Here is a 72,089-nt window from a genome sequence, read left to right as displayed (position 1 = left end):
CACTTTAAAATAATAAAGATAAAAGTGTAATTCCAAGGAGGTGATGTATTTCTGAGTAGTTTTTTTTTCTTTTTAATAGACAAACAGCAACTCTTTTTGTACTGAGGGGAATCATGTTTGACATAGGAAAAGAAACTTGTTCTTCTTGCCATATTGTTTGTTTCTGAATATTAAAGCTTTATTTAATGTAACAATTCACATGGATGTTGGTGTTTTGAATGCCTAGGATTTTTTAATTTAATTTTATTGGGAAAATAATTTTATACAGTTTATTCTATTCACAGTTTCATCTCCCCCTACTCCTTTCAGATCCTCAGATCCTTCCCAACTGTTCACCCACACAGCATCATACCTGGTCATTCTTGTTCTCTTTAGAAAGCAAGAAAACATGGAACAAACAAAATAAACCAGTAATAAACAAAGATAAGCATAAGAAACACACATACATATACAAGAAAATAAAAAAGGAAATTCATGACTATTGTAGGAGGTCATTTGTTTCCTGGCATCTTAGACCTGAAATAATCACACAGAAACTATATTATTGGAAACTCTGCTTGGCCTATTAGCTCTAGCTTCTTATTGTCTAGCTCTTACATCTTAATTTAACTCATCTCCATTAATATGTCTATCAGCACAAGGCTGTGGTTTACCAGGTAAATTTCTGTCATCTGTCTCTGGAGGGGCTACGTGGCTTCTCCCTGACTCTGCCTTATTTCTCCCGGACTTCAGTTGTTATTCCCTGCCTAGCTCTGTTCTGCCCTGCTATGCTATAGGCTCAAAGATTATTAACCAATGGTATTCACAGCGTACAGAGGGGAATCCCACATCACATGACACACAAAATCATAAATCATAATATGCAAACAAAAGACCAGTAAAACAAAAAACAAAGCTCAAAGTAATATGAAACAAAAAGTCCACAAAAATACCTCTGCATTTATTTTGCATTGGTCATCTGTTGCTGAGCATGTGGACAACCCTGCATTGTGGTTAATATATGCAGTAAATCTCCTTTGGAGAATCTAATTTTTTCTCCACAAGTGGATATCAATTGCAGATAGGTTCTTAGTTAGGGATGATGGAACCACTTCTGGCTTGAACAGATGCAGGCTCTTGATTTTGCCATAAGTCCCTGGGCTATTTTGTCATATGTTATTTATTGGCCACTCAATCAGTGCTGGGTATGGATTAAATTGTGTGGAGTGTGCATTAAGTCACTTTAGATATTGGTTGCTTACGCCCACAAGCTTTGTGCCCACATTGCAATAGTATGTCTTGCAGGCTGGACACCATTGTGGAGAAAAGGCTTGTGGCTGGGTTGGTGTTGACATTTCTCTTTTGTTAACATGTTGCATGCCTTCATAGACCAGAGGTTGGCCTTTATGGTTAAAGGCTCTATGTAGGCACCATTTTGACTTCTTGATGTTTAATGAGTTTTGTAGATTTCTTCATCAGGTTGTGGAGAGCAACCTATAGTCTTGCAAATACCCTGGGTTGTTTGGAGATTGCCATAGCCAAAATGAGTCCCTTTGGCCAAGAAGACAATTAGATGCAACTGAGTTCTAGTACTGAAAGCTTTATTTGGTTACAGGAGATGAACATTTGCGACCCTTTCCCATTATTTGGTGATTTCATTTAGATTGCTTTTATATATGTACAGTTGAGGTAACTTCTACTGCATTACTTTTCCATACTACTCTATGAATGGTGCTCAATTTTCATTCTCTTTTGGTGTTCCTTTCCACTTCTCCAGTTTTTCCCTCCCTGTCCCCATTGATCCTTAGTTTTTAGTAGCCTTTCTATCAATCCATAATTATTTATTCTAGTTCTCTTTTCTAGGTTGATCTATCTGTTCCCTCATCCAGTCTTTTACTCTATATTTAACCTATGTGCTTCTACCAGTTGTAGCTTGGTTATCATCGAATTAAAAGCTAAAATTCACATTTAAATGTATATCATATTTCTCTTTCTCAGTGAGTGTTGCATCCCTCAGCATGATATTTTTTCTAGCTCCATCCCTTTCCCTGCAAATTTTATAATTTTATTTACTTTTTAAGGGTTGAGAAATATTCCATTACATCAATGTACCACATTTTCTTTATTCATTTATGTGTTGAGGGACATGTAAATTGTTTCTAATATCTGACTATTACAAGTAGAACAACAATGAAGGATGTCTCAGTGGTTAAGAGCACTGGTTGTTCTTTCCGAGGTTCTGAGTTCAATTCTCGGTACCCACATTTGTTCACAACTGTCTATGAAGGTAGTTCCATTGTGTTCAATGACCTATTTGTTTACAGACACATATTTATTTACAGACATATATTCATAGTTTTAAGGAATACTTTCTTGAACTTATTGATAGTGTTATACATCTTATAGATGTATAACCATCAAAAGCCAATGTGGCCCGTATATTTTAGAATATAATCATGATACCATGATTTGAAAACTCACACCACATAGAAGTTGATGCCATCCATAGCTGAGAAGCTTATTGGCTTGAGTCCCATGTTTCATTGTGTCTTCCTGTGTTATTAACCTCACTACCTTTGCTGCAAACCTAATTACTGTAGTTAACTCAGACTGCAATTAGTCATACCCACATAATGCATGAAATAAAATGAGTCCTTCTGTGGTGTTTCTCTATTTATTTTTATCACTGTTTTTTATTACTATAAACCTTGTATTATCCATACGATTGAACTTCCGTGTACCTGTTTTGTTAACTCAAACCTGCAGACATTTCAAACTGACCTGGATTATAATAAAGCACAGCTTTCTTCTCCTAACCATGGCAAGCATTTTAACAGCTGCCTCTCCAATGTTACTGTGCATTTTGCTTTACACTTTTGAATGATGTATTACAAATTTTAAGTTCGAGTTCATTATTAATCCAGTATTGAGTTTTATAATGATCAATAATTTCTCTATGATTTTAGTGATTTCAAGAAAGACTAAAGATGTTCTTGTAATTACGATATGACTTTGATTATCCTTAGATAGATGGGTAACAACCAAATCGATTTGAGTTTTATAGGTTTTGGACATGTGATGGAGCAAGTCTTAAAGTCTTTAGGCTACTGCTGTCCTTCCAAGCCAGTCTTTATTCTTAATATTAATTTTATACATAGTTAATTGTTGTGTTATATTTTTTATGTGTGTTTGCATGTGTGTGCCCTATAGAATGCCTGTGGAGGTCCAAGGACAACTTCCAAGAATCACCACTCTCCGACCATGCAGTTTCTGGGAATTAAACTCAGATTGTCAGCCTTGGTGAGCAACATTTTTACCCAGAGTTCTCACTGTATCTACTCTTTATATTTGTGATGCCTTTTTATCTCCACCTGCTGGCTTTTCTCAGTCACATTGTTACAGGAGTCACAATTCTCAGAAGTTCAGAAATGTTATCAGATCTAATCTGAGTCTCTGAATAGCAGTGGCTTCTTTAAGGTAGATACAGGGGCTTCTGGGTCTGTGATTGACCATGAGACACCAGAGTCACTTAGAGATTATGGAAATGGTAGCTGTCCCCATCTTTGGCAGAGGTGTTTGTGTTTGAGAAACTGCACTATATCAGAATATGTCAGTGAGATGACAACGTGAACTTGTGATTTTGTGCCTTTAACCTGTGTGCTTCCGGTGAAAGTGAACTGATTTTTTCTCCTAATATAACATCTTCAGTGTTCAGTGCTTTTGTGATAAACTCCATCCCACTGTGAATTTGTTCCTGGTCCTTAAAGTGTTTATTCATTCTGCTCCTTTAGTAAGGCAGACATTAGGTGTATCTTTTCTGTCCTAATACTTCCCTATATTACTGGTGTAATAAACTCTTCCGTGACAACACACATTGTCTGAATAATCATAATAATAACAGCTACAGGTTTGAAAGCAATTTCTAAGAAAAAAATCTCAGTTAAAATGACACTATAATAATATCACCATGAATAAAATTTCTCAAGAAATTATGAGAGGAGAAACTCTCCTATGACCATTTCTGATATCTTCTTTGATTTTCTAAAACTACCCAGAATTGAGGGTGATTTCCAGAGAACAATGCATAGCACCAGGTTTTGTAGCAATATTAATCAGCAGGAATTTTAAATAACAGTGGATATCAAAGGAAAAAATAACTATCATATAAAGGTGATTGGGCCATCTCTATCATCCTTGCCAAGCAAGCATCTATTGTTCATTGAGGATAAACATAACCCAGAAAGTTACGTAACTTACCACGAAGAGAGAAACTAAATAAATAGTTAAGTTGCTGCAAAGACTCCATGCAAGTTTAAAGCCTCTGTCTTTTGAGGGATTATTGAATCATTTCTTGTCCATCTTCTACTCATAAAGTTTAATAAAAGCGAATGCACAATCTGACTTCATGTCTGAAATGTTGGTATGGATAACTCTTTGACTGCCCTTATGTCTCCCCACATAGTAAGATGTCTCCTCCACTTCTATACACTTATTCAAAAATCAGTGATTCCTAGAGTTTATCCTTCAATGTCTGTGATCTTTGGAAACTGGCCACTCCAAGACTAAATATAGGAAATTCCCGGCTGTCAACTCTGCTGGCAGCATGTGTCTGTAACTGTCTCTGGCCTTTCCCTGACCTTAATTGTGGCGGTCATCAGTCAAGTAGCAAGAGCGGCCTGTTTTAGATTCACCGCTGTAAGCTGTAGAGAAACACACCAGCCGGGGGCTGTCACGGCAGTCACAGTCCCTGAACTCGGGCCATTAGGTTAGCTGCTGCTTTATCACACTCTGTTGTTATTTTTTCAGTCTATCCATCAGTCTGTCAGACCTGGTTTTTCTGCTTCTGACAATCAAAGCTATGATCAGAACAACAACAACAACAATTGCACCAGGATTTTATCACTTAAAACCCAAACCAAACAAAACAAAAAGATGAAAACCAGCCCCAACAGGGTGTTTCTTATATGTCTTATATGCATTATATATCGATGCCACGTAGCAAATGGTTTCTGTCAATGTAGCCATTCTTTTGGTTGAGGCAAGCAGTTTCCGTGGCACCACGGCTCACAGAGGTTTCCGAGTGCAGTATACTTTTGTGAAATGTATTGATACAGTGTGGCAGCAAGTGCAAAGCTAAGCTTAGCCCCTGCGACCCTTGGAACAAGCCTGTATTGCAAATATCTAACAAACTTCAAGCCAAGTTTTGGCTTCATGACCTGCTGACACCTGTCAAAGGCAAAATGTCTGTCCAGCTCATCTTCGCTGGGACAGAGTAAACACTGCCAAATAAAAGAGCCTTTCACTTGGTTGTTAGGGTGTTTATCTAACTCTTCCATCTCTTTGTGGCATTATGATTCTGGTTGTGTTCACTGTTTCCTTGTTTGATATTTTAGACTAAAAGAATTGGAAGAATATTTCACATTTAAACCATGAAGTGACATGACATAATTTATAGCAAAAATAAATAAATAAAAAAGCCTATTGGACCCAGTGTATCTGAAGAGGGACTTTGAGCATAACAAAGTCACCAGCAATTCTCTAAATGTGTCTAACTCATTTTTGCTTCTTTTCCTGAATATGTGTGTTGTGTGTTTTCAAGTACACGTGTGTGTGGGTACATATGAGGGTACAGATGGATATGCATGTGTGTCTGTGCTTGTGTGTGGAGGCTCACAGCTGATACTGAGAATCTTCTGTATTGTTCTTTTGCCTTATTCTTTGAGACAGGGTTTCTCAATTAAATCCAGATCTCCAGACACTGACTTTGCTCTGAGGACCCCTGTTTCTGCTTTCCAAGGCTGGCATTACTAGTGGACTGCCCTGCCATTTAGCCTCTGCTTAGTTTCTCGGGATCTGAGCCCTAGTCCTTTTGCTAGTAGAGCTTTAACCACTGCTATCTTCTTATGCTTTTCTTCCGATGTCCTAATCATTAAATACTCTACCATCTACAAAGAGTTCTACCTAACAAATATATAGTCATGTCTGTGACTGGAATCCCTCCTTTGGGTTTTGCATGAACAATGTAATTATCACTATTAACTCTACCAACTATTTAGAGAAACATTTATTTTATTTGTGTCTATGTAGGAGTGCTCACGTGTGTGTGTGTGTGTGTGTGTGTGTGTGTGTGTGTGTGTAGATGTCAATACATGTTTTTGTTGTTACATTTGTGTACATGTGTGCTCATGCATGTGCAAGTTGGAAGCCAGCTTTTGGTGCTGATCCTCAGGCACTATCTTGTTCCATGAATCAGTCTCTCACTTTCCTGAAGTTCACCATGTAGCCTAGGCTGGCTGGTAGGTAGTGCCAGGTTTTTGTCTGACATTTTCTTCATCCCTAATGTTAAGAGTATATGTGCTAGCCACCATGACGGGCCTCTTATGTGAGTTTGGGAGTCTTAATTATCAATGCCTGTGTGGTAAACACGTCACTAAATGAACTATCTCCTCAGCCTGAAAAGTTTGTTTAAAAAATTAAAAAGCAAATATCAAAAGGACTACTTTGGGAGGTAAGATTTTTAAACTTTGATTTATAGTATCATAAAAGCAACCCAAGGCAGCATATAAATTGCCTAGTAATGAGTGCTGACTCATTTTAATCTCTGTTTCCTCTGGAGTAGCTGTATGATTTCACACGTGCATATGTTGTGCACGCAAGTGTTTGTGCACCTGTTGTTTATGGCTTAAAGATTTCAGCCAGTGCCATCTGTTCCTTACCATGTTGGAAGAGAAATGTTCTGAACACTGTTTCTCTGCTTGGCAATGTTAAGTACCTCCAAGTTCCATTTCTTATTCTGTTATTTGATAATTATATGACTTTGACTATTTATCACATTTTTTATACAAATTATTGTCATATCACCTTTCCATCTTGCTTCTCTACTGTTCAAAATAAAAGACAAAATCTCTCATAGCATTTAAGTTTAAAATGTGAAGTGTGCTTACAATTCAATACTTGATTGAACAGCTGTGAGAGATCCCTGGTTTCCATCACAGGTGGGAAGATCAGTTACCTGCAAAGATCCTGTTTATGCTGTTTTCTCTCTTGCCTTCAGAATTGTTCCAAACTGCATTGTGTATCTATTTGGTGTAAGCTCCATCTATATCCTGTTTTTTTATATGTCAATGAGATAGTTTATTTGCCCTTAGAGATCCTAGAAATTGCTTCCTTTCAGAGTACAATACCATAGCAAGGGCTTTTTACTTCCAAAAGTATTGAAGTTGGGCTATTGTTACTCTTTAGAGACTTTTCAAACCAAAGCAGGATGCTTTAGTAGTTGTTCAAAGGCTTTCCCAGTAATAATGTCAAAAATACTCCAAATTTGGTAACAAATGTACTTAAACTTCACCTTGATATTCAACATCTGTGTTGAAGACAAGAAAAATGGCATCCTGTGTTTCATACAGAACAATGGACTGCCTATGTGTAGCCTTATCACCTGCAGGAAGTTCTGTCCTAAATAAATTGAATTCAGGCTTATATGCATGGAAGCAGTTCAGGAAAGGTATCATCACTTTGACCAGTGACATTTATTGTCTTTTCGAGACTGTAGATTTCTTTCCCAGAGAGAAAGCTTTCATGGAAACTCTCCTTTCCCAAGAATCCTAAAGATCTTCAAATTTCTTGAGATCCATTGTTTTGATATTCTAATAGCTAAAGTGTCTACTTATAATACATTCATTTCAGCCAGAATGTTAGTATTTGAATAATGAATTATAGAAGCCTCCAAATCAAGTCTTCTCCTATCTGATCTCAGAGCAGGTGGTCCAGATGACGCCTCTGAAGACCATTTAAGAAGTGGTTCTTTAATTAAAGCATTAAAGGATGCTTTTGTGATGCTTTAACAAGTTGATAACGCTGTCTGCATATATGCTTCTCCCTCTGTCACTGACTCATTAACTTTTCCAAGACTCCCTTTTCCTGAAACTGCATTTCCAAATAACAGGCTTTTACAGTTATTTGTACAGTTTGCTCTGGCGGTGCTTTATTTTAGTTTCAGAGACAGATGATGAAGGATCTTCCTTTAACTATGAATTTCACTACCATTATTATGTGTCTCTGATTGTTTTAGAAATCTTTCTATTTTTCCACAATCATCTTAGGTGTTTTGAACTGTGATCTCCTGTCGTAGAGGTATCATTTAATTATTTTATTTTTAATTTTTATGTAGCTAAATAAAAATATTACAATTGAGTAAGCTTACTGATTTTGTTTGTTTTTCTTATGCATAAATCTTTGAATACATAACATTTAAATCTTATATTTCTTCAGAATTTCATAGATGAGTAATTTGTTGACTTGTATCATTTATACCTTCCTGTCTTCCCTCCAATTCCTTCTGTGCCCTTCCACTTTCTCTGAAATTCATTAAATCTTCATTATATTTTTTGTGTATCTATATATATATTTGTGTATGTATATATATGTATGTATATATGTATATATACTTGTGAATATATATATATATATATATATATATATATATATATATATAACTTGTGATTCCATGTACTATTTTTTGTATGTATATGTGTTCAGGTTTGACCACTTAAGATTGGATAATCTGTGAGGTGTCTTGTTCCTGAAAAATATTGATTCTTCCCTTCTTAGATATCATTGATCTCAGTAGCTCTTCATTTCAGGGTAGAAACTTATGAATTTATCCCTGTCTTTTGTCATTCTGCAGGTCTCTTTTAGGTAATAGTTGTTTTGAGATTTATGGGCCCAGATTTCCTGTCTTGCCTAGAAGAGATTATCCAACAGCAGGTGTCCTGTCCTCCAGCTTTACAGTCTTCCTTTCTTCACTTACACAAATATACTAAGCTTTACACCAAGCAGCTGCATTGTCGATGCACCAGTTGGGCTTGGAAACTCCAAATTTAGACTAGTCGTAGATCTCTTTTACAGTCTCTGCTGGAAAAGAAGCTTGCTTAAAGAGTGGCTATGATAAGCATTTAGAATACAGTTAGAAAATATATCAGTTTAGGAAAATGACAGTAATAGATTCTTTTCTAGAGCCCATTATCTCACCATCCAAGTGTGATTGGCTAGGCTGATAGTACCTGACACAAATTCCCTCCTATTCAGTCAACATTTGATCCAGTCGGTTAGTTGTTATCCCCAGGACAGAACACAACATTCGTCACCTCATGTCAATCAAGCCATTGCTGTGATTCATATTCTTTGCATTTGGGTACAACCACTGACTGTTTCTCTTGGGGGTTTGTGTAGCATCTTTTGGTACTATTAGAGCCAGTGCTTGGGGAGGGGACCGCCTGGTCAATTACAGCTCAATACCTCTAAGTTTTGTGTCCAAAATCCGTGGCAGATAGGATCTTATCTTCCAGTTTTAGAATGCAAACAACAATGCTTGTTTTGCTTGTGGAGTCTCTTCAAGGTCTTTCCTGTTAGGTTTGGAAGCTTTCTTTATTCTGTGTTAATAGTGAAAATTATTCCTTGCAAAAATGCTACACTCTGATTGTGTGTGTGTGTGTGTGTGTGTGTGTGTGTGTGTATGTGTGTGTGTGTAGTTGGCTTCCCTTGCTACTCTGAAACCAGGTAACCAGGATTAAGAAGGCCTCTACTAAGTCTTTGAATGTTCAATTTTGTCATTTTGTGTTAAGCAAAAGACGTGACTCTGGTACTGCCAAGATAGCCTCTCATTGCCACTCTGCTCAGTATATAGACAACGGTTTTGCCAGAGTCTTTCATAGTAAGACCTTCCTCATTTTAGTGCTCTTGCTTCTCACCTGTGTCCTGTCTAATTTTAGGTTTATGTATTTATGTTTGTATGCATGCATGCTTGCGTGTACTTATTTAATATCAGCCCTTCCATACATTATGAAACTTGTGAATTCTATCTGAGTACACATAGCTATTTGATACATTTCTTTATTCATGGTTCCTTCAGTGGCGGTATTTGGAAGCTCAAATAAAATGATAAGATATGTAATTGAAAGTTTGGTTCAAGGATAATAGCCACAGGTAAGTATCCATATTATTTGAAAAGTGAATATGACGAAGCAAATTTTGAATTGGTTAATTACAACACTATGTATTTAAAATTTACATTTTTAAATAGTTTAGTATTAATTTCTATCAAAATATTCATAGTGTATTAAAATAATGACCTCACAGATGTCTACAACCAAAATTAAATTATTGTATACATTCTCTCAAAGTTTAGGCTTTATTTGTTCTTTTTCATGATAAATAAATGTGTATTGAAATCTATTAATATACTCTTAAGTATAAAACACTAGATTTATATACATAGCAGAAATAGTACTTTCAAGATCTGTGGAAGGAATTCTGCGATTCAACAAAGGGCTAAGTTTTTGATTTGTGTATTTACATTGCTGTTTCCAGAGTTCAGCAGAGTACACACAAAAAATAGTCAATAAATAAATATTTGTCACCTAGCTGTTTTTCTTAGGAAAAAAATGTACCACTCCACATTATTTCTTCTTAGAGAATCAGCAGTGTGATAGGATAATTCTTCATGGATTGGTGGCTTCGGGAAGATGGGAAGCATGCTGTGGGAAAGGCATTTCCAGTGGAGGAACTGTGCAAGGTTTCTTAATCTGAGTGATGTGTATCCATACATACAAACACAGTCTTAAAATCCATGTAAGGACAAAGGGAAAATAGCATGCATTGTTTTCACATGAATGAAAACAGCTGGTGGAGACTGTCTCTGCCATAAAATTAAAAGGGAAATTGTAGTATATTTTTCCTGTGAATTCTCTTCATTATTTTAGGTTTTTCAATGAGGATTTTATCAACTAATTATGAAATCGCTGAGGTGAGTAGCAATAAGTTTTCTTTTATAATCAGAATTCAAACAAGATAGCAACGTTTTAGCATAGACTATCCCTCCTTCATTAACATGTTCTTTATACATTCAAAGGTCTAGAACACTGTGGCCATCCTTCCCCTCACTTATGCGGATGTCTACCAGAGTAAGAAATAAGAATTCCAAAGACTACATTTACCAAACTGACCATGATAAGTTCTTTTACCAACTGATATTGAGTGCTATGTAGTAGAAAAATTCTCTTCTTTTGTGCATAACATATCTTCATTGCCTTTTGCTTTTTAATGATGAATATCATAATTTTGGCAGGAATGAAAATGTCCTCAAGAAAAAAATATGTACTCTTCACATTTGCTATCTGATTATTGGGAAATAGTCCTCTAGCCCCAAATTAGAATTTCCCCAGGAGCTTTACACAGAGAGAAGGAAAGGGCTGCAGTCATTGTACCAGGTAGAGGGGGGGCTTGTCTCCAGAGATGATTTCACCACCAATAGGCCAGACACGTATGATAGTTAGGATCCCACTTTGACCTGAATGCTGCATTTTGTTTTAGAATACCAAAGAGGGACTTGTAGCCACTGGACCTCTTTGTTCCTGTGTACAATGTGAGAATATCAAATACACCTTTTCCCCCCTACTTTTTGTCACTATTTTGTCTGTTTAACTGGACTCTTGAGGGTAGTGGTCTATTTTAGCTTGTTAGAGATTCAGAACTCTGGCTCACACCCATGACTTTAAACAACAGTATTTCTTATAAGTGGGAAGAGAAGACATCACCATAGTCCATTCTGCCTACACCCTCCAGGTGATATGAATCACTTCAATCTGATTTATTCATACTGGGTGAGAGTGCCTACTCTCGAATTGGCAGTTGATTCCATCAGTACCAGCTACTCAGGAGGAAAAACGGGAGAATAGTTGGAGGGTAGAATCCATGGTCACCACAGGCCCCAAAGTAAAACAACACAGAACAAAAGTTGGTTTAGGCTTCTTCTAAAATAAATCTCAGGAGCCAGATGTACCAAGTGACCAATTACTGGAATCATTACACATAAACTCGAAGACAATTTTAACCATGTTCTTTGGGGTAGGAGTAAAAGCTCTTAAAATGATGGAAAGATACATTTCAGCAGAGAAATAGAAACTGTAAAAAAAAAATAGAGCTAAATGGAAGCTTTATAGCTGGAAAATACAATATCTGAAGTAAAAATTTACAGTGAATGTGCTCCATGGTAGAAAAAAAGAGCCAGTGAACTTCAAAAAATGTCAATAGGAAAAAAGCAACTGAAGAAATAAAGGAGAGAAAGTAAAGGAACTGAGTCTCTTAGTGGCCTCTAGATAATAGGAAAGCGTGTTATATAGTTTTGTTATTAGATTTTCAGAAGCATGTGAGAGGAACCAATGGCAAATATGATTAAAAAACAAAAAGATAAGCCCAAATAACTATTTCCAAAGATTATTCACATACATTAAATAAATGATAAACTAATCTTACAAGAGCAAATAAAAATATACAGTATTAGAAAAACTATGTCAAAGACTTAAGATTTTCAGGGGCAAAAAAAGTATAAATTCTTGGTTAAAAAACTTATTTAACAGTGTAGAAGAAAACAAATGCATATCCAAAAAAATTCTGTCGGTGTGAAAAGTCTCATAGAGATGTGGAAGAAAGTTCATAGGGAATGCAAATGAACTCACAGCCTGCTGCGGCACACACAAGCTCTGTACAAGCTCAGTGAGACTGGGACATACTACTAACGAAGAAAACATGTACAACTGACACTTCCTCATGAAGGTGAATCAGTTTTCTTCAATAGATAGGCCCCAGGCTAAGGCCTGATTTGCCAGCATAAAATGAACTCCATGTAGCTTTATGTTTTGTATGAGATTTTTTAGCCTTATTGATTTTGTTTGTTATTTTGTTTTGATTTCTATCTTTATTTTTTGACTTAGTTTTTTAAAAAACTATTTTTTCTCATTTTACATGCCAAATCCATTTCCCATTCCTTGCCTTCCTCTTGCTCCTTCCACCATTCTTCCCTCCCCCACCCCCATATCCCAAAAATGAGTCCCAAAAATCAAGAGCAAGCAGTAAGGATAAATTCTGGTCCCATTGCCAGTGGCTCCATAGTCTGCCTCAGCCATACAACTGTCACCCACATTCAGAGGGCCTAGTTTCATCCTATGCTGGTTCCTTTGCTATGAGGCCATAATTGGAAGGCTTCCATTAGCTCAGGTAAGCAGTTTCAGTGGGTATCCCCATCATGGTCCTGACCTCTTTGCTAGTATTCTAACTCTTCCTTCTCTTTGGTTGAACCTTGGGATCTCAGCCCAATTAACCACTGTGGTTCTTTGTATCTGCTTCCATCAGTTGCTGGATGTAGGTTCTATGACGACATTTAAGATAGTCATCAATCTGACTACAGGGCAAGGTCAGTTCAGGCACCCTCTCCACTATTGCTTAGGGTTTTAGCTGAGGTCGTCCTTGTAGGTTCCTGAGAGTTTCTCCAGTGCTAGGCTAGTTTTCTTGCTGGCCCCATAATGGCTCCCTCAATCAAGGTATCTCTTTCCTTTCTGTCTCTGTCCTTCCCCCATCTCAACCATCCTTCTTCCTTTAGTTCTCCTTCCCCCTCCTCTTCTATCCTCCTCCTTCCCTTCTACCTTCTTTTCTACCCCCACCCCACACTCCCATTTTTCTCAGGAGATCTTGTCTATTTCCCCTTCCCAGGGGGAATTATTTATGTGTCTTTTAGGGTTCTCCTTGTTACTTAGCTTTCATGGGTTGTGGACTATTGGCTCCTTATCCTTTGTAGATGCCTGTATCTGAGCAGCCACCTGGCACCATGTTAATGCTCGGGGACCATGTTGCCACTGAGGTCATGCAGATCTGAGTGGCCTTGCTGCCACCAGTACCATGGTGGCATCTGGGCTGAGCTGCTGCCAAGGGCCATGTCTGGGTCCATGGTCCTTGTAGTGTCTGTGGTGATAACCATGTCCCTTGTTAGCATGGGGATCATTGGAATGCTTTGTTGAGTTGGCCTGTCTGTCACTGAGTTTTCCATGGCTGGTCCAGTCCCTTGCTGAGTATGGCAGCAGATGAGCTGATTCCACCACTCAGGAAAGAGCTGACCCCCTCACTACTCAAGAAAGATGGACTGACCCCTCACCATAGGGGTGCTCCTCATCTAAGAAGCACAGTGGAGCTGACTCTGTGGTCTGGTAGGTAGGTAGGAGAATAGATAGGCAGACAGGCAGGTAGGTTGGAAGGTAGGTAGGTGAACCAACCCTGAGGGCATGAGATCAGAAGAACTGACCCCACCCAATTTCAACTGACATGTGGTGGCATGGGTGACAGAAAGAATTCCCCTCAGCTCCTCCCCTTGCTACCTGTGACAGTGAGAGAGCTGGCTCTGGGGTCACAAGACTAAGAAAACTTGCCCTGCTGCACACTAACTTCAGAAGAGTGGGCCCTGCACCCTGCCAGAGCAGCTCACTTGATCTGACACAGTTGCTGGAGGCACAGGAGAGCCAGCCCTGAGGTCATGGAAGCAGGACAGCTGACCCCACTGCTCCTCACCTCGTATGGCTTCTTGTAGCAATCAGGGGAGAGGACTCTGCACCTTTCCTGGACAAAACAGGAGAACTGGCCCTGGAGATATGTGTGAGGGGGATTCAGATCTGAGGGCCCTAGAGCAGGGCGACTGGCCTTACAGCAAGCTGCTTTGAGTGAGGTAGCAGAGGCACTGGAGAACAAACCAGGGTAATGACAACGAAGGACAGAGAGTTAACTGAACAACCCAACTACTACCAGGCTCAGAATCAAGGCTATGTGTTGGCCCATTTTAACAGCCACCCCATCTATGAGCTGTTGGAGCAAGTGAAAGGGATGAACCTACAGATCTAAAATAGCAGGATCTCTTTGGTACAGACCAACAAGATATTCAAGAGAATCCCCTGTGAGAGGCCATTATTGGTGATATGGCAGAAGCCAGAGGCCTCAAGTCAGACCAATGACTCATGACAATGAGCACTTGCAAGGGAAGATGAGTGGAATACCAGGTAAACCATGTGACTCCACACTATACTTTCTGTAACACTGTGTCCTTTGCTTTACAGAAGATGCTCAGTTTCAGGAGGTCCCATTATTTATTGTTGCTCTCAGTGTCTGTGCTACTGGGGTTACATTTAGGGAAGTGGTCTCCTGTGCCCACGCATTGGAGACTACTTTTCATTTTCTGTTTTATCAGGTTCTGTGTGATCAGATTCATATTGATGTCTTTAATCAATTTGGACTTGAATTTTGTGCATGGTCATAGGTATGGATCTATTTTCATTTTTCTACATGTTTATCTCCAGTTATGCCAGCACCATTTGTTGAAGATGTTTTCTTTTTTTCCAATGTATAATTTTAGCTTTTTTTGTCAAAAGTCAGGTGTCCATAGTGTGGATTAGGTCTTGCAATTCGATGCCATTGGTCAGCTTCCCTGTTTTTACGCTAGTACCGAGCTGTTTTCATTACTGTAGCTCTGTAACAGAGCTTGATGTCATGGATGTCAATCCCTCCGGAAGTTTCTTTATTGTACAGGATTATTTGGCTCTCCTAGGCTTTTTGTTTTTTTTTTTTTTTTTTCATATGAAGTTGATTATTGTTCTTTCAAGTTCTATGAAGAACTGTTTTGGGATTTTGATGGGGATTGCAGTGAATTCATAGATTGCTTTTGGTAGGATTGACATTTTTACTATGTTAATCCTACCTATCCAAGAGCATGGGAAATCTTTCCATTTTCTGGTATCTTCTTCAATTTCTTTCTTCAAAGACTTAAAGTTCTTGTTGAGCAGATCTTTCACTTCTTTGGTTAGTGCTACCCCAAGATATTTTATGCTATTTGTGGCTATTGTGAAAGCTGATGTTTCTCTGGTTTCCCCCTCAGCTTCTTATTCATTTGTATATAAAAGAACTACTGATATTATTTGAGTTGATTTTGTATCCTGCCACATCACTGAAGGTATTTATCAGCTGTTGGAGTTCTTTGGAAGAGTTTTTGGGGTCACTTATATATACTATCATATCATCTTCAAACAACGAAAGCTTGACTTCTTCCTTCTCAATTTGTATCCCCTTGATCTCCTTTTGTTGTCTTACTGCTATAGCGGATGAAAGCTTCTATTTCCTTGTAGTTTATAGGTCTATTTAAATTGCTCACCTGATCCTGATTTAATTTTGGTATATGGTATTTTTCTAGAAAATTGTTCATTTCTTTTATGTTTTCCAATTTTGTGGACTACAGGTTTTTGTAGCATGATCTAATGATTCTCTGTATTTCCTCAGTCTGTTTTTATGTCCCCCTTTTCATTTCTGATTTTGTTAATTTGGATGTTCTCTCTCTGCCTTTTGATTAGTTTGGTTAAGGCTTTGTTTATCTTGTTGATTTTCTCAAGGAACTAGCTCTTTGTTTCATTGATTCTTTGTATCATTTTCTTTGTTTCTATTTTGTTGATTTCGGCTCTCAATTTGATTATTTCCTGTCTTCTACTCTTCCTTGATGAGTCTGTTTCTTTTTGTTCTAGCTCTTTCAGGTGTGCTGTTAAGTCACTGATGTGAGATTTCTACATTTTCTTCATGTATGCACTTGGTGGTATGAACTTTCCTGTTAACACTATTCCATAATGTCCCATAGTTTTGGATACATTGTGCCTTCATTTTTATTGAATTTTAGGAAGTCTTTATTTTCATTTTTTATTTCTTCCTTGACCCAGGTGTGGTTCAGTAGTTCACTGTTCAATTTCCATGAGTTTGTAGGCTTTCTGAGAGTAGTATTGTTAAATTATAACTTTAATTCATGGTTATTCGATAAAACAGATGGGATTACTCCATTTTTTTTGTATCTGTGGTGGTTTGCTTTGTTATTGAGATCAATTTTACAGAAGGTATTTGGGTGGAATGTACTATAGATGTCTGTTAAGTCCATTTGATTCACGACATCTGTTAGTTCTCTTATTTCTCTGTTAAGTTTCTGTCTGGTTGACCTGTCCATTGGAGAGGGGTCTGTATGTGGTAAGGGGTGTACAATGACGTCAGTGTAGAACCTTGTGTATAGGTATTTGCTTTCAAGCTTGGTTGAGACAGGCCTCTGCTTTCCCATTGCACACAGCAGGCAAGCTTGTCCATGAAGTTCCTGGGATTCTTTTTTCTCTTATCCCATGTAGTTGTGGGAGCACTGGGGTTGCAGACACCATTGTGCTGCTGCATATGGCTTCTATGTGGGTTTTGGAGATTCAAATTCAGGTTATAGGTGTGTCATCTCCCTAGGCCCAATAGAGATGTTTATTGTTAACCACAGATGTGCCTGCCCATAATTGCTGGAGTAGTGGTGGCCTGATCAGGGAGATCAAGAGAGACAACACAAAATATTCAAATATTCAGGATATGCAAATGAAATATTCACATTTATCAAAAATTCTTTCCATATAATGCGAATTATATGCTTTGTTTCTCTTCTTCTTCTTCTTAGAGGAGGAGGAGGAGGAGGAGGAGGAGGAGGAGGAGGAGGAGGAGGAGGAGGAGGAAGAGGAGAGAAGAAAGAGGAAGGAAGGAGAGGAGGAGGAGGAGAGGAGCGGAGGAGGAGGAGGAGGGGAGGAGGAGGAGGAGGAGGAAGAAGAAGAAGAAGAAGGAAGGAAGAGAAGAAGAAGAAGAAGAAGAAGAAGAAGAAGAAGAAGAAGGAGAAGAAGAAATCATCAATCTCCTCCTCCTCCTCCTCCTCCTCCTCTTCTTCTTCTTCTTCTTCTTCTTCTTCTTCTTCTTCTTCTTCTTCTTCTTCTTCTTCTTTTTGGTTTTCCAAGACAGGGTTTCTCTGTACCTTTGGAGCCTGTCTTGGAGCTAGCTCTTCTAGACCAGGATAGCCTCGAACTCACAGAGATCCACCCGCCTCTGCCTCCTGAGTGCTGGGATTAAAGGCATGTGCCAACACAGCCCAGCTATATGCTTATTTTCAAGGCTGACTGTGTGGCACTATACAACAAATTGAAGAAGTCTTCCTTAGGAAAGGTCACTGCTCCCATATCCAACCTTCCATGGTTGCCTATAGCTCTTTCTAGATTATACATCAATCAATATTTTATATATTATTTATTTCCTATCTATAATATACCTAGGTATACATATCATTATATACCTACTGTTTACATACTCACACATTTATCTAGCTATTTATCTCTGTCTATTCTATTTGTTTTAGTTCTCTTTAGAATCCTGACAAATGCTGTATTCAGTGAAGAGTCTCAGCTTGTAAGTTTTAGAAGTGCCTCCTGGTTTTAGGAGTTACCAGATGGTATATATGAAATGGTAACTAACAGTTGATGTTAAATGCCCTTTAAAATCAACACTTATGGAACTTGTTAGCATCAATATAATTCAGTTATAGAACTAGTTTGTATGCTTTTTCTTGATTTTTAACATTATATTTTTAGAAAACTTCTTCATTATTCACTATGTATGTGTTATTGCTTTGACACAAATTGAAAAGGTAACATCTGTTTATCTTTATTTTGGAAGATTTCTTAAAATCAAATATCCATTTAAAAAGTTTTGGTTGCATTAGTGAGATAAACAATTTGGAGCAATCAGTGCTGAACGTGGATCTTGACTTTGAAAGTTGTGTCCTCTCCAGTTTTAGATAAATTATTAAACTTTTCTAAAATAAATCTCATGATTTAAAATAAAGATAACACTCATCAATATTCACAGATATTTAAATCTTTAAGTGTGTTTGGGAAAATGTAGCATAAAATTCTCCTATTCCCCCTTTTCACGGTCCTGCAACAATCTGACATTATATGTCCAGCTATATTTCAATAATTGACAACGGCTGATCATTTATATGTAGCCAGTTACAGATTGCTTAGAAACTTATTCTCTGTACCTGAAGTCTTCAACAGGTTATAGATGGTATCCTCTGGAAGATCATGAAACTATGTGCCCCATGTTGCTTCTCATCTTGATTCTTTTTTTTTTTTTTAATTTTTGGATGTAGAACATTTCAGTTTGTATATTCTTTTCTTAAAAAGGCTGCTAAAAACAAAGAAATAAAATATTTTTTTTCTCTTACATTCTTCCAGATAGCTTTAAAAATTAAGTTCTTAATATGAAATCCATGGGCATCTACCATGTAAGAACTAAGGATACAAGTGTATGTTATCAAAATTGCATCTAAGTTACAAGGTTACTTCAGCTGATAAATAAAAGAAAAAATAATACTTTGCTCTGCTATCACTCCCATTAGCATTTTAGGTAGTTAATTGCAAAAGGATTAGAATATGAAATTTAGATGGAATTTTGCTAGAGAGACTGTGAAATTAATGATGCAAAAAATTCTTCATAAATATTATTACAAAATGATATTTGTAACTTGTTCATTGCAGATGGCAATAAAACAGAAGTTCTGAGTCAAATCCTAGAAGAAAACTGTACAATGTGCTATTAAATATTATCGAGTTTCTGGAAAAATTGTATGAGGTGTTTGATTTGAATCCCCAGAAGCAGACCAGTTCCTAATCACTCTCTCAAAACACCATGATCCCGAGGGAGAGTTTAGACATGGAAACATAATATGAGCTTCATTATATTACATTAAATTTGGCATGAAAATGCATATTTCACAGTTAATTTATTATTGAGAACCTTATCTTTAAAAGATTCAGGGTGATGAAATGAAAAATAATCCTAAATACAGTAGGTTAATATAAATAGGCAATTGTAGTCTCTCAAAAATTGAAACTAACAAATGAATAATGAATACAAACATACAAATTTCAGATACTTTAATTTATGGGAATTTTAAAAACAATAACCTTTAAAGATTATTTTATAAACACAAGTGCATAGATTAGTGATGAAATTAAAACTGGACACCTAATGATTTAATACATTATTGTGGAATGTCAAATGTCTTATGCAAACTAATTTCACACCATTATCTTAATTCATTATTGAAGGAGTACCAAGGAAAATCAAGTATATTAGCTGTTTTCACATCTATGAAACACTTTATTATCCAAAGTTACTATGCTGAATTATATATTTTTCAGTTCAATTCCCAATACACACCATACTCAGAATATATATTCATAAATGAATCTTTTCTGTAGACATAAAAATGTTTTAAAAATGTTTTCATTCCCTAGATATGCAAAAGAAAAGACCCTACATGTCAAATCTCTGGTTTTGATATATTCTACTTTCACACTAATAAAGTGTAAATGAGTGCACTGTTTAGACGCTTTAATGCCTATTAAAATTTAAGATAAATTTAAAATGATACTTTCATTCAAAATAATTCTAAGGTTTAATTATAGTATTGTTTTGAATGCTAATAGTCCTCAATGTGAGCTAAATGGACAAATTACTGGGTATGGTAACACACATCTCTGTTTCTATCACTTTGTATTTTGAGGTAAAACACCTGAATTTGAGGCTACCTTGAATTAAAAAGTAAATTGCAGGCCAGCAAGAGATATAGTCAAATATTGTTTTTAAAACCTAAATAAAGCAGAAATTTCAAAGTCAATAAAATAAAAAAAAACAAATAAAATGGACAAATGAACTAGGCATGGCGGTACATACCTGTGACGCCATTGTTCAGGAGACTCTGGAAGGAGGATTAACTGCATGGGCTACATGTAAGAACCACTTTCACAGAAAACAAATTATACGTACACAGTTATATACACAAAGAACTACACCCACTAAATTTGACCAAGGGTGTTAACACTAGAAACCAAAGATTTTTAGATCCTAAAACACCTCTTTACTATACCTGCATATTTTTTTACTCCATTCTAGAAATCTATTCTTTTTTTTTTTTTTGGATTTTTCGAGACAGGGTTTCTCTGTGGCTTTGGAGCCTGTCCTGGAACTAGCTCTTGGAGACCAGGCTGGCCTTGAACTCACAGAGCATGCACCACCACTGACCGGCTAGAAATATCTTCTTACATGCAAAGGTAAGAGCACTCTTCACTGTTCATCAAGGAAACTTTTCTGCAACAGAGGCCATTACAGTGAAGCACAACCAATCAAGATACAGTTGTGGATCCCAGTCCCAACAGAAATATCTATTTAGATATTCTTTTTTTTTTTTTTTTGATCTTTCTGTATTTATTTACTTTAGTCATTTTCACTTTTTTTTTTCTCATGGTTTATTTTTTTTTATATTTAAAAATTTCCATCTCCTTCCCTCCTCCTCCTCCCTCCCTCCCCTCCTCCTCCCCCTTCCCTCCCCTCCTTCTCCCCCTTCCCTCCCCTCCCCTCCACCCATACCTCCCCTCCCTCCCTCTCAAGGCCAAGGAGCCATCAGGGTTCCCCACTCTATGCTAAGACCAAGGTCCTCCCAACTCCCCCCAGGTCCAGGAAGGTGATCGACCAAGCTGAGAAGGCTCCCACAGAGCCCGTCCATGCAGAAGAATCAGAGCCCAGAGCCATTGTCCTTTGCTTCTCAGTCAGCCCCCGCTGTTGGCCACACTCAGAGAGACGGGTTTGGTCGCATGAACCATCAGTCCCATTCCAACTGGAGTTGGTGATCTCCCATTAGTTCTGTCCCACCGTCTCCATAAGTGAACGCACCCCTCACGTTCCTGACTTTCTCCCTCATGTTCTTGCTCCTTCTGCTCCTCATCAGGACCTTGGGAGCTCAGTCCAGTGCTCCAATGTGGGGCTCAGTCACCTTCCCCATCTGTCGCCAGATGGAGGTTCCCTCACGGTCCTGACTTTCTTTCTCATGTTCTCTCTCCTTCTGCTCCTCATCAGGACCTTGGGAGCTCAGTCCAGTGCTCCAATGTGGGGCTCAGTCACCTTCCCCATCTGTCGCCAGCTGGAGATTCCCTCACAGTCCTGGCTTTCTTTCTCACTCATAATCGGTTTCTAGCCATAATTAAAGGACATCGAGCCTATTTAGATATTCTATAATGGTGTTTTCTTTCTATAAAATAAAGGTTGAATACATACTCTAAATTTATGATTTTCTTTAAGAATCTCTTGGAGGATAGCTGTGTTCCCACTGTGTGCTGGAAGAGTAGCCTATTCCTGTTAGGGGAATAAACATCTGATGTGGATGATATCACTTTCATAATCTTCCAAAAAATTATCCATCATATTTTTCTACTGAAATGCATCATAAAGAAAACATTTAATCTTTAATTTCTGTTCTCTCGTTACTATACCACTAAATAGACCTGGTAAAATGGGAAATTAAATTTATGATGTTAGTTGTCACCTGCTTTGCAATTTCTGGTGGCTTCTTTGTAGATGTTTTATTTCACTTTGATTTTAGAAAAATCAGTCCTCCGCAGGGGACATTCGCACAGTTTGGAAACTTATGTAGACATTAATATGGAAGAAAAGTTGGAAAGAACTGCAATTGAACTGCTGCGACATTCCTGTCAGCTGCAGTGTTCAGAACTGGCGTGGGTCCACCTAACGCCGTCTGGTCCTGCGGTCTCCTATGGAAGGCACTGTGCTGCATATTATCTTTGATGCAGTCATGCTTGGATGATTTTGGATGAAGACGGCACATTTGTCCACTCCTCAGAACTTTGCTAATCACATGCTTCTCAAATATGAACTTTTTTAATTTTCCTTTTAGCTGTGACCTAGCCACAGATTGAATTTTGTGGTTTAAAAATAACACAATAAGTTCTTTATAAGACTGAAACAAATCTGTAGTGTCTACACACTATAACCCAGGGATATTATGCTTGACTTTTATTTTGTTTTGTTTTTAGGATTAATTAAATTATAATACACTCTCATTATAATGTGTCATGCTATCTTAGTCTGCCACAATGTATCTTTGATATATTACTTTATGCAAAAGAAATATAGTTTCTTCCAGTTTTAGAAAAAAGAAAATGAGGATCAGGGTAACTGTTAGCAAGGGACATGGTGGTGGTGGTATTCTTCATAATTTTAAGAAAATCATTTCTTTGTGTTGTTTTCTAATCATTCAATCTCTTTGAAAGTTGTCCACTCTAATAACTCTACCTAATGCAATTACTATTTGAAATGTCACTCAACAAGGATGCCATGCATTGGTCTGCCCCATAGTCTCATATATTAGATTCCAGTTTCCAAAGAGGTCGTGTTGTTTCAAGAGGCATTAGAAGCCTTACAAGGTGGGGCAGATAGACAGAAGACCTTTTTAGTGATGTGTTATTAAAGACTAGATGTCTGGCTGGCTGCTCATTCTCACTATGATCTTCCTTTTCTAATCTGTCACAAAGTTTAGACATTCCAGCATCCAGACCTGATGCTATGGTTCTCTGTCATGCTCTTCCCACTACCATGGACAGAAGATACTCAAAACTGCAAGCGTTAATAAGTATTTTGATCATTATGTGTTTCTGTCAGGCAACTTGTTAGTTGAACAATTGTACAGAGTGGTAGACTTTTATATACAAATTTTGGGGGATATAACCATATTAATAAACTTTTCTACAAATTCATATTTTATCAAGGAGAAAGTCATTTTCAGGAACCCAGAAAGATAGCATTAATAAGTACTACACCATGGAAAAACCTCTATTTTATCTTGATCTAAACCATATTTTGTGGGAAAGCTAACTGTTCAGTTTGTAGAAGGTCGATTGGCGATATGACATATTATTGAAAGAGATTGGTGGTGTAAACCTGCTGCGCAGTTATTCAAAAAGACAAGACTTGGCTGCCATATTTCTCAGTGATGCCTCTGACTTTTTACTTTAGAGCTTTAACAGGGACTATAAGATGCTGGATGACATTTTGTTCTTCAATAGCACAATGTTCTGTTTTTTTTCTTATATTTTCCTTTTAAGATAAACATTTTTTAAACTAAACTATGGAAATTTAAACTTCTCTGAAATTGTTTCATCACAAATGATCTTTTTCCTTATCTACTATTGCTTTGGATAGTATTTCTTAGGCAATAATTATGCATCTATTTTTTTTTAATTTTTAGTAACAGTGGGTTTTATATCAGATCATCAATATTTTCTTTTTTAAAATTTTATTTAAAAGCTTGGTTCTTCATTTTACATACTAAGCACTGTTCTCCTCTCCCCTCTTATTGCTCCCCATTCACCTTTTCCCCACCAAAGCCCCCATCTGTTCTTCAGAAAAGGTAAGTCAACAATGTCTGGCACACCAAGTTGAGGCAGGACCAAAATTCCCTCTGCCCATATCCAGTGTGGGAAAGGTATATGTCCACAGGGAATGGCCTCCAGAAAGCCAGTTTATGCACTGGGATAGCAATAGTGGGCACCTTAACTGGCCTTCCTCTGTAATCAGATGGACAACCACTCTAATTGGAAGCAGATGCAGTAACCACAGCCAAGCACTGGGCTGAGCTCCCAGAGTCCAGTAAAAGAGAGGGATGAGGGATTATATCATCAAAGGGGTCAAGACGACGATGGGGAAACCCACAGAGACAGATGACCTGAACTATTGCGAGCTCACTGACTCTGGACTGACAGCTGGGGAGCCTGCATAGCTATGAACTAGACCCTCTGAAGGTAGTTGACAGTTCTGTGACTTGGGCAGTCTGTGTGGCCACTGATATTGGGATCAGGATTTATACAGTTTTTCTATTATGGAAGTAGTAGGAAAATTATCATTGTTCTGTGAAATTTTTGCAATTTTTAATAAATTTTGTGAGATAAAAATTTGTAAAAATCTACCTTAATGTTATATTTTCCTAATTTTGATCAAATGTTCCTTGTGGAATTTTGTCATATTTATATATTTCTTTCAAATTGCAACACAAAACTGACCTGAAGACAATGATTATGTTATTCTATGATCTTACTTAAATTACAAATTATCAAAAAATTCCTAACTATAGAGTCAAAATTGTTTTTGGAAAATTCCTGACTTCTGGTGAACATGGAACCTAGAGCAATTGGTTTTGCAATTGGACAATTGAATTTAAAGTAATAATAAATGCTCTAATATTTATTATATGAAATATATATTAAATGTTAGCTCTATTTAGTAAAGGGAATAATTAACTAGTAAGCTTTATTAAACTTTTAATACTCATATCTCTTTGGTGATTAGCAATGTTTATGGTTTATTATGATTATGAATATTATGGTATAATATTCAGAAATTTGCAATAATGATCTATAAGATTATTAGGTAGCATGTTTTAAATATTAATGATATACATAGATTTAAGAAAGGAAATACAAATAAAAAGAAATTTCAACGTCAAATGTACTCGCTGATGTCTTAACTACCCTTCAAAACTATTGTTTGTAGCTTGCATTTTGGATAATTCATGGTCATACAGAATTACTACAGTATTTAAACAGTATATTTAATTTTTCAAACGGTTGAAGCCTTTAGGCGTCATAAATGAGATATCATGGAGTCAGAAAATAAACCTTCATCACTTATGTATTTAGGAAAAACTGTGGGCAAACACTGCCAGCTAAGATATCAAGACACCAGCATGTTTTCTTTCTTGAGCCATAGCTCATGAATGCCAATAATGTCACAAAAAGCCACCCTGAAAATTTACTCTGGACACACACTTTTGTCAGCCTGCTATAAGTTCTTTCAAACATGATGTGGGAGTCCCCTCTGTGTGCTGTCATTATCATTAATGAATAAAGAAACTGCTTTGACCTGTTGATGGGCAGAACTTATGTAGGCGGGGAAAACTGAACTGAATGCTGGGAGGAAGAAGGCAGAGTCAGAGAGATGCTATGGAGCCTCCAGAGTCAGACATGACAAATCTTTGCTGGTAAGCACAAACATATTGCGTTTAAGATGAAGCTCAGTTCCTCATTTTTCAGGTAGTCCTCTTTTGCATTTCAACCCTGGTGTGCTTCAGGGTTAATCTGCAAGGGTAAGCTGTGAAGCATGCTGAACTTGAATGGATCAAAGTGGGCCCAGGATGCAGCAGAACGGCAATTAATTTGACATGAATGAAACAGAAAGGGGTTTTCCTATCTATGAGCAATTCAGGAATTTTAGACAAACCTTAAAATCCACACTAATTAAGATTTGAATATATTAATTAAGTCATATATTCCAGGATGTTTCCTCTTAATGATTTTGATTCTCTATAAACTTCAATAAAAGTTTTTAATAAAGAATTCTAGTCACTAATGCTTTGAATAAAACATAGTCCTTTAATACTACAATTTTTATATTAATTGCAATGATTTTGTGTACATAAGAATTACCCCAATGAAAACAACACTATAATTGCACATTATAATGTTTATGTGGTGATATTATCTAAGTTATCTTCCTGTTTTCTTCAATGTTTATCCCCAGATTGTCTATACGAATATCTGTATTTGCTATTATTATTTTACACTGTTAGAACAGTAGTTTTATTTCTATATGTCTATCCTTCTCTCTCTCATGCAGAGAGAGAGTAAAAGAGAAAGAGAGAGAGAAATAGATATATAGAGTTAAATCCAATACCATGTCTGTGACTATTATTTTGTTATCAGTGCCTTTTAATTTTATGTTTATATTAAATCCATTCATCCATAACCACATTAATACACTTAAGTATACTCTAGATAAGAGTGATCAGATTTTTGGAAAAGTAATTTAAAATACAATTCAAAACTCCAAACTTTCTTAAAGCAATTATACTATTTTATGGCTTTAGAGGCCTGGTCCTGCCTCAACTTGTTATGCCAAAATCTTTTGACTCCCCAGTGGAGACCCACCCTCTCTGAGGAGTGGGGGGAGGTGGGATGAGAAAGCTAGGCGGACAGGAGAAGGGGAGTGAGGGGGAACTGGGATTCATATGTAAAGTGAAAAAATTTATTTCCCATATGACACAGATGTATAAATTACAAGATAACTTGATGACTCTTAAATTTGTTATTAATGAAGAAAATGATTGTAATAAAAATGGTTAGCACAAGAAAAGTTACAGGCACATTAATATAGAAAGTATTCCTCATACATATTATAAGGTTTTATAAAGATATCTTAAGTCTTGAGTTGTGACCATATTTAGCTCCTAGAAAGATTTTTTTCCCCAGAGTCTTATAATTTGTAAAGTATGACTCTGAGTTAAGAAATGCATATGAAAACAATGTTGGCTGATATATGTATTATCTCCCAATCATTTTTGTTTCAATGATTCTGATTTCCTACATGGAAAAGAAGGATATAGCATTTTCATACTTCATTATGCATGGGTTTATTGCTAGGAAGTGACCTTGGTTAACTGGAGTGTACTTTTAATTTTGTATCAATTTATTGCATTAAATTAATGTGATAAGCATGGCCTGGATATTGTTTGGTAGCAGTTGTATACTTAGGTGAGCTGGTGGTTCAGCATACTTTTCTTGTCCTGCACAGCTTCAGTGAGCATCCAAACAGAGTAGGTTCCCACACAGCCAGTACATACAGTAGAATCAAAACCCAGTGCCATTGTCCTTGGCTTTTCAGTGGGCTCTCCTTGTCAGCCACGTTCAGAGAGTCCGGTTTGATCACATGCTCCATCAGTCCCAGTCCAGTTGGCCTTGGTGAACTCCCATCAGATCTGTCCCATTGTCTGGGTGAATGGGTGCACCCCTCATGGTCCTGACTTTCTTGCTCATGTTCTCCCTTCTTCTGCTCCTTATTTGGACCTTGGGAGCTCAGTCCAGTGCTTCAATGTGGGTCTCTGTCTCTATCTCCATCCAACCCCAGATGAAACCCAGGATAGCCAAAACAATCCTATACAATAAAGGAACTTCTGGAGGCATGTAGAGCTCAACAAAAATCAATTAAAAAAAAAAGAACAGCAAAAAAATTAACATTTCTTCTATGTTTTCCAAATTTGGATACTGTTAATATATTTGATAATATCCATTCCAACAAAGGTGATGATAAATCTAATTTCATTTTTAAGTGGCATTTCCCTGATGATATGTATTGGTGATTATTTCTTTCAAAACTATTTAAAAGGCCTTTTTTTGCCATTTTTGATAAGTACATGATTATATTTGGAACCCTTTTCATGTTGTCTCCACTTCAGGACTATTTGGACATCACAATCAAATGAAAATTACTAAGATTTCATTTTAAGCAAAATCAGTCCTATGATGTAAACAAAGAATAAACACGAGTCAGTGATTTTTAATTATCTCATTCATCAACGAAGGAATCAGTAATGTGATAAAAACTGATTCAAAGTTTAATCCAAGAAATAGTTTCCTATCATCCCTGAGTGGGTCGTGTAAGGAATGTGTTAATAGGACTGTTCTATGTCTTATATGCCTTGAAACTGAAATCCAGTCACCTTTGCTTTTATCCTTCTACCTAAAAGGGACGTATAACTTAACATTTAATTTCACAGTTTCAGGTCACAATAAACTAGCAAATAGAAAAGTAAAATGCAGGTGCATCCTTCTAGCCTGTTTAACAGCGACATTGAAAGAACAGTGTTTTTCTCAGTCTTATTTTGAACTTATGGTTTTTTCCTCAACCAAAGTACCGGCTATAAAAATCAAGCCACACATAAGAGGCCTAGGACAGTTCACTGGAAGACAGAGGTGCTGTTGTGACTTGACAATCTATGCTCGCAATTTCTTGGACACTGCATAGAGAATTAGCCTGCTCTCGGACATTGTTTTAAAAATATAAACTAAATTTTAATTAATCAGTATTAAAAGTATAAATAAAAAATCTGTCCCAAGGAATTATACATTTTAGTTATCCTATTCTTTTTTTTTAAAGAGTGACATAGGAAACAGAGGACATCGTTCCCTCTTCACCAGATATTTTCCAATATTAGAGTCAAAGGAAGTTGTATTTGTCCAATGATTACACAGAAGAAGCACATAATTTTGTAAACTAAAACCTTGCTCCTGAATTATTCATATCTCTATATACTGAACTTTTCAATTTTGTTTAAATTCAGCAGAATATCTTAGGTGTCATTTATTTTGTGTTTGAAGCAAACATAATTTCTTTAAATGAGGAAAATATCCCAAGCAGTTTCAACACTGCTGTCTTTGTCTAACACATATTCCCTCACTCATATAGATGGCGTTTCAAACACCTGCTGTTTTTAAATGATGCTATTATCATCAACAGTTAAATCTGGGGATGGCATAGCTCCTATTGCCCTCTGTCGTCAAATACTCCACCTGTTTTTAATTAGATACGCCATCAATAGCTACGTATTGCATGCCATTTGAGGGTATAAATGGCAGGTTCTATAGGAGTAGAACATTTACTTAACAAATTTTTGTTTTCCTTCATAACCTTTGAGACAAGACAGACTTTGCTACATGTCCTTCTTTTAATACTTATTTTGATATTTTGACAAGAACCTTTAAAACACATCACTCTTAAAAATACTAAATCTCTTTTCTGAGGGCAAAGGAGGAGATACGGGTCTGGGGGTAGGGGAGGTAGAGAAGGGCAGTGGGAGGAGTGGATGGAAGGAAAACTGTAGTTGGGGTGTATTGCATGAGTGAAAAATTTAAAAATGCCAAACCCACTTGTTTATGAGATTTATTTCATGGATTTTGTCTCATTGCATTACAAGTGCAAAATAAATATAAACATAACAATAATTCCAACTGAGTTATTAGGGAAAGAAAACTAACCTATTTCAAATATGAGTTTATTTCTGTAGATGTCCAACTATGAATATACAGGTTTAATAAGGAAGTATAAGTTTGCTTGCTTTTAATATAATTAAAAACCAGGTGAACTCATGCTCATCTTCATTTGCTGCAGGATTTCCACAGACAAGAAGTTTCTTGAGAGTGTCTTAGTTGTCTTAGTAATGGATAACAGGAAGGTACTTTCAGGTTTGGGGCATGTGTTGGGAAATACTAATATAGAACAGGGAAGTAAAGGATCACTTAATTGTATCTGACTAAGTAGCCATTATATGACTTCTGTTAGAAATAAAACTAAAATTCATAAACAGATAATATTTACAACATTAGAAGTATACAGTATTATCTTGAATAGAAAATGTTGGTTTAGGAAACTGTTCCCAGCACCACACCCTGCATCAATTCATAATGAGGTGACTTCATAGAGTGTGCCATCATTTGAGAGGGACCAATGAGAACAAGGCCTTGAGGGAAAGTCTGTTTGTAAAAGAAAAAAATACTAATTTTCTCTTTCAAATGGTAATAGAGTGTGATCTTAGAGCCTAAAGTAGGGACATGTCTGTAAGAATGGAACCATTGAGATATTGTCGAGAGAGAGGAAGTGAGTAAGTTTTGGGATGATTTTTATATTAAATGGAAATCATTTTCATTTATTGTTTGACATCTCTTATGTTCAGTATCAAGCCATTGTAATAATTATAGTGATGACATTGCTTCTCTTATTCAATCCACATAACAGACAAGCGGAGTTCTAGAATTAGTAATCAAAATGCAAGACTATCAGTGTGTTACTGGTTATAGTTGTGGATTTTCTTTATAGACCGGGGTATCACTGCACACCTGTGGTTTCAACTCTGGGAGCTAGCCTTAGGAAATTTAAACCTTAAGGCCTCCATCTCTCCATTGGGAGGTCTTAACTTCTCGAAAGGCTTCATTGGCTTAAGCAGATTAAGGTGACAATATGTTCACCGTGAAAGCTGCTCATCTGCAAATTTCTACAAAAGAGTGACGGTCTGATTAGCAATTATTCTAAAATCAAATTCAAAAATCCCATTTTAGTGTTCTGGATTAGAATCTCCTAGAATAAAGTTTATGAATATTGAGATTTGATCAGTTTCATGATGTCTCCTAGTTTTTTTTTTTTTCTCATGGTTTATTTTTTTTTATATTTAAAAATTTCCATCTCCTTCCCTCCTCCTCCCCCCTCCCTCCCCTCCTTCTCCCCCTTCTCTCCCCTCCTTCTCCCCCTTCCCTCCCCTCCCCTCCACCCATACCTCCCCTCCCTCCCTCTCAAGGCCAAGGAGCCATCAGGGTTCCCCACTCTATGCTAAGACCAAGGTTTGGGGGAATTTCTTAGAGGAGTTTCCTTGCTTTTTACACAGTCTTCAGAGATCTTTTGTCTTTTCTAAGAATACAGATTTCTGAATATTAGACCAGGGTTAGGTTTGGTTCTTTTTCTTATTTTTTGTCCTTTCTTTCTTCTAGTAGTCTTAAAACTTTTAGACTGGAATTTAACAGAATCACATTACCATTTTAATAAATTCTCATTTATTATTATTCTGAGTCTGAAATACTTTATTGAATTTAAGTCCAGTCGTCAAACCAATGAAACATTTTGAACATTGCTTTGTGATGTAAAAATACACAGTCCAAACTACAATTCATGGCAAATATATTAGTTGAGCTCAGAGAAATTGAAATGATGAGAAGAATTGGTTTAGGCAATTTCTCCATGAATTTGGCTCTCATTGCCGTTGCTCTTCTGGTCCAGACCTGCTCTGGATGAGCCAGTATGGTGAAAATAATGTCGCCTTAAGCAACAGTGCCATCAGCCACAGTTACATCTCCTTGGCTCTCTGATAGGGTGACGAGATATGGCTTTGACCCATGGAGGGGTACACACTGTGGAAGACATCTTTGAGATCAGGTGAAAGAGTTTGAAGTTAGGAATAATGAGTTTTCAGCTTTAAAATATTACAAAAATAATCTCTAATACATAAGTACAATGCTAACAAAAGTCGTGGTTTAAAAAACATGATTTGATTGGATGACATAATAAAGGACTTGCAATTCTTTTCCAATAAAATGCAAATTTCATTGACTTCATTTGCATTAGTGTCTCACTGAAAATATTCAATAGTATATATAGATATATAATAATTGAATAAGTATATATATACATATACATTTAAAAACATCTAGGAGGCAATTATGGTATTAACTTTCCAAATGAATTAAAATCCTTCCTTCCTTTTCCTCTCTTCAAACTTTTCCACATACTTCATCTAAGTGTAGATGTAGTTTGCTTTCGTTTTTGCAAACATCCTAAGGGTAGCACCTGGATAAAATAAAGCTAGCTGTGATGCTTCGTTTGGCTAAAGCAGAAGCATCTGGAGGGTTGGCAGTGACTGGTCTACCCTTTCATTGGCAACACATGCCTTTTCTGTCTCATTGAACAGAGGGATGTCAAACAGTTTTGAATTCTCCTTGGTTCCCATAATTAGATTCTGAAATATTTACTTGCATAAAAAAGCAAGGAACTTTGATAGTCAGAGGACACTTTCTTTCAATGATGCAACTCACCTAACTTTCCTCATAAAAAAATATCATGCTGTATGCTCTCAAGGACATATTCAGATACAAACTTGGTATTTGTTTTAAATACAAAGTATGTGTTGTCAAGCTATAGACATTTCTGAAGCCACAATCATCATTACTCTGTTCACATCAGAGGGAAATCAATGTTAGGAAAAAGGTGAATCTGTAGATTTGTGAGTAGATTTGAAAGTTATTTAAGGATTTAGAAAAGATCAACATAAGGATTAAATAGCATTCAAAGTGCTTTCCTCCATTAACTTAATGTGTGACTAGCATGTGGCTTAGCATATATGAAAGAACATGATATCCACTCATATATTTGTTCATTCATTGACTCATTCATTTATTTATTTATAAAACATTTATTCTGCTGCTCTTGTATTGTAGTTCTATACCTGAAGTAAAAAATTTACATAAATGGATTTTTGTTAATAAAGAATATTAAAAAAACAAAAAAGTACAGTGTTTTAATAGGGGAGACCTTTAAATTACAACTGAAGAAATTGTGGAGGTTGAGCTAAAGAAGGACCTCTAAAAAATTATATTTACATTGAGATCTGTTTAAAGTTAAAACAAATTTTAGAAGTCTTGGGAAGGGGGAAAAGAGATTAGTCAAGTGAGAAATGTATGCCTTTATAAGAGAATATTTTTCAAAAGGATCTATTTACTTCATTAAACTTGAAACCTGAAAGAAATGTTTAGTTTTTTAATTCAGTCAAATAACCAATATTAAAAGAGGATTAAATAGGAGATCAATAACTCAAACAGACTCATAATGAACAGGAGGATTGAAACAGTAATCAAAAACTCATAAAGATGGATTTACAGGAAAAGTTTCCTAATTCTCAAAACATAGCTATAACCAATAGTTTTTAAACTATTAAAAGTAGGAAAAGAATAACACCCCAAACTCTTTCTAGAAAACCAATATTGTTTTATATAAATATCATATAAAAACTCACAACAATAAAAATAACTTCAGACTGTTGTCCTAGAAGAACATAGCTTCACAAATTCTCATCAAAATAATTGCAAAAAGAATATAGACATATATCAAAATGGTAAGTAGCAATGTTATGTTAGGTTTACTTTAGAGATGCATTGATGGATGAACATACATACTTCAACAAATATGATACATCATATAGGTGAGAAAAAACTTAAAACTTTTGGGGGAATAAAGAGGTTGTTAATAATGACCCAGTGGTATGAGGGCGAATGTGTGGTACAAAATCATGTTTGAAAGTAAGTCAGGAAGCATGAAAATAGAATTTTGTAGACAAAGTGGGTTATTTTGTTTTTTTCTGAGAACAATGATCATCGGTAAAGTTGATAAGCAAGCAAATTTTTGTTTATTTGATTTAAAAATTATTTCGCGTGACAATTTAAATGTTCAAATTATGAACTGAATAAGAAAATGCTTTAGAAACTATTACAATAACAAGTAAGGCATTCAATTGTATCAGCAATGACAGAAAGATGAGACCGGATTTGAGAGATTCTAGGAAAAAAAGCAAAAAAACAAAAGATGAAGGACAGATTACAACAAAGGAGGAAAGTCTTGGCAATAGAACATAGATTTTGGTGCCCACTAATAGGCAAAGATTTATGCAATATTGTAACTATCGATACAATGAGAAAAGTTTAGAAAAACAAAAGTTAACATCTCAAGTTTAAGGAAAAGAAGCAAAGCAAAGCTGAGGATCATGTTCTTAATTTAATGATGTTATTGGAATGCAGAGAAAATCCTGGGGGGACTAAATAGTAATAAAACTGTAATGAAAAGAAGTGACCAGCAAAAGTTAGGATGGACACAAGACAAATAGAGTACCAGTAGATTGATGACAGTATTTTCAGATGGAGAATTATCTACTGTATCATATGCCAAACAACTTAATGATTAAGGAGAAGGAGTTTAGTATGATGGTTAATATAATTTATCATGCTTTTAGGATGATTCCATTCTATTGTGTTTCATAAGAGCACCGATCAAGCTCTTCTTTTTCTAACTCTAAAATATGTTTTCTCAATGTAACAAAATCTACCCTGCTAAGAGTTCCCTAAGAAATGATTCATTGGTAGCTTCATTAAGAATTAGGTTTAAAATCTTTTTTTTCAATTTAATGTTTTCTTTTTATTGAAAATAGATTTATTTTTTCTTTTTTGTCATTTTTTTTTCATTTTCTTTTTTTTATGCTGTTTTGTTTTTTTTTTATTTACACTTCTTTCTCTCCTCCCAATCCTTTTTTGCTCCCCCACACCCCCTCCTCCCTCTCCACTCTGCTTGAGAGAGGGCAGGGAACCCTGCCCTGTGGGAAGTCCAAGGCCCTCCCCACTACATTCAGGCCTAGGGAGTTGTGCATCCATTAAGACTAGAGTCCCCAAAAGCCAGAACATGCTGTAAAAACAAGTCCCAGTGCTTTTATAGCAAAATATTTATAACGTTATAATGTTTAAGGTAGTTTTCCAGTACTACTATGTAAGAATCTGTCTGAAATACACACACACACACACACACACAGAGAGAGAGAGAGAGAGAGAGAGAGAGAGAGAGAGAGAGAGAGAGAGAGAGAGAGAGAGAGAGAGAGAGAGAGACGTATTTACTAACAAAGAAAATGAAAAAGTACCAGATGTCAAAGTCTAGTATTACTGAAATTTTAAAAAGTACTTGAAGATTGTAGTTTGGTAGTGAAATTGGTGAAGACACAAGTGTGCATTCCCACCAGCAATGGATGAGTGTACCCCTGGGAGGACCTTGGTCTTAGCATAGAGTAGGGAACCCTGATGGCTCCTTGGCCTTGAAAGGGAGGGAGGGGAGGTATGGGTGGAGGGGAGGGGAGGGAAGGGGGAGAAGGAGAGGAGGAAAGGGGAAGGAGGAGGGGAGGGAGGGGGGAGGAGGAGGGGAGGAGATGGAAATTTTTAAATATAAAAAAATAAACCATGAGAAAAAAAAAAGAAATTGGTGAAGACAAATCTACAGTTATTAAAATGTAGCTAAAAGGTAGCCTAATTTATAGTTAAGGCAGGACTGTTTTTTAATAGTAGTTTATGAATTTGTTTGTTTATATGAATTTTAATAAGTGGTGAATGCAGCAAGGGAATTCTAGGCAATGTGTTGAAATTTTGGCATTTCAAGGTTGTTCATTCAAAGCCTCCTTTGACAAGTATTATGCAACAAACATAAGACGGCGAATTGAACCATAAATCTACAAAATGTTCAATTTAAAATAAACTTTGTAACAAGTAAAGAATAGGAACTGCAAATTTTTAGTACTATGTTGTGCTATACATAATTTATAATAACCTTAAGGCAGTTGCAACACCTGAAATTAAATAGGAAATAAAATTATTCCCTGAAGGTACTGAAGGTGGATGCTAGAAATATATTTTCAAACGAGTGCTAAAATTGTTTCTACTATTCTTGAGTGCATTACTCAGCAGCTGTGTCCTCATTACAACTTCTCATTACATTTTTCACAATATTAGTTGAACCTCATGGGTACGATGTTCTTAGCGTGTGTCATTTTACTCTTAGATAATATGTTATATGGCAATGTGAGTGCTCATTGTCAGAGATCACAATGTATCTTTGTTTCTCTTAGTGTAGCCAAAGTAGCTGACTGGTATGGAATGCTTTCAGTATCATGAAAGTCAAGCAATGTTCTCAATCAAAGAACATATAGTAGGCACATGGATTTCTCTAGTATTGATGCTTTTATAATTTCTCTCAACAACATATGCTGGAGAGAATGTAGAGCAAGGGGAAATACTCCTCCATTGTGGTGGTGTCAACTTGTAGAACCCCTTTAGAAATCGATAATCTAGTTTGTCAGAAAATTGGGAATCACTCTAACTCAAGACTCAGCTATACCAATCTTGGGCGTATACTCAAAAGATGCTCACACCATAAAAACACTTTCTCAAATTAACTATATCTGTAAAAGTGTTTTTGTTTGTTTGTTTGTAATAGCCAGAACCTGGAAACAAACTAGATGTCCCTCCACCAAAGAATGGACAAAAAATGTGGTACATGTAGTTTTATTATATAATGTAATATTACTCAGCTATTACAATCAATGACATTATGAAATCTGAAGGGAAATGGATGGAACTAGATAACCCAGTTCCTGAGTGAGGTAACCCAGACCCAGAAAGAAAACATGGGGTGTACTCACACATAAGTGGGATAACTGTGCTACAGTCCACAGCCCCAGAGAGGTTAGGTAACAAACGAGGAGGACCTAGAGATGGATGTAAGGATTTCCAAGGGAAGGGGAAATAGAAGAGATCTCCTGTGTGGACTGGGATTGGGTCTGGATGGGAACTTGAGGGATCAGGTTGGGGATAGGATAGAGAGGGAGAATAATAAAAGAGATGTCTTGATGGGAGTGAGTAGTATTCTGACATCAGATAGTAACCTGATACAAGGGAAACTCCCACAAATCAAGAATGTCCCCTGACAACACTCCTATAAATAGTTGATAGGTAGTCTGAACTGGCCATCTCCTGTAATGATATTGGTGACTACCCCAGTTGTGATCAGAGAGCCTTCAAGCAGTAGCTGGTGTAAACAGACAGAGAGCCACAGCCAAGCAATGGGCCTAACTCTGAGAATCTTGTTAAAGAGAAGAAAAAATTGATTGTATGAGTCAGAGCAATCAATGTTATCACAAGGGAAACCACAGAAACAACTAACTTGGACTCACAGGAGCTCACAGACTCTGGACCGAAAGCTAGGGAGCCTGCACAAGACCAACCTAAGCCCTCTATATCTGAATGAGAGTTAAATAGCTTGGTCTTGTTATAGGACCTCTCGTAGTGGAAGTGGGTTAGTCCATGGTGCTTTGGCAGGCTTTTGGGAATGTATTTCTCATACTGGGTTGCCTTGCCCAGCCTTAATATGAGGGGAGGAGCTTAGTTTTAATTCAACTTGATATCCTATGCTTTGTTGACAATCATGTGAGGCCTGCCTCTTTCTGAACAGAAACAGAGGAGGAGTGGATTGTGGAAATCAGAGGGAATGTTATGGAAAGGAATGGAAGGAGATGAAGGAGGGAGCTCCCAAGGTCCTGATGAGGAGCAGAAGGAGAGAGAACATGAGAAAGAAAGTCAGGACCGTGAGGGGTGCGTTCACCCATGGAGACGGTGGGACAGAACTAACGGGAGATCACCAACTCCAGTTGGATTGGGACTGATTGAACATGAGACCAAACCAGACTCTCTGAATGTGGCCGACGGTGGAGGCTGACAGAGAAGCCAAGGACAAAGGCGCTGATCTTTGACTCTTCTGCATGTACAGGCTCTGTGGGAGCCGTCTCAGCTTGGTTGATTACCTTCCTGGACCTGGGGGGAGTTGGGAGGACCTTGGTCTTAACATAGAGTAGGGAACCCCGATGGCTCCTTGGCCTGAAAAGGGAGGGTATGGGGGAGGGGAGGGAAGGGAAGGGGGAGGAAGAGGGGAGGAGATGGAAATTTTTTAAAAATTTAAAAAATAAATAATAAAAAAGAATTACAAGTATTAGGGATCAGTGGGTGGAAGTTAAAGTTAATCTAGGACAGTGAATTGTCTCTCCCAGTGCAAAGCAAAATGTGCATAAGTCAGAGAAAAATAAAAAAAGATGTAAAATAAAAAATAAATAAAGCTATAACCCTTGAACAAACATGTTATCCTATTTAAAAGACTTTTTAAATTGTAGACCAATAAGGAGATATTTTAATCTAAGAAATGATAGGATAACAAAAAAGTTCCTACTCACTGTACATTGAAATGAATCAAGAAAAAAATAAAAGACTGGCTTGTGGTTTCAATTTTCTGTCAACACAAGGGAAGAGAATTTTGCAGACAGAAAGTTAAGACTTTATAAGTTTGTTGCTTTTGCACATTGGATATTATGTGCACTGGACACAAAGCACATAATGTGCATTTAATGTCCAGCACTATGAACTAACACAAAGAGATGGTTTGTATTTTAATTAATTTATTTCACAGTTTACTGAGACTATTTCCTAGAACTAGCCACAGGTGAGGAAAAGGTATAAAACAATTTACTCCTACTCTTTTTTAGCTGAATTTTTCTATTGCATCAGACAAAGCTTTTCAAACTTTGTAGGTTTGGTAACGTCATTTAAAATCCACTAAAAATGTTACTCTACAGGATGTATTATGCATACACAGAAATTATTAAAAACAGCTTTGCAGTTTTATTGAAATGACTCTTCCATATTTATCACCCTCAAAATCAATTTCCTTCCAACAGATGCTTTTATATAGTCTTTAAAGATCATTTGGAGAAATACAAAGTAGAAAGATATCAGGGTGACTATTTTTAGGAAAATAATAAAAACAAAATACCACTGTGTATAAGGCTAGAAAGAATAGTTCAGCCATCTCTGCCCAAACTACACATCAATTTCATTGTTCAGGCTGCTTTTACCTGGCTTTTTCATATCAACAGAAGTAAAACTAACATTGATTCTTCTGAAATTATGTATGGTTTTGAACATGGGACAAAAATTCAAACATCTTGTTTTCAAACTAAATAATATATTTCAGTACTTGAAATTTTTGTATACAAGTGAACTAAAATGGTGTTTGTTATCTTAAAAATGAAATTGAAAACTGTAAGTGGCATGGTTTTTTAATACCCCAAAGATATTATCATTAAAATATAATAAAATGCTGCTAGGCAGTGGTGGCACATGCCTTTAATTCCAGCACTTGGGAGGCAGAGACATGATGTGGTAAGTCCTTCTGTATATGTGTTGCTTTTATTGTTTAATGAATAAAGAAGCTACTTTCTGCCAATGGCTTAACAGAATATAGCCAGGCTAGAATATATATATATATACACACACACACACACACACACATAAATAAATATATATATATATATATATATATATATATATATATATATAGAGAGAGAGAGAGAGAGAGAGAGTAGGCAGAATCAAGAAGAAGCCATGTAGCCCCACCAGAGACGGATGCTGAACAGAACATTACCTGGTAAGCCACAGACTCATGGTGATACAAAGATTAATAGAAATGGGTTAAATTAAGATGTAAAAGTTAGCCAATAGAGAAGCTATAGCTAATGGGCCAAGCAGTGCTTTAAATAATACAGGTTCTGTGTGGTTATTTCACGGTTGAGCTTCCTCCTTTCAATAGAGTTAGGCGTTTTTTTGTGAGTTAGAGGCCTACAAAAGCTAATTTCAGGACAGCTAGGGCTGTTACATAGAGAAACCATGCCTCAAAAGTACACTACCACTACTACTACTACTATTACTACTACTACTACTAAAATGTATTTATTTCTCTTTTTCTTGCATTTGATACGTGGGCTAAGTATATACATTAATGAACAATGGTACATTTAACAACTTTGGAAATTAGCTAATGAGATTTCACAGCTTTCAGTTTTAGAAGCACACATGTCATATTTTAATATGAACATATAACACCATTTTATTTCAGATACCTTTCAGCTTAGCATAGATGCTATTACTTTTCTCACAGGGTTTAGAGTTTAATACATACATACATATATACATACACACACGTGTGTGTGTATGTGTTCTGTAATGAAAGGACTCAATTTGTACTTCTTCATCTTTTAGTTAACTAATGTTTTCAAATATCTATTATTATTAATAGCTTGAATATTTAAAACTATAAAGTAAATTACTCACACAAATTATGAAGTAAATGTGGTTTCTCTAGAGCTGATGAGTTTTTTTTATGTCAGTAAGAAAATATGTGTAGAAAAACTGTGGACTGAAACTGAGGAATGACACTCTGAAGTCGATATATATATATATATATATATATATATATATATGCACATATATACATGTGTATATGAATTGTACAGACATATGCACCTGTACTCATAAAAAGATACACAAAATCAATTAACGTATTTGCACATGTACTTGTTAAAATGTACAGACAATAATAGGGCCCTCTCAATACTTCTAAAAAAGATAAGGTATATGAGGACAAAGACATAGATATCCTTCAAAATCACCCTGTTTCTCTAAAAAATAATTAAGTATTGAATTTGTGTGTATGTGTGTGTGCACACACATGGGTCTAACTGTGCATATGTATACAGGAGCCTGTTGAGGTCAAAAACTTCAGCAGTTTAATAGCTACACAGAGCCAAGTGATGTTAGTATCAAAATCTGAATATTGCATTATCCATGATATAGTGGGTTGCATTACATATATCTTTATTCTTTACTCCCTGTACAATACACACAAACTTGTCAAAGGATTTTCACATGTGGTGCCTACACCACCTGGATCCGTGGTCGGGCAAGGGTCTGGGAATACACAGAGTGACAGGTCACTCTTGAAGTAAGAATGCCCTTTTTATTATGTTCCAAGGCAGCTAATATAGTGCTCTCCTTTACTAGCAGCCACACCCACGCTTTTGGGATTTTCCACTGCAAGCCCACCAGAAACTACTTCCTTGTTATCAGGAACTCATGAGGGTTCTGTACTCAGAGCAGCTGCAAGCATAGAGAAGCAAATTGTTTACTCTTGCAGAAAAGGGGTCATAGAAAGTTCAGAGTCTGATGGTCTGCAGCTCCCAACACACAACTTTCTCAGAAAATAATTAAGTTCCATAAAATCATGTAAAAAATCATGTAAAATTACTCTACCAAAACAAGATCCTGTCACTATCTACTTGGCATTGGTCCTTTAAATTTATCTGCTATATTGTAAAATGATGTAAGATTATGATAACACTCCATCAATTATAATCAAGCACAATTAGTGTTTCATATTTATTTTTATTGACTATGCAAAGGGCATAGGTGTGTGGAGTCCCAGAACTGACATTGTGTGCATTCCTTGATTGTTTTCCAATTTGTTGAGACAGGGTAACTTAACTATGTTCCCTACAATTCTGGTTAGATAACCAAGTTACAGCTTATCCTAGGAGTACTCTGTTGCTGCTTTATGAATGTTGGGATCACAGCAGCCATGATGCCTGTCTGCATTTTATATATTTTCTGAAGATATGAACTCTGGTCCTATTGCTTTCATAGCAAGTTTTTTGTCCATTGAGGATTCTTCCCAACTCTGAATGCCTTAGTAACCTTTACATAATGTGCAAATCAATATCAATTTCTTTTTCAAATAAATTAGCTACTTACAACCCTCAGAATAACATTTAGAGTTCAAGGTAACAACTATATTTTTTTCATGTTTGTTCCCTGCTTTTCCTCAGTCATAAGGATTTACATGTTCCTCCCTCCTGTCTCATCACATAAATATCCTTCTTAGAATGATAACATTAGATCTGTTTTTAACTGCCTTTTTTTGTTCCTCATTGCCTCATTTTTTGTTAAAATTTTGTTAAGGTCTGTGCACCTAATGATCTTTACAAATGCTCATGTGTTAAAGTCTTTCTCAATCCCTCCCATGATCCTAAACCATCTGATATGTCCTGTGTACTCCTTTCTAATAAATGTTATCCTTTTTATTTACTTTTAAGCAACTATGCTCAAAACATTAACGAATCTTTGGGGTTACAAATTTAGGAGACAAAACTGACAAACAATGCAATCTGTGAGTGAGGTGGCTTTTTTAATTGGTGCCAACCACTTTAACATAATTCCAGGTTAATGAGAAATTTTGTATCATTAGTAAGTAGACGATAAGTCTGAGAAACAACTTCCAAGGTGTTTTCTTGACACCACATATCTGCACACAATAATTCACTCCCACACACATACACTCATGCAACACACACACACACACATACACACACACACACACACACACACACACACACCACTTTTGACCGCCCCATTGTTCCCTGCCAGTTAGTGTTTTTTTTTTTTTTTTTGTATATTAGAAGTTATGTTTATGGACAGAAATGATGGTGACAATTTCACAGAAGGTATCATAGACTTTAAAATAGAAACAACATAATGTATTGTCTATTTTTCAATATTATGAGTGTTAAATGTTTTTATTTAAACTGGTAGTTGAAGCAGTGCTAAATGCTTTCTAGCAAAACAGTACTTTGTTTTGATAGAATGTGTTTTACTTCAACTGCTGTACTGCTTAAAATATGCAGTATTTTAACATAAGTATTGGGAGTAGAGATCATTCCCAGTGTTAAAATATACAGTACTCTATTTATTTACACCAGATTAATTCAATTGAATATTCTTTAAATGTAACATTGATCAATGATACATTGATCTCAATGTTTTTATAATATCATTTTGGAGGCCCGAAAATATGAGCCTATTTCCATGTTGACCAAAGGTCAGAGAGTTAGTAGAAACTTACCTCTAGTTCCTTCAAGGTTATTGTACTTCTTCCTCAAACAAAGGCCCAACCTAGGCGTAAGTCAGAGAGTTCTGCTCTCTCAAGGTTATTGTCTACAGGTGTGGCTAATAGCCAAACATTGTAGTACAGGAATAGAGAAGTGGATATATTCCTAATTCAAACAAAAGTCTAAGGATCCAGCTAAATTCAAGCTCCCGTAAAGAGGTAACTTTGGATCCCACCCAGGGAGTAGTTTGCCAACAGAATGTTTTGCTCTAGGGTGTGAGCGTGACTTGTTTTGTTTTAGCAACAAAATGTTTAACCATGGATGTAGCCTGCGACCTTCAATTGGTATATGTTCATTTTCTTGTATCATGTTAATGTTGTTGGGATCAGGGGTATTTTAAGCAATTGGAAATTCAACATGGGTGAATTTTATTACTCACTGGAATTTCCTCCCAATACTATTTTATGTTTCTCTGTTTTATTACTTTCATTCACGTTTTCATATTCTTTACAATATTTCTAAATCCCCACACCTTTACCTTGGCAAGAGGTATTTTTGTGGAGGCTGGTCCCCAGCATAAAATGAAATAGTAACATCTAAGAAAATTGTTAACTGTTATGATGCAATTATAGTAAGAACATTAATTTTGAATGAAATTATAGTAGGTATGCAGAATTAAATGAAGATTAAGATACTAATAACACATTGGCATGGTAAAGATATAAAACTAGACAAATATACTTTTTATTCATTGCTAAACACATAAAAATCATAAGGAAGCTTAAAAGTGAGAGATAGTTTAAGCAATACCTTGGGACTGTGGTAAATAATTTTTATATAATAATAAACTAAGACATTGTTAAAATTATAAACTGAGATATGCATTTTAAAAAATATGTCATACAATAGCCAACAAGTGCACAAAAAGCGATCAGTGTAACTGGTTAGTAAATGCATGCCAAAGACAGCATAAGCCACCATCATGCAAGAACAATGACTTTTCATCAAAAAGAAGGGTGATTAAAATTTACTGATGATGATATGGAGAAAGGGTATCTTTCTTTGCCCATGGTGCGAATATAAATGTGTGTGACCAAATTAAAAAATGAAAGTTCTTAAATTTTGAATAATAAATTTTTGATGAAGTTCAATAAACCATTGTGAGGCATTTACTTAAAAGACATGAAATTGGTATGGTGAAGCTAAATCTTTTTCCCTTGGTCACCTTAGAATTGTTTGTGCTAATTAAGAAGTGTTGGCTGGTTCAGTGGGTATAACACACTGGATGCAGAGCTGTGATTGCTTATATATGAGTATGAAACACATGTGAAAATGAAAGGAGGGGCAAACTATTTAAATTGTCATATGTCTTTCACACAGATACCATAGCCTGCACACTCTTACATGTGTATCACACACAATAACAATAGTACTTTAATAGGAAATATGAAGTAAATGGTAAAGAACAGAGCTGTAGACATACACAATTTAACAAAACTTCTGCCATAAAAATGCTGTCATATGTGTGAAATGAACACTCTGGAGATAATAGTGTGTTTCATGAGTCTTGTATGTTTCATCTGTCCAAAAAAATGGTTTCCATTAGAAAACATAAAGCCAGGTCCAGAAATGCAGAGGTAGAAGCACGTTTTATACTCACCTGTGTGATTAAACATTTTAATTCTCCCAGTAGGGATGATGGGAATAGTGGCTACATTATCTGAGGGCACACCAGTGGGCTTTGTTTAAGGCAGTTCTGTTTAATTGGTTATCTGGTACAGTTGGTTAGGAACTAGCCGTAGTGTTATTACACATGGACATGGTATCAGGTGACTGTAGTATACTATGTCTTTTCCTATAATAATTCTTAAAGGAGATTTTCATTATGTAAAGTTTTACATAATGAAATGATAAATATTTGAAGAGATAACTGCTTAATCTGATTGAAAAGCAATGTATGTATGCACGTATAAAATATAACACGGCACCTTATTGTAATATGCATTTTATCTATTAGTTTAAATTAAATGGTCTTTATTTCTTGCTTGAAATCCAACAGTTGAAAGCAATTTTTAAACAGAATGAATAATGTGGCTTTCACTAGTCCTTATATTTGTGGCTGAAAGGTCTTTTTTTTAAGATAGATGGTAAAATAAGTTATTTACAGTATTAAATTTTTTTCTTAGAAATGATGAACAAGCAAACAAAATGTCCAAATTTTTTCGACTACTTAGCAAACCACTGAACAATTTCCTAAAGTAACTAGTTATGTTTAGTTTTAGAATAACTATGTGTTAAAATAGACACAAGTTGATATCTTGATTTGCATTGTGCCCCAGAACAAGCTAGAACATTTGTAGCATGAGTCTTGTATGTTTCATCTGTCAAGGAATGATTTCCATTAGAAAACAAAATTAGATTGTATTGTGACAGATGGTACATTTCCTATGCTATGCCAAAAATTAGGAAATACTGGAATTTGAAAACAAGAGTCAAACATTTTCCTTTTCTTCTCTCTCACTGTATGATGCAAATTAACCATACCTGTGCTTAGTTAGTTTCTGATGCATGTGATTAGAAAGTATTGTGGACACAGTTGTTAAAAGCTGTTAGCACATCTGTGCAAATGTTAACAAGTCATCCAAAGCTTTGATTGCCAGAGCAGAATAAAAAGCAGGGACAGAATGATCTTGAGCTTTTTGTCAACACTGAATGGCTGAGTCCTGGGATCATTTTGTGGAGTTTTATGTTCTCTGATAAGTCTAGTTCAAGATTCTCTTGAAGGAAAATGAATGCTTTTCAAACATTTAACAACTGGGCCAAAATCTCCGTGATTAATTTTCCTTGTCAACATCACCCTGCATATGAATGAGATCAAAAGAGACTCTATTTACGATCAAATAATATGGGAATTTATACAGAAATGGAAATTCATAGGAAAAAATCAATAGTGATTTTAATCATTTTTCTGCATGACATTTATATGTGTATTTACTTATAATACTATAATTATATGCTTGTGATTGGTAGCACTATATTTTCATGGTCATGTATGTGGAAGTCTATATATATATATATATATATATATATATATATATATATATTTGTGACAATGGTTGCCAAAAAGATGTAGTTTTGAAATTAATATAATTTTGTGTCAAAACCATATCCACACTTCAAAACATGAAGCCAACTTTATCAGCATGAAAAGTAAAAAAATTGTATGTACTCAAATATCAGTCATTAGCATCTCAGAATAATTTAAATGTAAATCTACATTATGCTTATAAATTTTATGAATCTTTTATTTACAGATAAGATAATACCAATGAAAAGTAACACCAGAATTTAAATATGTTGCAATTAAATAATACATGCTTTTATGGTCCATTATATAGTAAAGAACAATGTATAAATTATCTACTCAATTATTTGCTATTGATTACATTATGTTAATACAGACTTTTATAATGTGTATTTCTCATTTATTGTTTTGAATGGAAAAATATAAAACTGAATATGGTACATATTAGATTAAATATACTGAATTCATTGCTGTACTATTTTTACTTTTTAAAACACAGAAGAAAAGATAAAAGATATCTATCTATATGGTTATAACTAGACATATAGATTGATATCTTTCAGTGATGAATTTTAGACTGTGACAAACTTAAATCACAAAATTAAATACCTTAACAGTGGTTTCCAGAAGATGCAAAGTTAGTGTAAGCACCACTTGCTTTTGTCTGTTACATGAGGTCGTTTTTCTCTTTTTTTCTGTCTTACTGTGATCCTGGAGCCTGGAGACACAGCCAACAGACTTTTCTATAATGTGAGTTGTTAGTTCTACAGAATAAAACTCATTCTTCTCCTTACCCTATTGTGAGTACAGATTGTATTAAAATATAATGTTCATTTTTGAAAAAAATAAAAATAAATATTGATAAAATAGCAAAGTAGGGTGATTTTTGTTTACAGTTCATGACAGAAATTGAAAAATCTGCATTTATGAGGTGAAAAGTGCTCTAGTAATTATTAAAGTGGGTAAATAAGAGTAAAATATGTTTTAGTTGCTGAAAAGAACAGTATGTGGTATGCATAAATGAATAGCAAATAATAATATTATTTAAATCCTAAACTATATCAAGATAATCACTGAATAAATATTTGCATTGAAAAACATAAAATGATCATGGTTAATGAATTTCTAAATTATAATGGATAAATATTACTCTAGTCTTCATTATTTGCATATTATTTTACCTTTCAAGATAATGGTTATAAGAATATTAGCAAGTATAATGTGGGGAAGAGGTTTTTTAACGTGGCCAGAGGATTTCTTCAAAGATGGAACAGCTGGGCATCATCATTGAGAGTGTTTCTGAACTGTAGGTTGCATACAATAACCTGGCCTACTCAGACAGAATTGACCTCAAGAACAGTTTTAGTGTGTTGATTAAAATACTAATTTCCAAGATATTTTAGTTTATTCATAATTCTTTTAGTTTGTAATGTTTCAGAGATAAACTACTATAGGTAATTACTGGTAACTCCCTGAGAATTGGCTCAGCGTTTATTGGATGAATGTATGATGTTGCATTGAAGAATTGCTAATTTTTCAGAAATGCCAAGCTCTTGCAAGACAAAATAGGCTTCAGCCTGCTTAAGGTTATTTCTTAACTGATACTCCTTGAACTAGGATCCTGTTCATGTACAAATATTTTTCTTGTAATTTTAGATGATAGCAGCAAAATACTGAAACAGTGACAACCTTAATAAAATTTAGACTTGCATAAGATAATATTCCATAAAGTCATAGTCAGATCAGCATCCATCAGTGTAACCTATGAAGTTCTTATTAAAGGTGTCTGAAGCTATCTTTGGGAAATTAAAATGTATTTTAAAAATCTGAGTCATGGCATTCAGCTATAGAGTTGTCTGGTGACAGTTACTGGTCTAATAGATTTTTTCTCAGGGACCACAAGGACATTTTATATTCACATTTGAGATAGTAATACAGTATTTTAGGAGATTTTACATGAATATATAAATTTAAATTATAAATGAATATATACATTTATTATTTTGTATTCTGAGGAAAAATAGCTAATAAGATCACGTTTAAATATATATTATTTCTCCATGTATTTTTTTCCCTCACACTAGTGACTTAACGGCACACCTGAAAGCTGTAGAACAAAAAAAGCAGACCTACCCAGGAGGTGTAGAAGACAGGAAATTGTTGTAGGAAGGTCACTGTTTTTGTTTCCTGGGGGCCTGGCAGCTCAGACCTGAAGTAAACATACAGAAATGAACATATTTACAATAACGTTTGGCCAATAGCTTAAACATGCTTTCAGCTTACTTGTACACCCTAAGAAAACCCATCTCCATTAATCTGTGTATCGCCACGTGGCTGTGGCTTACCGGGTAAAGTTCCAGCATCTTGTCTTCAGTGGGGTTACATGGCTTCTCCTTGCTCCACCTTCTTTCTCCCAGCATTTGTTTTTCCCACCTAGCTAAGTTTTGCCTTGCTATAGGCTAAAGCAGTTTCATTAATCATTAACCAATAAAAGGAACACATAAACAGAAAGACGTTCCACACCAGGAAATAATCAAATTAAGGCCGGAAATTAATAAAATAAAAACAAAGAAAACAATACAAAAAATCAATGAAACAGAGAGCTGGTTCTTTGAGAAAATCAACAAGATACACAAACCATTATCCAAACTAATCAAAAGGCAGAGAGAGAACATCCAAATTAACAAAATCAAAAATGAAAAGGGGGACATAAAAATAGACACTGAGGAAATTCAGAGAATCATTAGGTCATACTACAAAAACCTGTACTCCACAAAATTGGAAAAGGTAAAAGAAATGAACAATTTTCTAGATAAATATCATAAACCAAAATTAAATCAAGACCAGGTGAGCAATTTAAATAGACTTATAAGCTATAAGAAAGTAGAAGCTGTCTTCAAAAAACATCCAATTAAAAATGCACAGGGCTGAATGGTTTTAGTGCAGAATTCTACCAGAACTTCCGAGAAGTACTAATACCTATACTCCTCAAAGTGTTCCACATAATAAAGAAAAGGAACATTGTCAAACTCTTTGTATGAGGCTACAGTTATCCATATGCCACAACCATACAAAGACTCAACCAAGAAAGAGAATTACAGAACAATCTCCCTTATTAATATTGATGTAAAAATACTCAATAAAATAGAGGCAAACCAAAATTGGGAACACATCAAAAAATCATTGTCCATGTATTTTACAATTATTTATTTACTTATTCTATAAAAGTGTATGTAGTACATGCATGGGTCCATGTGTCCAAAGATATGCATACCCATAAATGAGCAGACGTACAAGGACAATGACATTAGCTCAGCTCAATCCCTCTCTAACTTAGTCCCTTGAAGGAATTTCTAATGGACCTCATGGCTCTCTGGGTTTTTTTTTTTTTTTTGGCTGTACTGACTGTCCTGTGAGCTCCAGTCTTCCTTCTCTCTTTAGCCCAACTCCCCTAGTCTTAATAAAGCTGAGGTTACAAGCCTGCACAGCCTGGTCACCTTTGTCTTTGTGATAAAGTTTAGAACTTGGGTCTCCCTGGTTGTACATAAAGTACTCAAACCTAAGGGAATATCTGACCAATCCCTAATATTTTTTTATTCGAGATCATTTCCACAGAATTTTGAAACAAATAACAATTTATCTCAATACCACAGCATGCACAGTGAATTTATAATAAAATTGTTTGTATCTGAAATAGAAAAATTCTTTATATATTCCATTCTAAAATATTGAGGAAAATGAAAGTTCAGCACATTAATATTTTGAAATTCATTGAGGAGAATCTCAACTGGAAAACCAGTATTTTCTCTCTAGAAAATGCCATCCTATTGACATTTTTACAAGGAACGTGTTCTGGGCATGATTCAAGTATCTGTCTGGAAGCCTAAAAGAATTGGTGAAGATATAATACATAAATATATAAAAGTCAAATTATCAAAACTACTTGGTTGAGTTTGAAAGACTAAATGTAATTTCATTTAATAGTACCTAAGAATAAAACATGACTCACATGCAGAATGTTTTCTGAGCAATATGAGACTGTAGAATACCTAATCATTTATTGAAAGAACTGAAAATTTAAGGGAAGTCTATTATTTACTTACACTCCAGAATATGAACAATAATATCCAATTGCCTTCATAATTTTTCAAAATGTACATAATTATTTTCAGATATATCTCTAATTTATATTGATGAATAACTGATGTCTTTAAAGTTAAATAACAACCATTTTATTCCCCATGAGTAGAATATTAGAAAACAGAATATTAACATAATGCACAGTGTAGTGATAAGATTAGAAGTGATTACTTAGTAGCAGCAGAAGCATCTGAGGTAATCTAAACATTTAATTTCTTCTGAAAAAACACAGCAAGCATATCAGGCAATGCTTTATACACATCAGCAGAAACGTCTTCTGTTTTATAGTTTGTGATTAAGCCTATGATTTATTTTGTGTATATGATTTATAACATAATATTCTGGCCACTATAGAGAATTATCAGTTGTCTTACCTTTGTTAAATTGAAAATTGTTGACTTGTCCTGTGAATATTTTTGTTGTCATTCTGGGGATAGAGTAAATAAATTCCTTGTTTGTTTTTCTAGAAACAAACACAGTATGCAATTCTGGATCATGTTTTCCAAAAATATATCATAGTATTTTCAAATATATGGATGAAATTAAGCTTTCGATTTTTAGGCAGCCACTCAGACATGAAAGTAAGGTGAACATGTATATTATGTACTTTCAATTTTGCTGTTACAAAATAACTAGGAAGGGGCTGGAGAGATGGCTCAGAAGTTAAGAGCATTGCCTGCTCTTCCAAAGGTCCTGAGTTCAATTCCCAGCAACCACATGGTGGTTCACAACCATCTGTAATACCCTCTTCTAGCCTGCAGGCATACACACAGACAGAATATTGTATACATAATAAATAAATATTTAAAAATAAATAAATAACTAGGAAATCAATAGAATGAGAGAGGAGATTATTTTACCCAACAATTTGTGAGTACAGTCTATTATGGCTCAGAAGAAACCCAGCAGGAATATGAGGTACTGGTTGAATTGCATATGCATTCAGGAAGCAGATAAAGGGATGTCTTGGTCAAATGGCTTTCTCCTTTTTGTTTTTACCAAGACCCCTATTCATAGAGTACTACTGTCCAGACAGGTCTCTGCTGTTAAGATAGGTCTCTCTACCTCAGTTAGTCCAATTTACAATTTTCTTACAAACTCCTGTCAAAGGAAGGTACATAAAAAATTTAAATGTAATTATGTTTCAGGCTGATGTACACAGTGTTACTATGTTGGAGAAAATGAATTTCCTCTTTCCAGAACTGGTCTACTGCAGATTCACTCTTGGTTAGGAACTGGACTTTTCCTTAACATCCACTTCTTAGTACTGGGACTTTGATTCATTCGAACTTGTGTGATCTTGTGCATGTTGTCAAAGCCTGTGTGAGTTCATGTGTGTAACAGCCCTGTTGTCAGCAACATTCAGTTTCCTTGGAGATGTTTACCACCTTTTGCTCATTTAATCTTTCTGTTTTCTCCTCCACTTAGATTCTTTAGCTTCAAGGGACAGTTTGTCAAAGACATCACATTTAGGGATAAGTTTTTCAAGGTCTTTCACTCTTTGCCCATTTCATAGTTACAGTTTCAGGGTTATTGACATCCACAGCAAGAAGTTGCTCCAATGAGGGGCTGACTGATGCACTTATATATGATTATATGTCATCTGGAGTCATTTTATTTCTATGTGCATTTGACACAGTGGTTCTCAATCTCTGGGTTGACTATCAGATATTCTGCATGTCAGATATTTACATTATGATTCATAAAAATTGCAAAATTACAATTATGAAGGTTGAGGGTTACCACACATGAGGAACCGTATTAAAATGCAGCACCATTAGAAAGGTTGAGAGCCACTATTTTTTTTTAACAGAATAGAAGTAGTAGGTTTTACCCTGGGTACCATCACTCACCTACTCTGTTTCTTTGTCACATTATTAGTGTCAGGGACTTACTTAATTTTATAGAATAGGCTTTTAATCCAATCAAGCAGTAGCTGGATACTCCCATAACATTTGAGTCATTATTGCAGCAGTATATTTTGCAGTCAGATGCTATTGTAGGTCAGAAGTTTTGTGAAGCTGAAGATTGTTTTTTCTTCTTTGATATTGTTCAAATTACTTTCTAGTAAGAATAGAGCTTCTAGCTGGATAATATTCCATTTGATGAATATACCACATTGTCATTATCAATTCATGGTTGATGGACATCTAGACTGGCTTCACATTTTGGCTATTATAAATACAGCAAATATGAGCATTAATGAGCAAGTATATCTTTTATAAGATGGGTATATTGTAGTAGAACAACTTTCAAAATTTTGGGGCACCCCTACACTGTATTCTATTTTGGCTGTTCCTGGTTTGCACTCCCACCAGCAATGGGCAAGTGTTAAAATTTCCCTGCATACTCAGCAGCAGCTGCTGTTTTTTGTTTTACTCACCTTGGACATTCTGGCAAGAATGTGATGAAATCTCAAAGTAGATTATCTCTGATGTTCACATTTTATTTCATTTTTTCCCTTTTTATATTCCAAACCTTAATCCTTTGTAATAATTGCAGTATTTCCCATGCTGTATCTTGCTATTTTGATCAGATATTTGTGTTGTCTATGCTTTATAGAATATTTTTAGGTTTAGTGGGCTCCAGTTATTACTTGTTGGTCTTATTACCTGAGCTATCGATGTCCTATTCAGAAAGTCATTTCCCCTACCAATGAATTCAAGACTATCCCCTCCCAACTTTCTCTGTTTTTAGATTCACTATATAGTCCTCTGTTGATGGCCTTCATTTGTGTGGAGCTGAATTTTTACAGGGTGAAAATTTTGAATCAGTTTGCATTATTCGATATGCACCTATCCATGTTGGTCAGCATCATCATACATTAAGTTTGCTGTCTTTTGAGCCACCTGTATTTCTTGTTGGCCAACAGTCATGTGTCTCTAGGCGTGCAGCATTGTGTTCAGGTCTTTGGTTCTATCTCATTTATCAAAATATTTGTTTTCTATCTATATCATGGCACCTTTTTTCTCGTCACTGTAACTTTGTAATTCAGCCTACAGCATGCTGTGGTGATACATCTATCAAGTCTTGTGTCATTTGGAATTGTGCTAACTACCAGGAAACTTCTGCGTTTATTAAAAATGCCATGATGATAATGGACCAAACCTGAATTTAAGAAGTAGCACCTAAATGTTTAAACGTTTTCATTTTACTTTATTATTTTTTTATTTTAAATATGTTACCCATTTTATATTTTAAATATTGAAATATTTTACCCATTTTATATACCAACCGCACTTCCCCCTCCCTTCCCTAAGCTGGCTATCCCCATGCTCCTGCAAGCCCATTCCCCCATAGACTTCCCAAAGGGTAAGACCTCCCATGGGGACTCAACAAAGCCTGGTACATTAGTTCGATACAGGACCAGATCCCTCTCCCCTGGCTCAAGGCTGAGCAAAGAATCCCTCCACGGAGAATGGGGTCTAAAAAGACAGCTTATGCATCAGGGATGGATCCTGGTCCCACTGCCAGGGCCTCTCAAACAGACCACGCTACACAACTGTTTTTCACATGCAGAGTTTGGCCTCATGCATGCTCCCCGGCTTTCGTTCTAGATTCTCTAAACTCCCAGCAGCTCGGGTCAGCTGTCTCTCTGGGTTTTTCCATCATGATATTGATGCCCTCCCCCTTGCTTATATACCTCCTCCCTCACTTTGACGGACTCCCTGAGCTCCCCTGGTAGTTGGCTATGGATCTCTGCATCTGATTCCATCAGTTACTGGATGAAGGTTCTATGATAACAGAGTCATTCTTGTGGATTTCTGGTAATTTCCCCAGCACCAGCTTTCTCCCTAGCCCCATAATGGCTCCCTCTATCATGATATCTCTTTCATTGCTCTCATACTCCACTCCTCCCCCAACTCGAACAACACTTTCACTCATGTTCTCAACCCTCATGTCCTCCCATCTACTGCCCTCGACCCAGTTTAGCCAGGTTATCTCATTGATTTCCCCTTCCCACGGCTCTCCATGTGTCCCTCTTAGGGTTCTCCTTGTTAACTAGCTTCTCTGGAGCTGTTGCTCCTAGCCTGGTTTTCTTTGTTTTACATCTAGTATTCACTTGTGAATGAGTGCATGCTGTGTTTGTCATTCTGGGTCTGGGTTACCTCACTCAGAATGAATTTTTTCTAGTTCCATCAGTGGTCATTCTGTTTCTCCCCAGCACAAAACATTGACTATGGCACCAACCTGTTCTTATGACTTGTTATAGTGTAACTCTATATTGGACTAATACATAGGTCCAGGAAGAAGTACAGTTCTCAGAGTCTTATTTTAGAACTATGGAAATTTAGAAAGACTCCACTATGAACTTTATTTTATGGATATAAAACTACACTCACAGAAATCAGAACTATAGACTCTATAGCCTCAGATGGCACTGTAGAGATAACAGAGTTTGATTTTTCCACACTGGATAGGCAAGAGATAACTCTTCATTATATACCTGAGATTCTAAAAAAATGTGGTTTCACCTGTTGGGATTTTCAAGTGGATAAACCTGAGTGTTATTAGAATGGAAATAGGCAATGGTAGGATTTTTCCTCTAGGACACTGACAATTGATTTTAGTCTTCTTCTGTTCTGAACTTTCCTGAGTTCTGCCCTAATAATTTTGGCAATATGAATTGAAAATTTAGTCCCTAATTGCTTTGGCACTGTAAGTAAAAGTTCATTCCAGCCTTCCATAATAACATAGCTGTGATAGAAGGAAAAAAAAAACCACAATTGCTAAAAACACTTTTTAAAAAATAGATTTAAAAAATCAGCATCCATGCTACAATGAGCTTCCAGGTTGTGCAAATCATTTCATTTAAAATAATAATTTGTGTTTAGATAATATAAATTCCAAACTATTCTTGTTTCAGATGTTAGATTTACAAAGTCATTATTTTGTTACCGTCAAGCAAGATGGAAAAGCTCTTGGAAAATTGTAGGTTTATCTTGTTTCTAAATGTTGATATCTGCTGAAAGGTTACCTTGCTTATTTTATTTGAATTATTCTAATTAATATAATACTGATATGCATTCTTTTAAATATGCACTGATTTGCATTCACAATTTTAAATAAACATACTTATATTAATTCTTATGTTATACATCTCTATTTGTACAAACACATAAATGTTTTACCCTTTAACTACTCAACACTATATTTTCATACACATTTGAGCTGCTAGTGTCATCTAATTTTTTTAAACTTCTAAATGTTGTAGAATATTTTTGTTGCTTGATGTTGTTCATTTAGCATATTTTTATCTCTAACAACACACAGAGAGAAATGATTACCTGCCCAACTTCATCTCACAGGAGGACTGCTCAGATCAGTAGAATTTTCTCTCTCTATATTTCTTGATTTGTCCATGTGAGAATTATAGAACTATTTGACAGCATCAGCATTGTTATCTCCTATCATTTACTGGCAGTTACTTTGAGGAGTACTAAGATATTGTGATATTGTTTCTGAATGTTTGTTTACCTATACTATATTTTATTAATCTATCAGGAAATTCTCACCTATGGGTGGTGAGTGTTAGATGACACTTTGAAAGAACCTAGGCTCCACTGGGAATATGTTTTATTTTTATTACATTATTTGATGTGGGGAAACCATCTAAACTGTGGGTAGTACAATTCTGTGGACAAGGGACCTAAGACTGTAGTATATGAAGAGACACAGCTGAGCATGAATGTGGATTAGATACTCTGCTTCTTGACAATGGATGCAGTATGGTCTGCTCCCTAATGTCCCTGCCCATGTAACATTTCCACAGCAATAGACTGTACCTGGAACTGTGAGTCAGAATAAATATTTTATTCCTTCAAGTTATTTTGTACTTTTGTCTGTCTGTTTCATCGCAGTTTCTAGATATTAGCAAAAATATCCTAACCAGTAGACTTGTACTATTCCAAATTATAAGTTTGATCCAAAAAACAATATAATGATGATACAAGGTATTTTCAAGAAACATTTTTCCTTTGTAAAAACATAAAATTGCTTGTTAGATGTTAACATTTCATTTAAACAGTTCATTCATAGAACTAGAAATAAAGGTATCTTCTAGAGCCTAACAGTGTTACCTACAGAATCCATGAAAACATCTATCACACACTAGATATGGTGAATAAAGAGTACTAGCATTTCACTTAGGCAAGCACTAAAACAAGATTATTCTCTTTATAGGTTCTATTTATTTCCAATATTAATGAAATGTAATAATAGAAATCTATAAAATATTTGGCATATGAAAGAAAAACGTTGTGCTATGAGCTTCATTGTGAATATTCTGTCTTCAGTTTTCTTGCTGAATTTGTATTCTACACCAGTTCTTCAAAATTGCTCCATATTGAAGAGAAGACCTTCCTAGAGACCATTCAGATGCTAAATATTTCTAATTTGGGTCTATGAGGCTTGCTGACTCTAAAGCAGGAGAAGTGTGGACAGTGTGGCAATATAAAAAAAAACCATGGGACAATTGGGACAATATTGGGGAAGGGTATAACCTGGGAATGAAATGATGGCTTCCACAAGTCAAGGGGATGATTGGCTCACAGAATAAACCAAAATGTTTTGAATTCCTCAATCCAAATTTATATAAGTATAAATAAATAAATTTCTACTATCCTTGCCGTCCCAAATGCACATGGCAGACAGTAATGGCATTCCCAAGAAATGAAAACATTTGCTAAGTATTATATACATTGGATATGTACTTGTGTAGTATATTAAAATATTATAAATTATCTAAATGTGGTAGGTAATGTAAGATGACTAACACAAATCAATTACTGAATATGAATTCATTTTAGTAACTTCTGAAAATATTCCGTATGTAGCCAAAAACCAAACACTTAAAAGTATTCACAATAAATATGTCTCTGAATGCAAATTAGTCTGTTATAAAAAGCACATGAATAAAGAGCGCTTCATATGCTAGTAACTCATCATTTTATCGAAATTTATTATAAAAATATCACCATTCTTTTTATAGTTAAAATTGAAGTGTTCAACTTTTGTTTAAATTAAAAGGCAAATGGAAGACAAGAGTACTTAGAAAGGTAAACATGGGAAGATTTCCTTGTAAAGAAAGGAAAGATCTCTGATAAAGCATTACCACTGGAAGAAATTGTTTTATTGCTAAAGAAACAGAATAAAATATCTATGAAACAGATACGTAGGAATGTGTGTGTGTGTGTGTGTGTGTAGATGTTAATAAAGGTACACCACAAACCAGTGAGAAAAGAACAGATTTAAAGAATGATTCTGAGCCTTCTTGATTTATACATTTTAATTCCATCAAGAATATAAAACTCTTGATCAGACACCGGTGGTGTATACCTTTAATCCCAACACTCAGGAGACAGAGACAGGTGGATCTCTGTGAGTTTGAGGCCATACTGGACTACAAAGTGAGATCCAGGACTGGCTATAAAACAACAAAGAAATCCTGACTCAAAAAAATGAAAATTAATAGTAACATAAAACTTTTGATTTTATGAAATGCCAAATTCTGGGTGGGTTGTGGATAGCTGTGGGCAAATTAAAATACAACTTGAAAAACATGAACACAATAAATAAATAAATGTACACAAAAGTGGATTAAAAACCTAACAGTACTGGTATAAAATAAGAACAAAAGGACTATTATTAACTAGACAGTAATAGAAATATGATTTGACAGGTTAGGGTACATCATATATATGTTACAACTACAATATAATAATGTCTGCATGTGGGAAGGGATTTTGACAAAGAAGATAACTGAACAGAAAATAACAATGATCTTATTATCATATTACAAAGGGAAAAATGCAAAACCAAACCAGTAGGCTTTAATGGGGACAAAGAAGGACCTGGTAAAGGAAAGACTATGAGAAATAACAATGAGGCTGAAGTGATTTAAAAAAAAAAACATATGGATGCCCACCACTGTGGAGGCTTTACAAAATATGTACACATATGAAAAGAAATTTAGATGGAGTTGCCACATAATGAGATACAATGTGTTAACTAGATATCTTAGTCAGTCAAGTAAAATGTTCAGTTCAGGAATGGGTTACATCTTAGGAATTGTTGACCAAAGCTATAGTGATATTTTATTTGTGTTTTAATAAAGAAGGATTGGCTGAAGATCAAAGTGTAAAACTAGTTACACTAGTCATTCATGCAGGCCAGGCAGTAGTGGCACACTCCTTTAATCCCAGCAGTCACACTAGTTAGACATAGAGGTGGTGCACACCTTTAAATCAACCACTGGAGAGGAAAATAAGGCCGAAGGAGACAGGAGCTAACTCTCTTTTCAGTGTGAAGATTTCATAGAGGTAAGATCTCTCTAGTGGCTTTGCTTCTTAAGCTTAAACCCCAATATCTGTCTCTGGTTTTATTAGTTGTGCTACACAAAGGGGTCCCACAAACCCATATCCAGCATTGCAGGCTATTGGCAATGTTGTAGGTTACCCTTAACAACCTGATAGCAAGATCCTGAAACTGGGGACATCACCCACTTATAAGATACAAAGAATTCAAACCGATGCCCAGCTAGAAACTACATCCCTACTGACTATCATTAATGGTGCTAGAATTAAGTAATAGAATGGTACAATGCATTCTTCCAGAAGCAAAAGGTAATCATTAAAACCACTCAACAAATGTTTTAATTAGGGTTACTATTGCTGTGATGAGCCACCTTGACCAAAAGCAAGTTAGTGAGCAAATGGTTTATTTAGCTTGTACTATCACATAGTAGTCCATTACTGAAAGAAGTCAGTGCATTTTCTTACAGAATGTAGGGCCACCAGATCTCAATGGTTTTGGTCCTCCCCCATCAATCATTAATTAAGAAAATGCCCCACAGGCTTGCTTATAGTCTCATCCTATGGAAGGATTTTCTTATTTGAAATATCTTCCTCAGATGACTTTAGCTTGTTTCAAGTTGACATTAAACAACACAATTGACCCCTTGCCAACTACACAGGAAAGAAATCACTAAGTCACAGCTTTTCCTTTCTTATTCATCCCTAAGATTGCACATTAATAATGACACCATGACATAAAAATATACAAACATTCTACAGTCTTTCCAAATTCAAACACTTTATAATTCAATCTCTTAAAGTTCAACATTTCTTTTAAACCTAAAATCTCTTTAAACATTCAGTCTCTCAACTGTGGGCTATTGTAAAATCAAAAATAAGTTAAATGCTTTCTCACACTAAAAGGGAAGAACCATGGCACACTAACAATCTGGACAAGCAAAACCAAGCTCCACAAGTATAAATTGCTCAAAGCCTGGAATTCACTCCAAATCTTCTGCACTCCTCCACAGGGCTTGGGTCACTTCTAAGACTGTACCCTTTGCAACACACATATATTTTTTCTAAGCTTAAACTGGATTAACTAAATAGATTCTGCAGTTATTGGTGGTCATCCTTTGGAACTGGCATCTACAAAATTCTGGGGGCTTTTGCTGCAACTGTTATGAACTTTCATAAGCAATCCCTCTTAAGCTCTCTTCATGGTGCCAAGCCTCAATTTCTTTTTATGATTATGTCAGTTTTGGGACCTCAAATGCTACTGAGGCCAAACCTTCTCCAATGTCCTTTCTGCTCTTTCACAGTGACAAGACCCAGCTACTTTTCCTGACTCCTCACACTTTCAAATGCACTGCCACCTCAGGGAACCTTACACATTATCAAGTTTGTCTACCTGTGGGAGGGACAACTTTGACCATCTCTGGATTAGTCCTTCTGTATGTTGACTGGAGGAAACACTTCCCAGAAATTTGCCTTGGTGATGTTGGTCTTTTCTTAATCATCACGAATTTCTTAGTTCTGGCTGACCTGCATCAACTGTTCCACTAAATCAAAGCTTTGACCCACGTGATTCTGTTCTCTTTTAGTTACGCATAATTCTTCAACCCCAGCTAAGCAGATCCACAGAGTCTTAGCTCAAACTATGCAGCAACCTTGATAGGGTCTTTGAGTGACTCTCATTCTCCCCTCTGGAACTTCACAAGCCAGTCCTCCATTATCTGCATTTCTCTCAACACACTTCCAAACACCATAGGAGAGCTCAAGCTTTGAACACCTAAATGAGTTCTATGTGAGACTGTATCTCCTAGTAATATCAGAAGCTATGCAGACATGTTTTCACCAATGGGACTGCCTAAGCATAAGACAAGACAAAATCAATAGGCATACCAAAGTCGATGTGGAAAAACCATGAGACCAACCTTCAGTAAAGAACCATAGGCAATTTAGGATACACAAAGTAGGAGAAATAGTTTTCTATAGGGAAAAACACGTTGACTGGTTACACAATACTAAATTGTCAGCTATATAGACATACATACAAATATCATATACAGTTCAATAAGATTATGTTTATATATGTATATGTATGTATTTTTGTTTGTATGTATATACAACATATAGTTTGAATGTACCCACAAACTATATATATATATATATATATATATATATATATAGCTTTTATGTACTCACATACAAATTATATATAGTTTATATATATATATAGTTTGTATAAACCCACATACAAATTATATATATACATATATATATAGCTTATATATATAGTTTGTACATGGATACATATAATTAATATATACATGAGGCAATTAATTAAAAGAGGCTATTAATTGAAAAAAACAAGGAAGAATATATCAGAGACTTTGGAGGGAAGTAAAAAAAGGGAAAATAATGTATTTTTAATTTCAATTTCCAAAGTTAAAAAAGTATGACATCAGATTTGTAACTTTAAATCAAAAGCAAGTAAAACAATACAATGTTCTGTTTTGCAAATTGATGCTGGAGACGAGTTAGCTGTTAAAAAGTGGTTATTTTCTTCATCTATCGTCAGGTGGAGGTTCTTCTTATTATCTTCTCAAGCGGGGGCTGACTGAGAAGCAAAGGACAATGGCTCTGGGCTCTGATTGTTCTTCATGGACGGGCTCTGTGATCACCTTCCTGGACCTGGGGGGAGTTGGGAGGACCTTGGTCTTAGCATAGAGTGGGGAACCCTGATGGCTCCTTGGCCTTGAGAGGGAGGGAGGGGAGGTATGGGTGGAGGGGAGGGGAGGGAAGGGGGAGAAGGAGGGGAGAGAAAGGGGAGAAGGAGGGGAGGGAGGGGGGAGGAGGAGGGAAGGAAATGGAAATTTTTAAATATAAAAAAAAATAAACCATGAAAAAAAAAAAAGTGGTTATTTGTCTTGTGTGGCCCTGGTTCTATTCTCAGCTTCATATCAGGTGACTCAGAACTGCCTGTAACTCCAGCAGATCCAATGGCATCTGTTGTGATTTAAGCACCTTCATTCACAGGGTGCACATAAAGTCACACGGGTATGTATACATACACTTGGATCAAAGCAAATACACTGTAAAAATAGATCAGATAAAGTAACATATGCAAGGTATAAAATGAATCAGTTAAATTGTTAAAAAGACAACAACAGGAACAAAATTAAAACATAATAGTACAAAATGAGAATATGGCTCAGTGATAGAATACTTGACCAACATGCTTTAGACCTTAAATTCTACAATAAGTATCCAAAATAAAACATAATGAAACTAAATGCATTGTGTAGATGAAGTCTTGAATTCTTAGAAACAACCCATGTTTATTTTAGAAGTCAGTTTGTGGTCTCTGTGGGAGAATAACATCTGACAAGCACTATCCAAGGGAATGAGCCCAGGGGTCTTAGACAGGTAAATTTCTTCACCCACCTGCAGGGATTCTTTTGACTGTAAATTCATGAATAAAACATATTTTATAAAATTATCCATGTTTCCTCTTCCAGATTAATAAATATAATATGAACTATAGAAAAAGTTGATGAAGGTTTGATACTTAGAAGACCCTTTCTAAGTAATCATAATAAAATAACAATAAAAACTATACATGATTATACAGTTATTTTTGAGAATTTCTTACATGTGTACTGTATTTACATAATTTCTAGTCCTTCAAACCCCTCTCCAAATACTTTCATGTCTTCCCCACTCCTCAGCATTATGAACTCTAATTATTATTGTTAACATACCCACACAGCTATTGTATATATTCAGTATGTTATGTATGTACTTGTGTATCAGGGAACTTGACTCTGGAGAAAACGAATTATTCCTCTCTGAGTAGAGTTTGGTTGCCTGTAGCCTTTCTTCTAGGGGTGGAATCATGTATAATTTGTGTTGAGACCTTGTAAAATTTGCCCCACCCACACCGGCATGTCAGCTAAAGTCTGTGTTATGCCGTTCTTGTTGAGGAAATCAGAGTCTTGAGTTGGCATGCACGGAGCTTCTCTGACATGTCTAGAAGGCTCCATACCCTAGTAGATGTGCTTGTTCTCTGTACTCAGAGGTTTCTTTTAGCCACCAGTTCAAAATGACCCAGAGACTTATTATTAATTATGGAAGCTCAACCTTAGCTTAAACTTTTTCACTAGCAATTATAACTTACAATAACCTATTTATCTCATTCCACATTCTGTGTAATAGCTTGTTACCCCCATCTCTCCATACTGCCTATTCTGCTTCCTCTATCTCAGTGGCATCTCCCATGACTCTGTTCATCTCCTCCTTCCCCTCTCTCTGTCCAGAAGACCCACCGGTACCTCCTCTTAGCTATGGGCCATTCAGCTATGTATTAAACCAATAAATAAAAATAAATCAATATATCTGCACATAGCCTACAAATATTCTACAATAGTTCTCTGGCTCTAAATTTCTTCTGCCCCCTCTTCCATGACTTCTCATTGCGGATGCATCACTGGTGACTAGACAGCCAATTGTGACTTATTCTTGGGATTTGGTCCACTTGTGAATCTCTGTAAATAACCATCTATTGCAACCAAAATATCTTTTATTGAGCTACATTTACCTGTGGTTTTAAATATTTAGAGTATTAATAGAAGTTACATAGATTTATGAAAACAGAAGTAGTTGGTTCTCCTCTAGAATCTATGACTTCTCTGGACTTGGATATAAGGATGAAATTCTAACATTGAAAATTATGTGAAACATTCAAAATACCTTCAATGCCCTTCCTAATTGAGAAAAAAATCTCACACAGAATATCTAGGTATTTACTTGGCATCAGATACTCATAATAATTTTGATATTTGTTTAAGAAAGTTAAATTGGTCTCATTTTTAAAAAGAATTTAAAATATTCTGAGGAGTGAATTCTGTCAGGGCACATAGATCCAATAAGGTTAATTAAGTTTGAAGTTTCCATGTTCAACTTATTCATGGTCTTTCACATCAGTGTCTTTTGAATTTTAAATAATGGAATTGGTTTAGGGAATTTTTTTAAAAGCAGATTTCTGGTGTGCTGGGCTGGAGCAAAATCCAAGACTGGAGAATTCTTTAGGAGATCCTTATACTGCCATCCCAGAGGCAACACAGAGTGATAGTAACCCTTTCTTCAGTACAACACTTCTTGACTCCCCATAACTCCTCAGACATATCTCTGTCCATACTCTGAAAATCTAAAATAAGTAATGCACTGACTTTCTGCTTAGAGAGCTGTAAATTCAGTTAGAAATTAAACAAATAATGATAATCAGCTGCAATATAATTTAGCATTCTGCTGAAAATGCTAAGCACACATATCCAAGAAAACATAAAAGCTTGATATGTCTTTGGTAATAAGATTCAAGTGTCATCAGCTTTGCGGTGTCTACTTGCTCAGAACTGATTGTAATGAAGGCAATTTATACAGATAGAAAGTACATATAAAATAAGACCATTCATTGGTAACGTGTTTATGTATTTAAGACTTTTACTTAGCTATCTTCTTTCTAAAGTGGTACCACTCTGTGAACACTGATATAGCTGAGGCTTTTAGTTCTTAATAAACAATTCAATCTGTTAGAATAAGATGTGACTGATTTGCATAAGTTTATCATTTTCTGTTGAGAGGGCTCAGCCTCATTTTCTAATGTTTGAACAAGTTTATATTATAATGAGTAAACATTAAAAAATTTAATCTACTGGCAATAGACTTCCCAAAGAAATGCATTCCAGCTCTAATCACAGGATATTATAGATATCCTGCCATTTCTTTTGTCTGAATTTCAGTCTAATTTTGTAAAGCTTATTACTGCAATGTGCATGGTTTACTAATTTGCACTATCAAGAGTTTTCTTAATTGGACAGATATCATATCTCACAGCCAGGGTATGTAATTTTCTGTAATAAACTAATCAAATAACTAACATTTTAATCCCTACCAACAAACTTTTGGTCATTTTTCTGCCTGGGGGTTATTAATTATGTTATTATATTTAATAACTAACAGATATAGATGATTTTCAGGAATTCCGTAGATAATTTAGTAAGTCACAAACCTAACGAAAGTAAGTCAAAGATCTGAGAATATTTATTTCAATGATCACTTATGAAATTGGGAAGACAGAGAAGACCAAGTGAGCCCATCGACCCTCCTCTCTCCCCCTTATCCCTTCCTTTCTCCTTTACCCTCCCTTGCTCCTTTGTTTCCTCCTTTCCTCACTCCCTCTCTCTGTGCTTATACACATATATTTGTAAACCCTAGATTCTGCATATGAGAGAAAATGCCTCATATTTGTACATCATAGTTTGTCTTATTTCTCCAAACATACTTATCTCCAACCCAACAATCACACTGCAGTCATGTGAATGCGATCTTTGCAGCTGAATAAAGCCCCAACTTATAATGATTCTACACTTTCCTTTACCATTCTTTTGTTAATGGACATCTTGACTGATGCCATATCTTGTTTCTTGACAGCTCTGATTTCATAATAAAGGTCAGAAATTACTTTTTTAAAAATAAATTATTTGCTTCATCAACTTTATTATTGTCTGCCTCTAATGTATGCCATATAACCTCATCAATCCCTTCTAAATGCTAGTTCTTACTTTAGACATTTCTGAAATAGGACAAAATACAGAAGGGAAAATAGAGAAATCATTTCATCATCTGAGGCTTTGAATTTGGCTATGATTTCTGGATATGATAATCAGTAACACATTAAACTCACTTTGAAATCTTAAGTGTGACCAGAATTACAGAGAAAACTCCTGACAGAGCCATGGCCTCCATGGTAACTTGATTATTGGAAATGCGAGATGGCATGTTACTCTCCCTTCTTCAATCATTCGCTGATACTGAGAGGTCATGGGATACTCCTTCCAGCATTGTGCATTTCCAGTTCTCTGTGGTAGCAAACCGAGGCAGGAGCATCACAAGGTGAAGGGCAGCTTTAGTTTTTAGGAAAGTTATGCCTCAGACACAAGGAAAAAGAAAAGTGAGAATGAACTAATAAACAGGAGCACATTTTAAAAAAGTAGTTTTGTTTAAATTGCTGTCAGTGAACTGATGTTAAGTATAGTTGATGAGCCTCATGCCTTGGATACGAAAACTCAACTGATAAATTCTTTAATAAGGTAGAGTTGCAGATCATTCTGTTTTATCATTTAAATTACCAGCTCAATAGGAAGGCTGGGTACATGTTTCCAATTAATTACATTGTGTATATCACAGGGAATATTAGCTCTATTATCTGAAAATGGCAATGAAGCACAGGAGAGAACATACAAGAAAGATGCTTGAGTTCATAGTGCGCTGAGGGTCTCCAGTATGTTACCAGCATTGCCTGGTTCCACGTTTCCTCTAGTTTACTATCCTAATCTGCAGTGGCACCTGTCCTTTGATTGTTACGAAACGTTGCCTTCCTCATGATTTGTTCATCAGAAGAGGGCAGCAGAATCTCAGGATCGGTAATGCTGGGTATTTTTTTTTCCAGTAATGGTGCCAAGCTGTTTAGAATATTTATAAAAATCTATTTTATTTTTACTTAAACTGCTAATGTGTTGAAAAGTTGCTTGTTAGGAATATTGCAGTATCACACTGATTTTGAAGGCAGTAGGAAGAGAAACACTTCATAATTTGACAACTCCCCATCAGAATAAACAGTTTTGTTGGTCCTTAATTTAGTAGAAGTGGTTGCCTAACACTTACAACTTGATACTTTTTCAAGAGAAATACTTGAAAAATTACTAAAACAAAATTGCAAGAGATTTTTTCAAAGACCAGTTCATTTGGAATATATTCAAACATATTTACACAGAAAATTTTTAGCCTTAAACTACTCAAAGTTTTAAGAATTACTAACAAAAAATACATTCTTGACTTCTTGAATTAAAATAACATAAAGAAAATACAAATTTAAAAGCCAAAAACTATTTAAAGGAGTTATATTAAATTTTTTCCTTTCATTTTTTCTAGTGTTATAGGAGATATCAGTCATACACAACTAAGCATTAAGAAAACTGTGCTCTAATAATATTATAAGATTATTATAAACAATAGTCGGCACTCGGGAGACAGAGGCAGGCATATGTCTGTGAGTTTGAGGCCAGCCTGGTATACAAGAGCTGATTCCAGGATAGGCTCCAAAGCTACAGTGAAACCCTATCTTAAAAAAAAGATTGTTATAGACAAGAAACATGTAGTTTTATTTTTATAATCTATATATTATATATTAAAATATATGTAATCTCTAAAATGAGAAATCATTAAGAATTATATATGCAGCATCTGAGGTTATGGTTCAGTGGGTAAAACTTCCTGCTATTCAAAAAATTAAGGGCCTGAGTTCAAATCCTTTTTACACACATAAAAAGCTAAATATGTCTCTAAAGGCATGTGCAATCCTAGTATTTGCATGCTAGAAATTGACAGAAATTGACACATTCTGAGAACTTCTTGCTTAGCCAGTTTGGTGGAAACAGAACACTTTTGGCTCAGTATGACATCCCTTCTGAAGGCAATAAATTAGTGATGTAACAAAACACTCTGTGCCTCTACATGCATGTTTCTGTGAGTATACACCCAAACTTATGCTTGCATAAGACATAATACACAGACTCATGTGCGGGGACACACACACACGGGGAGAGAGAGAGAGAGAGAGAGAGAGAGAGAGAGAGAGAGAGAGAGAGAGAGAGAGAGAGAGGAGGGAGGGAGGGAGGGAGGGAGGGAGGGAGGGAGGGAGGGAGGGAGGGAGGGAGGGAGAGAGGGAGGGAGGGGGAAGGGGTAGAGAGATGAAAGAGAGAAAATTCACATACAAACTTTCTTCATCACTTCTTAGGCAATTTTCCCAGCGATCTGTAATTTCAGCTTCATGCCTGAGTGTATGAAGAGTCAAGCTTTCGATGTATGTATGTGAGTCATTTGTGCACGATGAATGTTCATTGTTTATTTTTTGAGCCAAGTACGTGTTGTTTTTCACCCTTATTTCTTTCCCTCTGATCTGTTTCATAAATCTGGGAGTTCAGAAAAGCCCATCTGTTGAAAGAGGCTCCATATCCATGAGCTTCTAGAGACAGGCATTCACATCAACACGCATGCACACGTGCACACAGGGGCTGGCACCCTAGAACTGGGACTACGCACAATTGTGCAGGACTGACTTAAAGATGTGTAATCTTGGAATGCAAGATCTTTCTATTAGTGAAAGCCGATTCAGCACAAGCAGTAAGCTGGCCTTCACCAGAGAGGCTGAAGCGGCGTTATGAAAAGCATACTTCAAATAATTACAGGCGAAAGTACAGGGCAAGTACCCCTCTGCGCGCCATTCAAATACACGAAGCAAGCCATTCATGTGACCTCCCTGACATTACACAGGTCTTGCAACCAAGCAGCCTTTGCGGGTTTTTTAAGAGTGCTAGCAGGTAAAACTGATTTTATCATATCATGTCTGAGATTCTTCCTTCTTGCAAACTAGGTCCAGTACACAAAACCCGTGCTTCCTAAAATTCACCAGTCCAGTGATTGGAGCTGTTTTCTGATGTGGTCAAGCTGGGGTTTCTTCCACTTACTTGGTAGTGCTTTGATCCACTACTGTCTGTGCAGCCAGTTCTCCCTATTAAATTCCATGAGTTAGAAATACATAGTGAGTTAGGGGGATAAAAGCCATTACCTGGTAGGAAATATAATTAAAATACAACATATCATAATTTTTAAGATAAAGGATTTTCCCTCAATTTTATTGTTTGTTTATTGATATTTGATTAATATTTATAAAAATATCCTATTTTTTTTCATACTGATAGGAAAAGTGAGAAGGTAACACTATAAAAGAAATATTCATCTACTAGTATTTTTACATATGTTTGCTGATATTTACATAACTACACAGAAAACACTTGGTCAGCTGTTTAAAATTGTTTTTCAAGTTACTCAATTTTTTTCTATTATAAGAAATACCCATTTCTTATAATTTGCATGTATGTGTATGCATAGTTAGAGACTGAAATTTAAATCAACTTTGTTCAATTAATTTTTCTAGACAAATTCAAAGTGCATGTAGCTGAGAATTCACATATTATAAATTATACTCTCTTTAAAAACGGTTCCCTGCCTGTGAATTCACTGAGTTAGGCAGGATTTATATCTATGGGACTTGTTAAAACCAGAGTAAAATTAGGAGATGATGTAAGTATCTGAAGAAAGTTCATAGACTGTTTCAATATTTGAAACATTAACAGAGTGTGACTTTACCAGTCGTAATGTTTAGAATTCAGGTAACAAGAGATTTTCATTAACATACCATATACAATGGCACATAAACATTGAACCCTGGGGTGACATCCAATGATAAGTTGCTAATTCAACTGAGAAGAACTTCAGGACAAATAGCAAACTCAAGAGATAAAGACCGCCTGTTTTTTCTTGCAATTGTGGAAAGCTGCTGACAAGAAACAAACTTATATAAAGGACCAAAAAAGGAACATTTGCTACAGAAAAGAAGCAAGGGGGTGCTTCTCCAGAGTTTGCATGCTGTCTCAGGTTAAGAACATCAAGTATAAAGAGCAGACTACTTTGTCTGAGCTTGAAGAATGAGAGGTTTATATTTTAATAAACCAGACTAAATTAGTTAGACAATCCTGAGAAATTGTTAAAATGTGAGATAACCTAAAATTCTTACTGTCTGAGGGTTTTGTGCACCCACAGAATACGTTGTGATTGCGTCATCCCTATACCCTACATTCTCACTGTTCCCTCCTGCTATTACTGACCTCTTTGCTCCCACCCTTCTCCCTCCTACTTTCCTCCCTTTATTTCAGGCAAGGCATAAGCAGATAGCTATTCTGTGAGTTCATTATTGTCACTTCTGTGTCACGTGCAGAAAAGATATTTCAGACATGACTCCCCTCCTTCCATTTTTGCAATCTTTTCACCCCCAATTTTGACGATAATTCCTGGGACAGGGCAGTGTCATAGCTGTGAAGATTCTCAGCACTATTCATTATTGAACACAGAACCCTAAGAACGAAGCTGTCTCTTTTAACCTATTTAATTCGAAGAAGTCCTATAGTAATAGTCAATTTGTTGAAATGTTCTTATAGTGTTTACCTATTTTTAGTTGTATTTAATTGCTTCTCTTTAGATTATATAAGAAAACTTATTTAATACTAATATATGTTATATTTAATATTCCTACTGAACTTCAAAAATCATCTAATGATAAAATGGGCATCTATCAGTGAACTTTTTCCTTCTCTTTCCCGGTGACATTTAAAGTTTTATTTTAATATACATGACATCCTAAAAGAAAAACTTGGAGACTTATATTGTAGTGATTCAAATAAATAGTAGAAAATGAGTGATCAAAATGCTAATTTTACACTTCCAGTCTATGCTTTTTAAAATCTCATTCCGTGGGAATTGGATTTGACCATAACACATTGAATATATTTTACTCATTTTATGCTTTTTGAACCTGATTTTTGTCTTGACTACATTTTTAAAAAGCTTACTTAAACTGTAAATAGAAGAAAACAAAACTTTTTAAGGAAATAAGATAGCTTTATTTTCCCAATTATTAAGCTACTTAATTTAAAAATATTTGAATATTGTTGTAAGTGTGCATGCTGTTTCAAACCCAATAAACAAAGAAAATGTACAACAACTATCAGTAATCCTTTTATAGACACATATATTATTTGGCATAAACAGCCCATTTAATGAACTATTAAGAAGAACTTTAACTGCTTTTTCTTTGGACAGAAATGAGGAAGAAAACCTGTTTTGCTCCTTTTATCTTCCATTTGCCGTGGCACCATTTCTGATATCACAGATGTTAGATTCTGAATCGCAGTCTACACAGCCCCCAGAAACAGATAGCAATAAATTCCTGTGGCTAACACCAACTCTGGAGTCTGAGGCAGACCTGCTGAGTTCAAGGCAAACCTAAGTTACAGAATGAATTCTCAAATAATCTCAAGAACTACAACTGCACATATAGAAGCTAAGTTAAAAGTTACTTAGTTGACCTTACTGTTTGCAAGTAGGTGGTTTATAGCAACATGCAAACATGACTAAAGATACCAATAAACCCCATTTAAAATCACAGCTTCCATGGGCAGAGAGGCAATCTTGACTGAAATAGAGCACTTTGAACTTAGAATCCTTATTCAAACTTTTTCTCATACAGTCTGTAACATCATATTTTTCAAAATGCACAATACTTTTGAAAATATTTTGGATCAATATCTTAAACCTTTATCATCAATTACTTTTAATGAGGAAAATCTTCTGTTCATAGGTTGTATCTTGGCAAAGTCACACGGATCTGATGACTAACAGAAATGATGGGTTACATCACAGGTGTGAAAAGGAGAGCTGAGGAGCCATGTGGGAAAGGTTAGATACTCAGGTACTAACTGCAGATTTAGGCTTTGATTGACAGTTGTCAAAGGAGGCGTGTGTACCTTGCATTCTTGCATGTTTCAATGCCTGCATTCCTGCCATAGTGTCTCTTTTTCTCAGCATCTATTTCTAATTTTATGGAATAAACCCTGCTTTAAATAAAGTTTTTTGTTTCAGATGATCTATCTATCTATCTATCGATCGATCGATCGATCGATCGATCGATCTATCTATCATCTATCTATCATCTATCTCTATCTATCTATCTTCATCTATCTCTCTCTATCATCTATCATCTATCTATCTATCATCTATCTATCATCTATCTATCTATCATCATCTATATCTAACATCTCTGTATATCTATCTATAATTTGAAATTAACTAATAAATTGTTTTTTAATTGATTAAATTTGACTATGTATAAAATTCTGGGTTCAGAATAATTTTTCTGTCATTCCATGTGGTTAACCAAATGTAGCTGTTATTCCTTTGAGAGGCGAATGCACTTTGCTTTTCTCTAGCATTCTTGACATGTAAACATTCACTTGTTTACTTAATTCTCCCATTCAGTGAACTCTAGTTGCTCAAGTTGGAAGGCAACATCATGCTGCTTTAAAACCAAGTTAGTAATATTATAAATATTCATTATACCTTCACAACTAGCCATCCTCTTCATTGTTTCTGCAAAATCCTGTTTATTTTGTTCCTCTATTCCTACCTCTCGTCTATGCTTCAAATACCTTGTGTTTTTTGTCTGCTCCTATTGCTAACATGGTAGGTATTGGGATGGAGGTCTTACTTTACAGAAATAGCCTTACTTTTGACTAGAGAGTTTGCTTTTAGTTGTGCTGTATGAGATGCCTCACCCAGTATGTGCATGATTCCTGCCCTTTTTCCCTGGGTGGTTTCCTTCAAAGCACTTACCTATGCATAGAAAAACAGGCACAGGGGCTTTCTCTGTATATGTGCTCTTCTTTCTCATCGCTTCCTTCTCTGGAGTAGGTCCTTCAGCATCCATTGGTGGTCTGCCTGCTTGCTGTATTTTAATATCAGCATTATCTAGGAAATTATTGCACAAAATTGTATAGGAAGAATAAATTAACCAGTGACTATTTATTTGGAGCCATTCATTCTGATGGAATACATAGGTCTGTGAGGTAAAAACACTGCCAAAGAAATTCCTGCTATCTGAAAGTGTATTGTGTTACACTTGAAAAGATCAAACAAAACACATGATTTTGTCTGGAAGTAAATTCCATGCATGGTTGGACAGGATGTCAGGCAGCAAAACTAATCTGTAGACATTCCCCTGAGAAGGAACTTAGCAGGGTTTTTTTTTTTTTCCCCATATTCCTTACCGATCAAGTGTCCTTGCTGAGTCTTAATTTTTAGTCACTTCAGCTCTCTACAGAAAGACCAATGATCTTTACTGCTTCACATCGCTTCTGTGCCCGTATAATCTGTTTGTTATTGTAGCCAAAACCCTACCAACTTTTATGTTTTGCCCATTGCTTTCCTCACATTTTCCTGGTTTATTCATTTTCTTCTTAAGTCTTTAAGAGTGGATATGCTGTCTGTAGTTTAACCTTGATGACTTCAGCTTGTTTGCTCATACATACTTGAAGTTTTAGTCCTCCAAGGTAGCCTAAGGGAGAAAATTATACACACAAGCAGAAAGTATTACTTCTTTAGTATGCTAAAACAGCGTAAGGAGGGGTAAAAGTTCTTGCTGAATGATTAATATGTTTTCTATCGTGTGTTCTTTTGCCAATATTATCTGACTACAGGATTTCAATAGGCATACATACAGCTCCATGGTTGTACTAAAAAGCAG

The sequence above is a fragment of the Arvicola amphibius genome, chromosome 11 (assembly GCF_903992535.2).
Source record: "Arvicola amphibius chromosome 11, mArvAmp1.2, whole genome shotgun sequence".
NCBI classification, from domain to species: Eukaryota; Metazoa; Chordata; class Mammalia; order Rodentia; family Cricetidae; genus Arvicola; species Arvicola amphibius.
Note: the sequence above shows the minus strand (reverse complement) of the source record.